This window comes from Lynx canadensis, chromosome D1, assembly GCF_007474595.2.
Source record: "Lynx canadensis isolate LIC74 chromosome D1, mLynCan4.pri.v2, whole genome shotgun sequence".
NCBI classification, from domain to species: Eukaryota; Metazoa; Chordata; class Mammalia; order Carnivora; family Felidae; genus Lynx; species Lynx canadensis.
The window spans coordinates 105,690,667-105,759,799 of record NC_044312.2 but is presented as its reverse complement, the minus strand read 5'-3'; the positions used below and the strand labels follow the sequence as shown (position 1 = coordinate 105,759,799).

Sequence of the window (69,133 nt, the reverse complement as noted above, 5' to 3'; positions counted from 1 at the left end):
GGAGCCCCAGCCAGGCCGAGTGAGGACAGCCCCCCGGGGCCTGCCACTCAAGACTGCTGGTACACCCAGGCCTGGGGGGGCCAGCAGTGAGGCTCCACAGATACCCACTGAGGGGTGGGGGAGGGGGCAGCTGCTAGACCACTGAGTCTGCCCCCCTGCACACAGGCCAGCCTGAAAGGTGCAGGGGACAGCCAAGCCTGGGGCTGCTGCTGCCTCTCTACCCTGGGGACCTCAAGCCACTCGTGCACTCTTTCTGGGGCCAGAGTCCCCTTTGTATAAGGAGGAGATGGCGCTGGCGGGGCCACAGCATACAGTTGTATAGTTGTGCACTGTGCAAATGCACCTGGCGGAGGGGACAGGCACTGAGAGGCAGCCCAGGTTCTGCCTTGCCGGCCCCGGTGTTAGGCTACAGCTTCTGGAGGAAGGAAGGCGTTTACTTCCCAAGAGAAGTTCCCTCTTGAGGAGTGGTGGGCGGAGTGGGGGGGGGGGGGGGCCCTCATTTTAATTCTCACAAAAGGGCTGCCCTGAGGCACCAGGTTTTTCAACCAGCCTCCACTCCTTCCTGTGTCAGTGTCCAGGTGTCCATCCAGTTGCAGACCTCTCTCCATCCGTCTCTGGGGAGAGATCTCTATGACTGCCTTCCCCTCGGTCCTCCCTTCTCTTTTAAACCATCCAGTGTGGGACTCAGAAGGACCCTGGAAGTCCTGCTCAGATTCCCCTGCCCCACTATGGTCCCACTGCCCCATTTTATAAACATATTCTTCCTAGACCCGTCTCTTTCCCCCCTCTGCCTCCCCCTACTCTGTCCCACCTGCTCCCTCCTGGGGCTTCCTCCCCCCCCCCACACACACACACTGACTGAGCCCTCAGCACAGGCTGTAGGAGACCCCTTGACCGAAGAGGAAACTGTGTCCGGGTCCATAGCATCACAGTGAGTCCAACACGACCTCCCTGACTCCAGAGTTGGCCCTGCAACCCGCCCCCCCCCCACCCCGGCCACCCAACTGCAGCACTCTGGCCGCGCCCTCCCCAATCCTTCCCCAGCTCCCCTGGCAGGGACGAGACGTGCTGGCCCGCTTCAAGCCTCTTTATTTCATTAGGAAAGTAGCCAGGGGAGTCCCAGCAGGGGAAGGGATGGGAATCCGCTCCTGTCCAGCTGGGTTGGCAAACCTGTGGGGAGCGGAGATGCCCCCTGAGCGGCTGCAGGGTGGCTCTGGGCACTCCTCCACCCTGAGAGGTCCCCAGTCTCCCACCCCCCCCCCACTCTGGGACAGGGTCTCCATCAGGGCTTGCTTGTCCCAGGGCTGGGGAAGTGGGGCCGGCCCCGCAGGGGAGCCCCTTACCCAGACTCAGGCTCAGCTGGATGTGGCAAAGTGGCCGCTGGGAGGCACAGCTCGGTAGAAGGGGTCCTCCGCGATCAGGGTTCTGCAGGGGAGGGGGGAGCGGTGCCGGGTGGGACCTTCTGCTCTGCCTGCCCCTCCCCTGGGGCAGCCTTCAGCCCGGTTGGCCAAGCCACAAACGCTCTTTGCCCGCCAACTCTGGGCCACTGTCTTACAAATGTAATTTGGGGGAAACTGAACTGAGCCGAAAGGAGTCAGAGTGAGGCTGAACCACAGTCCATTCGGCTTTGTCCCCACCCCCCACGCAGCCAGGCAGGGAGCAGATGCTGGGGATGGGAACAAGGAGGGTGGAGGGCAGCCCCCACAGAGGGAGGGGTCGCTGGGGAGAGGGGGGTAGCAGGAAAAGCAGTGAACAAACCTGAGAGAGGAAAGGGGCCTCTCAGACAGACAGACGGATGGAGGGAGGGCGGGAAGGAGGGCAGAAGCTGGGGAAAGGCCTGGATTCAGCAAAGGGCAAAGCGGGGGGAGAGAGGGCCAGCTACCTTCCCACGTGGGGGTGCAGGCGCCGTAGGTTCTCGGTGGGGGTGGGGGTGGCCTCCATGCGGGTGACCGGCTGGCTGAGGGCGTAGCCTCCAGGCTTCTGGGGCTGGATGCCACCTCGGGTCCAGCCTTCTCGGTCCAGACCCTTAGGGATGTTCTCAAAGTACCTGCAGCACAGGGAGGGGGTTCTTGGCTATAAGTCGGCCTCTGCCCACCTCTGCGGCCTCTCTGCGCTTCCGGGACGGGAATCTTGAATCCAGCAGGGCAGACTGCCTCCGATCCCTCCAGCTTCTTTACCTTTGCCCACGCTGTGCCCTCTGCCGGGCACTCCCTGAGCCCCTGCCCGCATGGGGGACGCTGGCTCTGCCGTGAGCTGGATGGCCCTCCTTTGTGCACAAAGGAGGAGCCCTTCCCAACGGCTCTAGGGCCACTTCCTCCTGGAAGCCCTCCCTGATGCTCGGCACAGAGCTTACTTTCTGGGGAGCACAGAGCCCGCCTGCCACGGACCGGATGTAGGATCTTAGCAGATGGGATATTGTCCCACCCGGGCCCCCTTGAGCCCCCTTGTTCTCCCCCCGCCCACCAGCCTGGGCATCGATGGCCTGCACTGCATCACGGAGAAGTGCAGAGGAAGGCGTCCCAGAGGCTGCTACAGCTCGCTTTGCCTGAGCAAGGAGGTACCGGGGATTCTTAGTATGGTCCCTGGGGACAGCCCTTAACTAACGACCGATGGGTGTGGAGGTATCAGCCCCCTAGCTCTCTCCCCGCTTGGCTGGGATGATCCCGGGTTGTGTGTTTGCACCGTTTTCTGGAGTCTTCCCGCGGGATATCTGGCTGATACCACACTCGCTCGGGGCTGCCTTCCTCTCCCCATACCACTTTCCCACTCCCCCACACTCCCCAGTAAGAGGCTTGCACTCAAATCCTTGGCTCCGGGGCTGCTTCTGGGGGAACCCACATTGATTCAGTGTTGGTCTACCTCACAGACTTGTGAGCTCGTGACTTGTCCCAGTGTCTGTCTACAAACCGCACGTCGGGGTCACGGCCGTCGATTTGCACAGGGAAGGGGGGCTTACCCTTGGTTGTAGGTGGTCAGGTACTGATTATCCATGTCTGGGTCATAGGGGCTCCGGATGTAGCTGGGGTGGTTAAGGCTGAACCCTGTGGGCTCCTGCACAAGAGGTATAGAGGGGACGTGTCAGGCCGGGACGGGGTGGAGATTCGGGAGTGGGGCTGGGCACCCCGGCCTCACCTTGTTTCCCACAGTCTCCCTGCCAAGCAGGGCAACGTTGGTCTGTTGCACCCGCTGGGGGGGCTGGAATTGCCCGTGGCTCACGCTGCTAGGCCGTGGGCTGGGTGGGGGCACCTGCAGAGGACAGAGCCACAAGAAAGGTGGCTGGGTGGCCAGGGCGAGGCAGCAAGGATAGAGGGAGCGTAGGCAGATGTGGCCCTGGGGCCTCGCCCTTCCCCCTCCAGACAAACCAAATTCCTGGTTTGAAAGACACCCCTCGGGATGCCTGGGTGGCTCAGTCGGTTGAACGTCCGACTCTTGGTTTCGGCTCACGAGCCATGAGTTCAAGCCTTGTGTCGGGCTCTGCACTGGTGGTGCAGAGCCTGCTTGGGATTCTCTCTCTCTCTGTCTCTGCTTCTCCCCTGCTCATGCTCTCCCTCTCTCCCCCTCTCTGTTCCTCTCTCTCTCTCTCTTTCAAAATAAGCAAAAACAAAAACAAAGACACGCCTCACTTTCCGGCTTCCTAGGCCTTTACTCCTCCACCAGGACGTCCAAAACATCCCGATTCTTCCCATTCTTTAGTGCCCAAATGCCACTGCGCCCAAGAGGCCTCCCTGTCTCCTCCCGTAGAGTGCTCCTGCTCTGAGGGAGCCCCCCCCCCCCCCCCCCCTGCAGAAGGCCACTCACTCTGGGGTTCAGCAACCTCTCATTCACTCGGCTGTAGCCTGTTTCCCGCTCGGAGCCTCTGGCCAGCACAGGCAGGAACTCATCCCCCTGTGGCAGGAATGCAGCCCTTGGCACCACAGCGTGCCTGCTCCCCCCACACCCTTCCAGGTAGTGTCCTAAGGGCCCCACAGAAGGACCCCAGGCTGTGGGTCAGACAGCCCTCACCCCCACCAGCTCAGCTTACACGAATGTGGGTCATGGGGAGAAAGTCGGACCTGGTGACACTCCGGCCAGGGTGGAGGACCTGGAAAGAGGCCCCCAGAGGAACGTAAGCAGCGACCCCTTGTCCTGCGTGCAGGGGAGGGCTCACAAGTGGGTATCATTGGGGCAACTGAGGAAAGGGAAGAGGTTGGGGAGAACAATGCTGGACGGGAATCAGCAGGCCAGGGCTCTGGTCTGAACTCTTGTCCGAACATTGGCTCTCTGCCCCTTCTCCTCTTTGGACCTCAGTCTCCTCATCCATAACATGGGGCCGTGGGGGGGCTGGACCAAAGCGGTGGTTTTTACCCACACTCGTTCATCTTGTGTTTGAACAAAGGGTTCCGCAGCTCACACTTTTAAAGAAGCTAGAAGTCACCCTGAGGTCCTAGTGGGCACCAGCCTGACTTACCGGGTCCCCAGGGACGGTCTGGGAGGGTGGCTGGAAGCCAATGGGGTTCTTGGTGGACTCTTCGGTGAAGCCAGTCTCCTCCTTGGAGCCAATTGATATCTTCTGCAAGAGATCTGCAAAAGACATCCCCCCTGTGCTGCCCCCAGCCCCACCCCAGCCACCTGGCCCTGCCCACATGGCCTCCAGAGGCTCAGTGTCCCAGCCAGCGGGCACAGAGCTGGCTCCAAGGGTCTGGAGGCCCAAGCTACAGGATCGTGGGCATCTGGAAGACTTCGGAGTCCAAGATAGACAGCGAGAGGGGAGAGGAGAAGAGGAGAAGGAAGGGCAGGGATGATGGGCCAGGAGGCGGCTATGGTCAGGTTCAACAGCCCTCCTAAGCGAGTGAGGTGTCCTTGGGGGATTGGCACTAAGGCACGTCTCCCCCAAGCTGCCTGTGTGTCCTTTTTTCTCCCTCTGGTGCCTTCATTGTCCTGTGCCAGCTCATCCGGGTCCCCTGGCGTCTCCCCTAGGGCTCAGGTGTAGGGTAATATAGTGGGAGAGAGGCGTGAGCTCAGACGTGTGCCTACCTGGCTGGTTTGAAGTCTCCTTGAGATACTTGGAATTGTACTCAGAAGTCAAGAAGCGCGGGCCCTGGAACACAGAAGGTGAGCCGGGGTGGGGGGGGGGACGTAAGAGAGAACAGGGCCCACGAGGCGGCTGGTGGCAGTGGTGGCTCTTCAGTTATCTGTGCTCTGAGTAGACCTGTGTGGCCTGTTCTGAGCGGGGAGGGCCAGCACAGAGCTCCTGACCCAAACCTGTCTCTGACGGGGCATCTGAGCCCCATAAATTCCACCATGAGAACACGGTTCCCCTGTGGCAGCGCCAGCTGTCACATCCCACACCGGACTCCCAGGAATGAACAGGGGGCCCAGAGCCCTGGGACCCAGACTAGGAGGGGGCTCAAAGCAAGGAGAGAGGCTGAGGGAAGAAAACTGGGTGCTTACTTCACAATTCACCGCCCAAGGCTGAACAGGTCTGCATGGGAGAGGGGAGGGAAGGGGCCCCTGGGGTTAAATCCCAAGACACGAGTAAGGAAGCCTGGGAGGACCGCTCTGATGCTGTCTTGGAAATAACAAATGACCTTGGCTCTCCCCACTGTTTCTAGATATGCTTAGTCCACCTTTATTTAGCTGGCTTTCAGGGTGAGTCAGAGCAGGTACATGTCTCCGGGAGGGGAAGGGGGTGGGTCTGGCCCCTCTGCCCAGGGCACAGCCCTTACTGGGGGCTGCCCACTCACATGCCGGGAGTTCTCCCACTCCAGCGAGCCCTTGCCCTGCTGCTGGTGGAGCAGGGGCATGTCCCTGGGTTCCAGCCCTATGGTGGCCTGCGGCCCATAGTCCTGGGTGTCGAAATGGACCTTCCTGACCTGGGAGGGAGAAGCAGCCAGTCACTCTCCAGGTGAGGCGATGGCAGTCACCTCTCGACTCTGATTCTGCCCTTGACCCCTATGGAGTATCTGTAGCCCGAGGGGCCCCTTTATAATGAAGTTGGGTCACGTCCCTCCTTTGCTCAGAGCCCTGCAATCTTCCCACTGCACTGGGAGTAGAATCCCATGGCCTGACAGCCACCCGCGAGGACCTCGGCTCCTCACTTGGCTGCAGCCATCTGCCTCCCTGCTGTTCTTTGTCACATCACACACTCGCACCGCAGGGCCTTTGCACGTGCTGTCTGCGCTGCCTGGAACTCTCTCTCACAGCGCTGCATTTAGAGGCACACTAACCTCCCTCGACTCTTTGACTCACGTCCCCATAGCAAGCTCTTTTCCGACCCTCCTGCTTTGCCATTGCAACCCCTTCACTTCTGCTGCACCCCCTGCCTTTTTTTCCCCCAGCACTTGCGCCTTCATATATAGAAGAGACGTTCAGAACACACTGGTCGAATGAATGAAGGTGGTAAAGGTGATTCGACTCCCAGCCCCCATGTGGCTCCCCTGTGCCCAGTCATCTCAGCCTTGACCAACGCTTGGTGGTGCAGTTCGCCCTGCCGGAGGGATCCTCACCCTTTCTTCCCTTCGGCTCTTCCTCTACCCCAGCCTTGGGCTCCCCCTCTCCCCCCCAGCACTGACCTCTTTAGTGGGGGTCGCCGCGCTGGGCTTCTCCCGAGAATAGCCAGAGCTGGTCTGGTGCATGTTCCAGGGCAGCGGGTATGTGCCATCAGGCACCTCCAGGGGGCGGTAACTCTGACTGGTCACTGACTGGAAATTGGGGCGGACTTGTTCCCTGAGGGTGGGGCAGGAGCGGGAGCGATTACCACCAGGGCCACGTGGAGGCTGCTGTGCTTATCTCTAGAAGCTTCCCACTCCCCTCAAACCTCCCGCAGGAGTCCGCCTGCCTTTGGGCCCCAGGCTGGGCACTGCGCCCCGAGTGCCCCAGGGTCCCAGACCTAGGCCGGGCAAGGGTCAGGGCCTCCGCGCACGGAGCTTACAGTGGGTCTGATGAGCTTCGATGGCCCTGAGAGCTAAGGCTCAGCGGAGCAGGGGGTGAGAAGGGATTGTACGGACCGTGCCCCATGGCCGGGTTGTCCAGGGCATCGAGATTGGCCTGGTATGAGACCACAGGACAGTAATTTGATTTGTAGCCTGTGCCTTCGTGACTGCCCATGCGGGGCCTGAACTCCTCCTGACCTGTCAGAGGGGGAGCGAGAAGACAGGACCAAGGGTCAGCGGAGTGGAAAAGCAGTGAGCAGGGCCTCCCAGCAACCCCCCCCTCCACACACACACACACACACACACACACACACAGGGGCCCAGGCCCCTTGGGATGGAGAAGGCATAGAGCCAGGGGCTGGAACAAGTGTGACAGGAGCCATAAAAGCTTGGCCCTTCGAGACCGTGGCAGCAGGAAATAGAAACGACGAGGTGGGGACAAGGTCAGTGTGGCAGAATCACAGGATGGAATGGGGGGGGGAGAGGGGGACGGGGGCAGCAAGGCAAAGCCAGCCCAACAGGTGTGGACACAGTCCTTGGGAGGCTCACGGTCCTTGGGAAGTTTCCTTGGGGAACCTCAGCGTGCTGGGGTCGCTCCGAGTGGTGACAGGCCGGACAGGCTGCTCCTCTCCCAGTGGGAGGGCCTCCTCCTATCCTGCCTCGGGTCCGGGAAGGGGGGGTGGTGGGGGTCCTGCCCAAAGGGGTCCTCACCATAGGCTGTGCAGTAGGTGGTGGCGTAGAATTTCAGGGGATCCGTGCAGCCTCCTGAACTCATCTTTACGTAAGGGGACACAACCCCCAAGGGGAGTTTCCCCATCATGATGCTGTGGGGCAGGGCCCCGAGGGGGGGGCACCTAGGAAGGACACACAAGGAGCCCCATCAGGTCAGCAGCCCAAAGGCCCCGAGCCTGGCTCAGGCCCCGGGCTGCGGAGACCATGGAGGTGAAGCTCGAACCCCACCCAGCCAGTGCCTTCCCCTTCGGCCTGTCCCTCTCCACCGACACCCTCACCCCAAAGAAAAGAGTCCTCGTTGTCAACCCTTCACTCATATGCACTCGTTTCGCCTTCCCCACACCTTGTTGTCATCTCCCCAGGGTATAGCCGGGAAACCGAGCTTCCAGAAGATGAAGAATTCGCTCATAATAGGTGGCCGACTGCCAGCTCCTGATCTCAATCCCCTCATGGTCTCCTCTGTGGACTGAATGGACAGACACCCTCCCACCTGGGGATTCCTGGCCACCCGGGCTCCAGAGCTCACTCCCAGCCCCGGGCTCCTTGTCTCTCCCCCAGCTCCCGGGCCTTGCTGGAGGAAGTTGGCTCAGCCCTCCTGGGGCCCAACCGCAGCTGGCCCCACCCTCACCTGCCCTCTGCTGTGGCTCTGAGGTCTGGCGAGAGAGGCTTCGGGAGGCAGGAGCTGCTCCAGAGAAGCCCAGGCCCTCTGGGAGGTGGCCAGGCCAGGAGAAACAGTGTGTTGCCTAGCAACCGGTGCCTAGCAACAGCGTCCCCACGCCTCGGAAGCCCTTCTAGGGCCCCGGGCCCACTGAGAGGCTGACCTGGCCAGGATGGGGGGTGGGGGGCGCTGCCCAGGCAAGGTCCTGCCTCCTTTGGTCCCCACCCCCACCACCAGCTTCCCTGGGCAGAGCTGGGCAGAGTTGCTGTCTGAGTGACAAGAAATTAAAGATAATCTCAAACAACCACTCACGCTTATTGGGTATGCACTCCTCGGCAGATGCTTTACATCCTTTATCTCCAGTGCTCTGAGTGGCTCTTCAAGGTAGCTATTATTATCCCTCTTTTCACGTGGGGAATACGAGGCCGAGACAGCAGTCCCTGGACTGGCCAAGAATTGAGACTCGAACGTGGGCGGGTCCAGATCCCACCCGTAAGCCTCTCGGTGAATTACTTGAGCCAGATCGGTGCCAAGCTCTTTTACACACGTCACCTCAGATAATCCCCCCCAAACCACCCTGTGAACTGGGCATCACGATCACAGGGCCAATAGGCCACAGCCCCTGAGAGTGGAGCTCAAACCGGACGTGTCACCTTTAGTGAGATGCCCATCCTCTTAATATATTCAGCTCCCAGAAGACAGTTGATGCTCAATTTTTCAAAGCTGCTATTCTCAGCCTATTTTTAAATGTTTATTTTTTGAGAGACACAGAGAGAGAGAGAGAGAGAGAATGAGCGGAGGAGAGGGAGGGAGACACAGAATCCGAAGCAGGCTCCAGGCTCTGAGCCATCAGCACAGAGCCCAACGCGGGGCTCGAAATCACAAACTGTGAGATCATGACCTGAGCTGAAGTTGGACGCTTAACCGACTGAGCCACCCAGGCGCCCCTCAGCCTGTTTTGCAGATGGGAAAGGTGAGGCCCAGGGACATTGTCCAGGCCTCAGAGTTGGTGAAGGATTAAGACGGGCGTCAGCCAACCCTGCTCCCTCTGGGCCGGCCCATCTGCCCCACAGGTGCTTTCAGGTTTGCAAATGTTTAACAACTTGATTTCTGGGGGTGTGCTGGGGGTGGGGAGCCCTGATGTGTAGCATTTGCCCATTTCTGCTTTCCAACTGCCAGGGCAATGTCACTAAGCAGGGAAATGGGAAGTCATACTCAATCCCCTACACAGCCCCCACTATTCAGGCCTTGCACATCCAGAGCCAGTAGACCGAAGCAGCCTCCAGACCACGAATGGCAGACAAATGTAGGAACGTAATAAGGAGGTGATGACGTCAAATATGTATTGCTTCGTTTTTAATGTAATTGATTCGATTGTAAGTTTCTATCATTGGATTTTTTTTTTTAATTTTTTTTTCAACGTTTTTATTATTTTTTTGGGACAGAGAGAGACAGAGCATGAACGGGGGAGGGGCAGAGAGAGAGGGAGACACAGAATCGAAACAGGCTCCAGGCTCCGAGCCATCCGCCCAGAGCCCGACGCGGGGCTCGAACTCACGGACCGCGAGATCGTGACCTGAGCTGAAGTCGGACGCTTAACCGACTGCGCCACCCAGGCGCCCCTCTATCATTGGATTTTTAACAGTGGCCGAGTTCGGCAATCAGCTCACAAATTTCCTGGAGGTTTTGCCTTCTGCTCTCTCACGAGCTGGGGTGCGTTGGCTCTAGAACACCCCGACAGCTAGGGGAAAGCGAGGCGTGAATGAAGACAATGCCGAGGGAAAGGGGGCCGCCCCACCCGGGAGGTGCCCTGGCTGCCCTCAGCCTCAAGTGACCGGACCTGCCTGCTTGTGACCACACCTGACCCCCACAGAGAGGCCCTGGACCCAGAGGTGCCCCGGGGCCAAGGGGAGACCCACCAGAGGAACAACTCTGTTCAGGGATCAGAAGCTGCGAGGCCAGCACAGCCCTGCTCTCCCAGTCTGATGACGGAGGCTCGGGTGAGCTCCACCCATGAACCACAGAGGAGAGTAAGACCGCCATGCGTCGTCAGGACGGAGGGATGCAGTGGCCCTCCCCAAAGTGTGCATAGAAAAGTGGTTACAAGGAAGAGCTCGGACCCTGAAGCCTGATGGCATAAGCCCTTGGCTCTACCACATAATAACTAAGATTCCGTGCGTGTTACTTGTGCCTCAGTTTCCCCTTCTGGAAAATGGTACCTGCCTATGGGGTTGTGGTACATTGTGAAGCACTTGAGATACTCGAGGCGCAGTGTCTAGCAGGCCGTAGGTGGAGGGGAGGGAGGGCTCGCCACCCGGATGGCCCCGCGAGGGCGAGGGTGGGTAGCACTGGCATGTTCGGAGCCGCGATGGGTCCCTGGTGGCCGGAGCACTGTGTGGGGAGGAAGCGCTCGGCCGGGAGAGGCTGTGCCAGGTTTTCCTTTTAGCAGCTGGCGGGGGCAGAGGAGGTGGCGAGAGGTTTGAAATAGTCGGGAGCGCGCTGCGAGGGAAACTCTAGAGCTGCCGGAGACAGCCCGGGCTGGAGCCCACAGAGGATGCGGAGGAATTCAGGGAGGTGTCTGCTCCCAGACTCAACTCCCCTTAGGTCTGGGCGCCCGCGACCTGTTTTTTTGTTTTTGTTTTTGTTTCTTTGCTGTGTGGCGACACCCAGCGGCCTCCAGAGGGAACTGCAAGATGTGCAGCAGGTGCCGCCCTCATAGGGCTGGGGGGGCTCCTGGAGCGCCCTGAGGAGGGTGCAGGGCCCCCATCGCCCTGGCCACAACACCACCCTGCCTCCCCTGCCCTCCAGAACAGACGGGGCCGACCTGGCAAGGAGCGCTCGGGGAGGGCAAGGGCCGGAGGCTAGAAGGAGCAGGAACCTCCGGGCAGTTTACCAGGTGCTGCTGCCCAGTGGTAACCGAATTGCTGTGCGACTTTCGGACCTCTCAGCGGGCGTCCTCCGTATTTCTTTTCTTTTCTTTTCTTTTTTAAGTTTATTTATTTATTTTGAGAGACAGAGAGAGAGCATGCGCAGGGGAGGGGCAGAGAGAGAAAGAGAGAGAGAGAGCGTCCCAAGGAGGCTCCCCTCTTTCAGCGCAGAGCCCCACGCAGGGCTCGATCCCACCAACCACGAGATCACGACCACAGCCGAAATCGAGTGTTCACCGCTTAAGAAACTGAGGCACTCAGGCACCCCGCGCCTTCATCTTCCTATCTGTAAGAGGAAGCAACGGACTAAAGGATCCTTCCAGATTTAAAGTGGGAAAAATCCAGGGCCCGCCTCAGCCCATCTTCCCAATGCTGTTCCCACTTATCGAGCATTTTCTGTGCAGGTGCAGAGCTGGGTTGTCTCTTCACTCTTCAGTCCGGCCCCAGAAGACAGGAACTGTTATTATTATCCCCACTGTATAGGCAGGAAGGGGTAGAGCCAGCTTTGATCCCAGAATCCGCACCAAGCCGGCTAGAATGTGCTGGAAATTCTCTGTCAGGTGCTGGGACTATAGCAGTGGGCTCTCACACCATTTGGCTGAGCTCTGTGATCTCCCAATGTGCTAGAGGCTGGGGCGGCCCCAAAGGGAATGTTGCCTGGCTTCGGGCTGGCACTAAAACCAGGGGGTGGTGGGGGAGGAGGGATTGGATCAGTGTTGCCCCCGGGGAAGGCCTGGGCTGAGCCCTTCAGGTGGGAGAGGACGGGGCAGGAAGGCTGATGTCTTGGGTGAGACCAGGTCGCATCCCTGCTCCTTTCTGAGCCTCTGCCAGAACTTGGGTTTGATGCCCAGCTGTGGCACAAATAGTGCTGTGTGACTTTCCTTAGTTCATCACCCTCTCTGGTCTTGCCTGTGAATCGAAGGGTGCTGGGCCAGAACAGATTCGCTTAAGTTTGAGATGTGTTGTTTCTTTGGCTTCAGGGCCTCAGAACTCGTTCTTCAAACAGACGTGGAAATGACAGCTACCTCCGCACCTCCTCCTTCAGGTCCTCCCCTGTGTGATAGCAGCACCCCAGCCCATTCTCTTTCAAGGTCCTTCCGCTTGTTCCAGGGGAGGGCGGTGGGGGCTCCGCCTCGGCTCCGCCCACACTCCCGCTTTGGGACCAGCTGGACCCCCTACTGGCCATCTCTCCTGGCCCAGACCCTGAGATGTGGTCACAGAGGCCACGGGCCTTTGGCACCGAGCTCCCCAAAGCCCTCATTCTGCCGACAGGAACACTGCTTCTGAGTCAGGATGCTTCTGAGCCCACCTGACACACCCCACCCAGGCCAGGTGCCCCCCACTGTGGGATCACTGGGATCTCAGTGACCTGGGGTAGAGTAATTTGAAGCTGGAGACACAGCATAAAGAGGATCATGGCAGGAAGGGCTGATGGGGGCAATGGCCAAGCCCACAGGGCCCGCTTGTCCACAGGATGGGGGTAGCAGGGTGGCTGGTGGGGGCCGTCCCGCTCAAGGGCTCCGCAGCCACGAGGATGGCCCAGGCTGGGGGTCAGAGGCTACTAGGTCTGACTTTGGGGCCTCACCCACCTGCACTCAGATCCTAGCTCAGTCAAGGTCAGTGTCCTTGGGCCTCACTTTCCTCTCTGTGACAGCAGGATGCTAGCTGTTCCCTGGGCCATTTTGAGAATGACCCGAGGGCAGTAAGAAGGGGGCACAGCGTGGCACCCACACAGTGGACACAGCGAGAGATGGGGCTGTGATGATTGTGGGTACAAAGCCTGGGTTCAGGCAGAGAGCCAGCGGGCAGGCCAGGGGGCCCCAGTTTCCACTATTTGCCTGTTTCCAGCTTCTCTGAGCTGTGACTGGGGCCTCGAGGAAGGAGAACTGCCCTGGGGACACGGGAGGGCTGCCGGGGACGGGGTCCTGAAACCCTCCCCTTTAAGAAGTGCTCTAGAGTATTCTGCTCACTACGCAGTCACCACCAGGAACTGAAATGGCCTGAGTCTGATGGCCTAAGTCTGCTCTCTCTCTCTCTCTCTGTCTCTGTCTTTCCTAAAAGGCAACAATTCCCTTGGCGACCTGAGCATTCTCTCTCCAGCTCGTGCTCATTTGATGGCTGTTCTGGTTCTGCCTGTTCTGTTCTTTTACTGTCTCCTCTGGGTGCACTGGTTGATCTTGCACAAAATTTAAAAATTCATGACTCCCGGGAAAGATGAAATGAGACGGAGCAGAAAATAAGAACCCGGTCCCAGTCGTCCAATGAGATGAAGATATTCTCGGCAGCGATCAACAAGAGACTCGGGGCAGGGGTCGAGGGCAGGGGGTCTGGATACACGGAGATCCGGCTTCAAATCTGCAGCCCTGTCTTTACGAGGGCTGTGCTGTCAGATGCCCTTAACTTCTCGAAGGGCAGAAGTTTCCTTAGCTGGAGTGATGAGGTCACGGTGGTGAGGTCACACAGCAGAAGTCATACAGCGAGGCTGAGGATTCAGAAGAGACCACAGTTGGGGCGCCTGGGTGGCTCAGTCCATTAAGCGTCTGACTTCGGCTCAGGTCATGATCTCGTGTTCATGAGTTCGAGCCCCACGAGGAGCTCTGTGCCGACAGCTCGGAGCCTGGAGCCTGCTTCGGATTCTGTGTCTCCCTCTCTCTCTCTGCCCCTCCCCCGCTCACGTTCTGTCCCTCTCTGTCTCTCAAAAGTAAATAAATGTTTGAAAAATTAAAACAATAAAAAGGGTCCAATACTTGGTTTTGGCTCAGGTCATGATCTCCTGGTTCGTGAGATAGAGCCCCATGTCCCTGCTTGGGATTCTCTCTCTCTCTGCTCCTCCCCCGCTCTCTCTCTCTCTCATAAATAAATATATATATATATATATATATTTTTTTTTAAAAATCTGCCTTCCTCCTTTCCAGGCCTCATCAGTAACCCCAGCAATGTGTGGAGACCACAGGGCAGGGCCTGGATCACCCAGTCACCCCCTGAAGACACTGCCCCATTCACGCTGGACTTGGCCCAAGTGAGAAATAAACCTCACTTTGTTAAAGCTGCTGCGATTTGGAGGTTTATTTATTATCATACTCTAACCGCCCGGGTGCCCCGTGCTTCCAGCCTCAAACAAGAGCCGTTTCCAGACTCTCCAAACATGCCCCGCCCTCTGCCAGCTCCTTCCTTCGCCCATGCAGTTCCCTCTGCCTGGAATGCTTTTCCCTGCCACAGTGCTCTACCTAAAGCACAGATCTGAACAGGTCCCTTCTCTGTTTATATCTCTCAGATAGCTCTCGGAGACCTTTCAGGGAGGTCATCCTCAAGCTAAACGAGAGGGCTTTGCTGGCAGCGAGGAAGGCCATCTCACTAAGCGGTGTCGGGTGTCACAACTGGAGAGCGAGGCTAGGGTGGTACAGGCGGGGGCTGTCGCCTGGCGGCAGAGACACCGGGGTGCTGTGGCCGCTGCGCCCCCCACAGTGGCTTCCGGGAGGTGCTTAGCAAGATCCAGGCGGCGGGCACCCAAGGGACAGTGCAGAGTTCCCAGAGGGGACACTCCCCGATGGCGCACACAGGTTTTTAACAATTTATAAACCGAAGTGACCGAGGGACAGGAACGGCCAATACAGGCAGCACGCCAAGCCCTGTTCTTACGAGAGGGCAAAACCGCAGAGGGGTGAGGAGGGCCGGCGTGGAACCGGGCTGCCCGGCTTTACGCGCCACATCTCCCGGTCCCCGGCGGAGCCGCCCTGGCCAAGCGGCTCGGCTTTTCTGCACCTCTGATCCCCAGGTAGAGCGGGATGGCCCGAGAGCCTCCACCTCTCTCTAGAAGTGAGCTGCCCCAGAGGCGCGCCTCACACGGTTACATCTCGCTGTCATTAGTCTCAGGAGAAAGCTACAAGACGTGTGGTCTTGGCTGTCCCCGTGACACTGGCCGGGACACCGACCACGCAGCCACGTGCCCCTCCTGCCACATGGTCAACGGGCCTCGTAGGCGATGGCAATCACCGGTGTGGGCTTTCCGGTGCTGGATTTACACTCGTGTCACCACAGCAAACGCTCCTGGACGTGGACAGCCATTTTTTATGCGACAAACCAAGAAACAAGTGTATCACAAAAGACAGTTAAAAGCTTCTGCTCTCTCCACCTACATACATATGGGCTGTTGGCATTCTCGAAGCTGGTTAATATCATGGTTTAAAAGAATTACTGAGGCGCCTGGGTGGCTCGGTCGGTTGAGCGTCCAACTTTGGCTCAGGTCATGATCTCACGGTCCGTGAGTTCGAGCCGTGCATTAGGCTCTGGGCTGACGGTCCGGAGCCTCCTTCAGATTCTGTCTCCCTCTCTCACTCAAAAATAAATAAAAAGATTTGAAAGGAGAATTGCTTTTGATGGAGAACTCTATTTTCATTTTAGATATAAATGATACTACTAAACCAAGCAATCTTTTACGATAGACCAGTCCTCACCAGGTCCCATTTTTCTCAGTGAGGAACTTATTTTCAAATATGAATTTTTGTAACTCAATGAGACTACTTTTAGCTACATTTATTTTTCATGTAAACATTTTATTTGAAAAGTGTGGGGGCGCCTGGGTGGCTCAGTCAGTTGGGCGTCCGACTTCAGCTCAGGTCACGATCTCGCGGTCCGTGAGTTCGAGCCCCGCGTCGGGCTCTGGGCTGATGGCTCGGAGCCTGGAGCCTGTTTCCGATTCTGTGTCTCCCTCTCTCTCTGCCCCTCCCCCGTTCATGCTCTGTCTCTCTGTGTCTCAAAAATAAATAAACGTTAAAAAAAATTTTTTTTTAAAAAGTGTGTATATTCAGGGGCACCTGGGTGGCTCAGCTGGTTAAGTGTCAGACTTCAGCTCAGGGCATGATCTCACGGTCTGTGAGTTTGAGCCCCGCGTCGGGCTCTGTGCTGACAGCTCAGAGCCTGGACCCTGCTTCGAATTCTGTTTCTCTCTCTATCTGCCCCTCCCCCCTTGCGTTCTGTCTCTCTCTCAAAAGTCAATAAACATTTAAAAAAATTTTTTTAAGTGTGTACATTCAATAATGTACAGGGGCACCTGGGTGGCTCAGTCGGTTAAGCGTCCGACTTCAGCTCAGGTCACGATCTCGCGCTCCGTGAGTTCGAGCCCCGCATCGGGCTCTGTGCTAACAGCTCAGATCCTGGAACCTGCTTCGGATTCTGTGTCTCCCTCTCTCTCTGACCCTCCCCTGCTCGTGTTGTGTCTCTTTCTGTCTCAAAAATAAATAAAAACATTAAAAAAAATTTTTTTAAATAATGTACAAATAGTTTTGTTTGTTTTCACAGTTACAGATGTGGTTTTGGACAAAGATACGACAGCAAGCCTTTTTTTTTTTTTTTTTTAATTTTTTTCAACATTTATTTATTTTTGGGACAGAGAGAGACAGAGCATGAACGGGGGAGGGGCAGAGAGAGAGGGAGACACAGAATCGGAAACAGGCTCCAGGCTCTGAGCCATCAGCCCAGAGCCCGACGCGGGGCTCGAACTCACGGACCGCGAGATCGTGACCTGGCTGAAGTCGGACGCTTAACCGACTGCGCCACCCAGGCGCCCCAGCAAGCCTTTTAAAAAAGGCTTTAAAAGGCTGAAAAAAGAAGCCTTTTTAATAAACGATGTTGGAATAACTGGGTATCAATATGTAAAAAAAAAAGGACCTCAAACCTTACCTCACACCACACGTAAAAATTCATTCAAGATACACAGATACACCTTCCTGGCTCGGGGATAAGCAAGCTTCTGAAACAGGTCACAAAAAGCAATAACCATGAAAGGAGAAGCTGACAAATTGGACTCCATCACAATTTAAAACTTTGGTTCTTCAAAAGACACTTAAGGAAATGAACAGGCAACTCACAGACTGGGTAAAAAATATTTGCAAACATATATCGACAAAGGACTGGTGAGCAGGCATCACAAATACCTACAAGTCGATAACAAATTGACAACAGCCAAATTTAAATGTGGGCGAAAGACTTGAACTGGCCCCCCACAAAAGAAGATATATGGAGGGCCAAGGAGCACGTGAAAAAAAAATTCAACACCATTAATCATCAGGGAAATGCAAATTAAAACCCCACAGTTTATAAAACCAAAAAAATGCATCCGGCTCTGTGCTGACAGCTCGGAGCCTGAAGCCGCTTCAGATTCTGTGTCTCCCTCTCTCTCTGCCCCTCCCCTGTTGCATGCTCTCTCTCAAAAACAAATAAACATTAAAAAGAAATTTTAAAAAACCCCACAGTGAGGAGCACCTGGGTAGCTCAGTGGGCTGAGCGTCTGACTTTGGCTCAGGTCAGGATCTCACGGCTCATGGGTTCGAGCCCCACGTCAGGCTTGCTGCTGTCAGCCTGTCAGTGCGGAGCCCGTTTCGGATCCTCTGTCCCCCTCTCTCTCTGCCTTTCCCCAGTTTTTGCCCTCCCAGGAAGAAACAAAAATAAATATTTTTAAAATAACAATAATAATAATAAAACCCCACAGTGAGGCACTAGTACTTAGCCAGAAGAATGGCTAAATCTTGAAGGACTGACACCAAATCCTGGCAAGGTTACACGGGGCAGCTGGATCTCTCGTACGTTGTTCGTGAGAGTGTAGAATGGCACCTCTGCTCTGGAGAACGTTCTGGCACTTGCTTTTCAGCTAGACATTCGCCCACCTCTGGCCCAGCAATTCTACCTCTAGATACTCACCAAGCGAAATAAAAGCATTTGTTGACAAAAGGAATTGTCTGTAGCCCAATCCTGGAAAGAACTCAACGGACAGATCGAGTGCAGTCGAGTTGTCCCATGGGACACATTCGGCTCAACAATAAAAAAAAAAAAAAAAAACAGATATGGTGGCCTGGGGTGTGGGGAGGTGTGTCCTGGGGACTGACCGGGGTAGAGCATGAGGGAACTTTCTAGGGTGATGGTGATTCCTGTCTCTTGGTAGGAGTTTGGCATAAGCACCCGCCAAAATGCAGCGCGTGGACGCCTAAGGGGTGGGCATTCCGTTGGATGCAAATTCTACAACAAAAGGAAACAACTTCAAGTAAATATATGTCTAGTTCATGATGTGCGTCCTGCAGTATTTAGGGGCAGCATTCTGATAGCTGTGACTTTCTTTGAAGTGAATCAGAACGTAGATGGATTAACGGACAGAGAGGGATGGGAAAATGGGCAGATAGGCAATGAACCGAGTACGTAAAAAGTTAATGCTAGAATCTAAGTGGCGGATATACAGGCGTTCGCTGTAAAACTCTCTCGACATCGCGGGGCACCTGGGTGGCTCAGTTGGCTAAGCGTCCGACTTTGGCTCAGGTCATGATCTCACTTTCATGAGTTCGAGCCCCGCATCGGCTGTCGGTGCAGAACCTGCTTGGGATCCTCTGTCTCCCTCTCCCTGTGCCCTTCTCTGTGCCACCCCCCACCCCACTGCCTCAAAAATAAACATTTAAAAAAAAAAGACTTCTTTCAACATTGCTGTGTATATGAAATTTTTTAGAATAAAATGTTAGAAAAAATCCGTAACTTGTATGCATTTTTTATAGGTACCTTGTTCGTTTTGGCCAGTGTCGCCATTGATACGGTTTTTCCCATTCACGGTTATGATGTAAAGTTTCCTTTTAAAAGTTCATTTGTTTTTTTTTAATTTTTTTAACGTTAGTTTTTTTGGGGGGGAGGGGCAGAGAGAGACGGAGACACAGAATCCGAAGCAGGCTCCAGGCTCTGAGCTGTCAGCACAGAGCCTGACGCAGGGTTTGAACCCACGAACCGTGAGATCATGTCCTGAGCCGAAGTCAGACGCTTAACCGACTGAGCCGCCCAGGCACCCCCGAAAATTAATTTGTTTAAATAAAGAAGGTATTTGACTTAAGGAAGACCGTAAGTATTAGTGTAGATGGTGCATGGGTTTGGCAAGGCTCGTGAAGGCAAGGAGTGAACAGGGCAAGTCCGGGACAAGTTCACACCAAGATCTAGGGAAACCTGGCTTTAACTCTTGTCTTGCTGCTTCCCAGCTGAGTGACCTCCCTGCTGCCGAGAAAGGCAAAGAACATCGCCATCTGGCAAAAGTATCGGGAATAACGCCCACACCTCAGCAGGTGGTGGACGGACCCCCTCCCCCCCCCACACACACACACTGCGCCCCAGGTTTCAGCACCCCTCCGTGCAGCATCTACTTCCTGAAGCACGTCTGGGTTTGGGAGTGTGCTTCCTTCCAGAGACCTGGGCAGAGAACCAAGAACTTTCTGCTTTCCACCGGGAGACAGACCCATCTAACTCATGGCAACCCTTCTCCTCAGTCCAAGGGCATCCAGCCACCTAGGAAGCTGGGGACCCATCCTTCAACCACACAAAACCACTGAAACTAGAGAGAGGAAAAAATACGTCATCACTGCAGTGCACCCAAGAGGGCTGCGATCCCTGCGGGACCCCAGCTCTCCCTGCTGGGAAGGTTTGTTTTGAGCTCTGCAATGTGACTGACGCATAAATTTTTTTTTTTTATTTCTTAAATAATTAGAAACATCTTGGGGCACCCGGGTGGCTCAGTTGGTTAAGCATCTAACTTCGGCTCCGGTCATGATCTCATGGTTCAGGAGTTTGAGCCCCGCGTCCGGTTCTGTGCCGACAGCTCAGAGCCTGGAGCCTGCTTCGAATTCTGTTTCCCCCTCTCTCTGCCCCTCCCCTACTCGCAGTCTGTCTCTCTCAAAAATAAATAAACATTTAAAAAAATAATTAGAAACGCCTTGTATGTGCCAAGCGATATGCCAGGCGCTAGGGATAAGAAGATGAGCACAAATGGATCTAATCCTCGTCCTCATGGAACTTACAATCTGGTGAGGAGACAGTCCTTGATCAGAGAAATCACCAGACAGATTTAAAATGGAGAGGCTAGGGAAGCTTCTCTGAGAAAGTGGCACCTGAGCTGAGATCTGAAAGAGGATAGGGGTGAAGAAGGAAACGGAGGCCAGAGCATTCTAGGCAGAAGGAACTACATGTGCAAAGGCCCTGTGGTGGGAGGGGTTGTCATAGAGGACCCTGTTAAGGGTCTCCCTTTTTTTGAAGAGCAGTGGGAAGCCATGGAAGAGTTTTAAGGAGGTGGAAGTCATGATCAGAACAGTGTATCGGAATACAGGGCCGCAGGTGGAGAACAGATTCAAGGGGGTGTCAAGCGGCCATACTAGTCATCCAGCTGCAGGGTGTGAGCAGCTTTGACCCTGGTGATGGCTCTGGAGATGGAAAGAAGTGGATGGATTCAAGAGCTATTTCGGAAGTAAGTCAATAGGCCTTGATGATGTCATGGGGGGTGGGGGGGGCATTGGGACAATTTCTAGCTCGAGCAACTGGACGGATGCTGACTCCATTCACTGAGAGACTACAGAGGAAAGCTAGGGAGGTTGGCAGGGGGGTGGACCAGGGATGGGGAATAGCCTGGTTCCCTTTTGGACGTGCTGCGTTTGAAGGACCTTTGAGACTCACTGGAGGAGTCAAGCTGGCAGTTAGATATTCAGGCTGGAGCTCAAAGGAAAGCACAGGTGTGAGACACAGATTTGCCAACTGCCCGCACGCAGTTGGTACCGGACAGCCCAGCGTGGGTGAGATCACTAGAGGACATATCAAGAGAAAAGAGGAGTGCTCCCAGGACAACACGATGAGGACCTTCCAATCTGATGACCGGAGAGAGGGTAAATGTGCCTCTACAGAGGCAGGGGTGTGGCTAGAGAGGCTCAAGGAAACGTTGGGTCATGAAAACGGGACAAAGAGGTTTCCCTTGTTGGGCACGGGTGCATAATGTCCACTGCAGCATGGAGGTCCTAGGGGACCCCGGTGAGAGACGCTCTCATAGCACAGCAAAGTGGAGAGCTAGTCGGGTGAAGATAAGGAACGGAATGGAGACGAGTGCAGTCAACCCTTCGGGGAAGGTGGGCCGTCAAAGGGAGGAAAGGGAAAGGATCCGGCTTGCGAGCTGGATGCAGCAGAGAGAGATATGTGAGCGTATAAGGGCTGCTGCTGGAAGATATGGAACACGGTTGGGATGGGCTCTGAACCTGCACGTGGGAGGAGGGACAGCTCTTGTGTTATAACAGGAGAACAGCGTGTGCAGCTATGGGAAGGTATGGAGGTACCCGTCTGATGGTTCCAGTTTTCCCTGAAGGAAGTCGGTGAGGTTGTCTCCTGAGAACGGAGGGACGTGAAAGGTCAGAGGTTTGAGGATGGGTAGGTTTGACGCAGTCATTGTGGAGAGTGAGACGGCCGATTGGCCAAACGTACATAGCGTGTGCAAAGGCCCTGTGGTGGGAGGGACTGTGGAGAGCACAGGCTAAAGGAGCATCTTAAAGTCTGGAGCACCAAAACAGAGAGGGCCTGGCCAAGATGAGGTCTGATATACAAGAAATGGCAGTGATATACAGTGGATCCTTGAACAGCACAGGTTTGAACCACGTGGGTCTACTTATACGTGGGTTTTTCCCCCATAAATACACTGCAGTACTGTAAATGTATTCTCTCTTCCTTATGGTATTCTTTTTTAAAAAATAACTTCTACACCCAACGTGGCGCTCCAACTCACGACCCCGAGATTAAGAGTCACATGCTCCTGGGGCACATGGGTGGCTCAGTCAATTAAGCATCCGACTCTTGATTTTGGCTCAGGTCATGGTCTCACAGTTCATGAGTTCAAACCCCAAGTCGGGCCCTGCACTGACAGTGCAGAGCCTGCTTGGGATTCTTTCTCTCCCTCTCTCTCTCTTTCTGTCCCCCTCCCCACTCATGCTCTCTCTCTCAAAATAAATAAACAGTTAAAAAGTCACATGCTGGGGCGCCTGGGTGGCTCAGTCGGTTGGTTAAGCGGGTTAAGCGTCTGACTTCCGGCTCAGGTCACGATCTCGGGGTCTGTCAGTTCGAGCCCCGCGTCAGGCTCTGTGTTGGCAGCTCGGAGCCTGGAGCCTGCTTCGGATTCTTGTCTCCCACTCCCTCTGCCCCTCCCCTGCTCAGGCTCTGTCTCTCTCTCCTTCAAAAATAAACATTTTAAAAAAATAACATATTCTTTCTAGCTTACTTTTGTGTAAGAACATAGTCTATAATACACAACCCAAAAGATGTGTTGATTGACTGTTCATGTTATCGGTAAGGCTTCCAGTCCACAGTAGGCCATTCGTAGCTGAGTTTTCGGGGAGTCAAAGCTGTGCGTGGATCTCCACCCCCGTGTGGTTCAGGGGTCTGCTGTGCTGTGTATCTGATACAACAAGACGTGCTGGTCAGAGTAGAAAAGGCTGCGACAAGGAAATCAATAAAGCACAAAACCGCCCTGACTCGACACCGTAAAGGCTCGTATCTCATCCGTGCAGTATGGGAGCGTTTCGGTGGCCTTCCTCCTTGGCGTGGGCAACCCATCGCGAACGTGCGTCTTGGACGTCTGCAGCCGGGTGGCGGCGGCCTGAGGTCACTCGGGGTGTGTTCGTAAGGGCCCAGGCCTGAAGGTGGCCTTCGTTATGTTTGCCCACGTCCCACCTGCCCGTGCGGATCACCCAGCACCGCCCTTACGTAAGGGAGGCCGGGAGCTGGCGGTCTTCTAGGCGCTCAGGAGGAAGAAACGGGGCGATGGGCAGATCCTGTAGTCCCTGCCCCAGCCGCCCTTCCGTTCGCCAAACCAGCAAGGTGTGTCTGCTCCCACGTGGCCCCCACGCACGCTCTCCTCGAGGGACACCACCCAGAGCCTCGCCCAGTCCCTGCATCTGGCTCGAAGCCCAGCGTCCCTGGTGACGTCAGTGCAGCAACCTCTTCTCTTCCTGGGCCAACGACCCCTGGCACTGAAAAGCCAGGTCCGCTGTCCCCTTGCCCTGCCCTGCACAGCAGTGGGGCAGAGACGGCACTGCAGGGAAACTCCTTCCCGGACTGGCTCTCCACCCACTGCTCACATTGGCCCAGCTCCTTCCACTGGGAACTTCCTCCTTGGCCACCATCCTCCCTGGCCACCTCTGACATAGGCCTGTCCTCCTTGGGGGCTGCACATTCTTCCTCCTGCCCATGGATGGTTGGACGTCCAGCTGAAAACTGTCAAGGACTTTTTTTTAATTATTAAAAAAAAAAATCTGTTTTTAATGTTTATCTATTTTTGAGAGAGAGATAGAGGGCGAGTGGGGGAAGGGCAGAGAGAGGAGACACGGAATCCAAAACGGGCCCCAGGCTCTGAGCTGTTGGCCCAGAGCCCGACTGGGGGGCTCGAACCCACGAACCACGAGATCATGACCTGAGCCGAAGCTGGATGCGTAACCAACTGAGCCACCCAGGCGACCCAAGGACTTTTTTAAAGAACATTTTTTTTTTTAATTTTTTTTTCAACGTTTATTTATTTTTGGGACAGAGAGAGACAGAGCATGAACGGGCGAGGGGCAGAGAGAGAGGGAGACACAGAATCAGAAACAGGCTCCAGGCTCTGAGCCATCAGCCCAGAGCCCGACGCGGGGCTCGAACTCATGGACCGCGAGATCGTGACCTGGCTGAAGTCGGACGCTTAACCGACTGCGCCACCCAGGCGCCCCAAGAACATTTTTTTTAATGTTTATTTATTTTCAAAGAGAGAGAGAGAGAGAGAGAGAGAGAGAGGGAGAGCAGGGGGGAGGGGCGGAGAGAGAGGGAGAGAGAGAGAATCCCAAGCAGGCAGGTCAGCAGGGTAGCGCAGAGCCCGATGCGGGGCTTAAACTCATGAACTGTGAGACCATGACCCGAGCTGAAGTCAGACACTTAACTGACTGAGCCACTGAGGCGTCTCAAGGACTTTTATTTTTTGAGAGGAGGGGAGCCCCGGCTCATGGTTCCAAGGGCAATACAATCCCTCACAGACTTAGCTGGCTTCCACCCCATTTGCTTCTAGTCAGTTCTGTGTGCCAGTAGCCACACTCCCCAAAGTCTTTTCCTAGACAATTCTATTTCACGGACGTGAGACACACAAAATACTTCCATGCTGTTCCGCTATCTTGGCTCCTCCTTTCCTAGACAATTCTAGAACCTAACTTGTTTTGCTGGTTCACTCTCCCTACTATTCCTTCTCCCCTCAATGGCTATCTTGAAGCTCTTCAGAATAATAACAGGAGGCATGGCCTCGTCCGGTCCTGTCCTGAGTCACTTTATCCAAGGGAGAAGTTTTACTGGGCTTTTGTTGCCCCCGATTTTTCTTACATCTCATCTTTTTCTACTTAGGGTATAGAAGATGTATCAGCCCTGGAAGGCCCTGGATCTCCGGATTCCACTTCCGTTCCTTACTTCTTGAACACAAGGTAATTCTTTCCTGAGCTCATCTCTTCCTTGTAAATCCTCACCAAACGCACACAAAAGCGGCCAACAGAGATGACTAGTTTTTGGCTCTGCAACCTCTTTTCCGTGGGTCGTCAGCTTGGAAAGCACGCGGGCTTCCTCTAAAGTTAGAGCAGGCAGTAGCTTTACCGAACGTTTTGCTAATGCACACCGTGCTGAAGACCATTACAGTGTATCTTTCAAATTAATTTCTGGGCATCGCTTCCTTTTTGGACCAAACCAGCTGCTTCTTTCTATTTGAGCCGGAGACACATCATCTAGCTCAGCATCTACAAGAACTTCTCACCTCTGCGGGCCCCTGCTGAGGGGGGTGGGAGGCAAGGGGAACAGGGTGAGGGTCCCGCTCACCAGGGACCTGGCGTCCGAGCCCCTGACTAGGAGCCAGTACTGTCTTCCTAGCAAAAGCCCTGGAGCCAGTGTGGGTGGGCAGCTCGTCTCGGCCCCTAAAACGGGATTCTCGTGGCCTTCCCCACCAGCCACATCCTGCTCTCAGAGCCAGCCTCCAACTTGGAGGAAGAGGACAGACAGTGACAGGAAGCTCCGGAAAGCTTCAGACCTCTTCCCCGCTGCTTGAGGTAAGGGCAAAACCCTCGAAACCAGGGCAGAGTTGGAGCCTCGCTCTCTGGCCGTCCCCAAAGTCCAAAAGAAGGGTCTCTCCAAACCATCCTCTGGAGACTGCGCCTGTCATGCTTGCAAGGCTCGGGTGGTTGAGGCTGGAGCTGCTGAGGCCATGACGTCATTTCTGCAAGAGCCGGGGCCCGGGAACCAAGGGAGGATCTCTGCCAAGTGTGCCCAGCAGTCAGTCCTCCACGGACCAAGACGAGGCCCAGGACGAGAAGTCAGTAGCAGAGGGGTACTGGTGATGGCGTTCCTGTTTCGAGGCACTGGAGCATATGGTGACCAAGGCCGGCCTTCAGATGCTTGTTCCGCCCCTTCCCATCTGTGACCTCCTGCACGTAGCTTCGTCTCAGCACGCCTCACTCTCCTCATCCGTGGAAGGGGAATGCTAACTGTACCCGTCTCACGTTACCATTGGGAGCATCCCGTGATAGAGCCCACGTGGTCCTCTTAGCAGCGCTGGGCCCGCCGTCTGCACACGGCGCTGTTGCCATGACTACTGAGTGCCGCCAACGCGCGGGGTACTGCGCTGAGCGCCTGACGTGCGTGACCCTTTTGGTCCTTCCCCCCACACGTGCGGGGAGGTTCCTTTCCTTTCCGTTTTACACACACACACACACACAGGTTAAATGCTGTGCCCACTTGGCTCGCCAATGGGATCCAGGATGTTTACTTAGGTCTGACTCCCAAACATCTGCCCTGCTCTATTTGCCCTAAACATGCGTTCCAGGGCATCGCCAAATGTGAACATTCCATTCAATACCCACCAACCCGAAAATCCACTGGCAAAAAAAACCCACACACCTTAATGTCACCATGTGCTTTAAAACTACCTGCTGTGATGTGTAGTTACGTAAGATGTGTTCACAGTGCCCTTTTTAGAGAGAACGTTCTCCGCTCTGGCAGGGGTATCTGGATTCAGGCAAGACCTGGGACCCAGCAAAAGACCCGGACGCTTCTGTGGTTACAGGTTACCAGGTGGTACATTTCTTCGCTGCAGCTCTTCCGCTTCGAGCCTGTTATCTCGGAAAGCTTCCACTTTTCTATAAGCCACCTTAAAAAATGTCAGACCGCTCACAGACATGTGGTTCTCGAAGCTGAAAGAGCAGCCCTCGCGTCAGGCCACCTGTCCCACCGGCGCCGTTCTACCCGACCGACTGGGGAAGATTCTGCACGCGACCTCCCTCCCAGAGGGCTCCCCAGCAAACGGAAGTGCCTGCCGACAGGTGGCTTACCTGGAAGCTGTTTGGAAGCTGATAGGCATCACCCCCCGACGGCTGCAGGATGGCGAGCCACCCCGTCAGACACACTAGGCTCTGCCGACGGGGACCTGACAGCTCAGAAGTCTCCCAGACCTGCTCGCCCAGCTTCCATCCCGTGGACCCTTCCTCTCCATCTCGCCATAGCAGTGGCGGCAGATGGGCAGGCGGGACTCTTAATTCTGCCGGTGCAATCTCTTCCCCTGGGGACGTTTCAAAGTATGAAGCAGGTGCCTGTCTGTGCCACCCTGGCTAGAGCTACGAGTCGGACCAGATCATCTACAGATGCAGCTCAAAGCCAGCGAGAGGCACGTCCACAGTGACCCCAACAGATGTACCCCAAGGCAACAGAGCTGGGGCAAAGGTGTTTGGCTTGTGCCTTCTGAAAGCTTAAGATGATGGAGAGAGGAACGAATGGAAGAGAAAAGCCTTTATGACCCAACGTGATGCGTCACCTGGCAGCCTGCAATGGCAGGACTCACGGGCCAGACGCTCATCTGCCCGGCTCTGGCCCACAATGAGGCCACTGAGCACTGAGGGGTCAGACTGAGAGCTATGGGTCAAGCTCCTGTTCACCACAGATCCTTGGGGGGCTGCAGGCCCTTGCTAGACGTTTATTAATTTTTAAAAAGTGCACTGTGCCGGCCTAGTTTCAGTTAATGCCTAATAAAGGGAAAAACTGTTGACATAGCACCCCTGAGTCTGACACTGGGCAGCTGAAGTGAGCAAGATCCTTCGCTCTCAGAGATGACACAAGCCAGCAGCCTGGGAGGAAAACAATCCCTTTTAGAAGCATGCCATTCCCAGGTGGAGGCGGCCTGAGCTTAACATTACATTAAATGAGACACAACCAGGGTGAGGAGAGATCAGATCCCAGGGGAAAAGAGCTCACGCTGCACACTAGGCTGGTGGGGTGGGTTGCACAAGTGCCCAGAACAGACGAGTCAGTCACTGCCCGGTTCGTGTGTGCTTCTTACATCCACTTTGATCTCTATACAAACCCTCCATCTAACGCCCTCCCCACGGTTCACCAGGAGGCCCAAGGATGGCCAGGGGACGCCTTCTCATTGGCCCTGCTGCTGCCTCCCAACGGTCACTCCTACTCCTTGCTTTGGGGAGAGTGCTTCTCACCCCCAGGGGGGTTTCTGTCTTCACTGGCTGGGAAGATAGCGTGCGGGTCTTTAACAGGTTGCGCTTTCCTACCACCTGCACAGGAGACAGCCCTGCACGAGCTCCGGTGACCTCACGGACATGCCAGGCAATCTGTGTTAGGAGACAGCTTGAACTCTCAGGCCTCAGGGGCCCATGACCAAGCACTGACACCTAATATCTACTGAGAACTAGTGTGCTGGGGGGGGGGGGGGGCATATAAGGGCTTTACAAGCTTTTTCTCTTGCTTTTTTATTTTTGAGACAGAAAGTGTGAGTGGGGGAGGGGCAGAGAGAGAGGGAGAGACAGACAGACAGGATCCCAAGCAGGCTCTGCACTGTCAGCAAAGAGCCCGACATGGGGCTTGAACTCATGAACCGTGAGATCATTCCCTGAGCTGAAACTGGATGCTTAACTTTAGGTGCCCCTAAAGGAGACCGTGAATTATGAATGAATAGCTACTTGACCTTGGACAAATGACTCTGAGCCCACTTTCTCATCTACAAAATTAGCATGACACCACTTTTCCATAGGGGCGCTATGAGGCTGTGAGGCTTTCACGAAGTCCTATAAGTAAAGACTGGTTCTCTTCTCTCCTCAGCTGGAGGCACTGAAGGGCAGGAGGGACCATGAGGAGGCTCTATGGGAACCCTACGGCTCCCCAAAACTGGAAGCCCACACTTCCTCTCTGCAGGCATCTCCTGTGATCACCCACCGCGTGCTCGTCAATCCTGGCCTGCCTTCGTGAGGTCCACACCTTCAGAAGGTCCCGGCGCAGTCTGGGTCACTACTGCTCTGACTGGATTACAGTTCTGGGAGCAAAACCCCTCCAGCGACACCACTGCTGGCCACACAGGAGTCTCCCGGGCTCCAGGGCTCAACACTTCCCACTAATTCACTCGAAGATGCTATTTCTCATGTGTTGTTACTTTGTCAACTACAAATTGACAAATTACTTGCCAAAGTAATTGGCAAGACCGTAGAAATGCAGAAAAAGTTTGCCACCGTGCTACATGGAAATAAAACCTGTGGTTGGGACTCTGTAACGCTCTAGAGACAAAGGACTACGGATGATGTGAGAATAGACAACATTAAAACCATGGTGCGAGGGCTGGGGCATTGTGATTTTCCTTTGTGAAATATTCTTTAATATTTAATTACGTTTCGGTTTAATTACCTTTCGGCCCACACATTCCTGCTTGCTGCCCTCATTCTGCCTGCGGTGCCTTTGAACGATTCAGCTCAGGGGGCTTGGATCCACTTCCTTTGGTAGAAAGGACCACACTGGGGGCGGGAAGGGGGAATTTCACTTGAATAAGGCCCTGGGCTGCTCAGGGACTGGCCGCTGGCTGCCTCTTCCCACTGAGCACACACCCCTCGTGGCTGAAGCAGTGAGCCAGGCCCATCGCTAACCTACAGTGCCCTCCTGTGGCAGAGGCCTGCCTCCGGAGACAGCAGCCACAGAAACGGACCTGAGTGCCAGCAACCCTGACAACCACTTCTGAGGCGTAAAAACTGCACAAAATTGCCAGAATGAGTCAAACTGAACATTTACACGGCCTGAGAGATGGGTCCATCATTGGAGGCAAGCCGAATGGTCTGGGTGGGCTGTCTAAGGAGAGGCAGGAAGTCAAGGCCACTGCCTATCATGTTAGGGCCTGTGGACTGAGCCCCCGTGGCAGGCAGCGGTGCACAGCTCAACAAGGCTTTTCAAAGAGGTATTCAAGATCCGGGGCACGCAGTCTCTGCTCTTTGTTTTTGTTTTTAGCGAAGTCTCTGAGCATCGTCATGACTTCGTTTTCAAAGATTTCTGGGGCTGGTTTTGCTTCTGCAAGAGAAGGATAGACAGAAAGAATGTCAGTCAATACTCAGGCACAAGGACCTTGAAACCTGAAACTCTAGCCTTGGCAAAGAACCAGTAGATACATACACTGTCTCCATCCTCCCTCTAAGTATACATGGCAGCCTCCACCGGGAGTCGGCAAACTACGGCAGCCCGTATTTGTAACCAGTCCTATCGGAACAGCCGCTCCCATCTGTTGACACACTGTCCGTGGCTGTTGTGGCACTACCACGGCAGGGTTGAGTAGCCGCAACAGAGACCGTATGGCCACAAGACAAAAAGTATTCACCGTCTGGTCTTTTAGGGACAAGTTTGCCGACCCCTGGACCGTCCCAGCTCAGCTGCACCGTTTTGCTCTGCACTTGGTATTCTCTGGTTTTCTGGGTGTTGTGTTTCCCCTTCCAGCCTATGGACTTCCCGAGGCAAAAATCCTCAGTTGTACATGACAAACTAGTAGCTCTACTGACTTAAGCAAAAAGGAATGCATTGCAAGGCTATGCACGCAAAATGGACATAAACCCGGAGAACCAGACTTGAATGGACAGACAATGGAACAGCATCGAAGGCAGAAACACAAGAGCGTCATCTTGGGAGCACACGAGGGAATCCCAGTAAGCACCTTCACCTCCAACCTCTCTCTCCAACTTGAGACACTCACCTAAGGTTCAACTTACAAGCAAAGCCTCCCGCTGGGAAAGCTTGGGTAATATCGTGCTGGAGAATGACCCTCCTATCAAGACCACAATGCTGGGAGAGGGAATTCCTCAAAACGATGCCCGATTCCCCCTCACTCAGCACAGAGCCCGGCGTCCAATGGACCTGGCATCTGTTTTCTATGGCGATGAAAATAAAGTCCAGGAGATTCAGGCTTCCCCCAAAGACAGTGAAAGTTCAAGAGAACACTGCGCTCATCCTGACAACAAAAGCCAGATAAAATACAAAGAGCACGACTTTCTGTGAAGTCGTCAGAGAACGGAGGTCGCAGGCCAACCAAGTAGAATAAAATGTAAGGGAAGAGAAGCCCCTCAAAGGAGAAACTGCACATGGGCACCTGCTCGCCCGAGACAGGTGTGGGAAGAAGAGACATTGGATACCCCATGAACAGGTAAGAAGAGTTTGGCTACAATTTTGAACAAACTGCTCCGAGCCAAGTGTGGGCCACAGACACCAGGGGAGTTCACACCCTGCAGGCTGTTGTCAACAGACCTCCAGAATGCGCTCCTGACAAAGACTAGGTTCAGAGCAGGAAACTGGAGAATGCCTGCCTCAGTGAGGCAGGCCAGGAGGAGGGGAGCGGCCAACAGTGCAAAAAAAAAAAAAAGCATAAAGCCCAGCCCAACCCTTCTCCTCTCAAGAATAAAAGCCTTAAGAGACTGAGACTAGGTCTCCAAATCCAGTCTCCTACAGGGGTAAAAAGGGAAAAGGAAAAAAATTCTATTCCTGTGGGACAGGCAGAGCCAGAGAAGTCCACCCCTGGGAGCCCAGGGCCACAGGGACTGCATGTGAACCAGGATAACAGAGAATGCCCTCCCAACTTTCCTTGCCCCAAGGGAGGGAAGCACCAAGTGGGCGTGACAGGAATCTACGGCTGGGGAAGGACAGAGCATGAAGAGATCCCTTTTGAGGCACAGAAATACAAGGAAGGCACAATGCTGAGCATAGAAGGGGAACACTGAGATATGCCTCTGGAAACTCAGCCCCTACTCTAAGGACATGGTAGCAACAGAGGCTTGTGGTGCAGTGAAGGGAACCAAAGTAGTAACAGAATTTAGGGGTACCTGCATGGTTCAGTCGGTTAAGTGTCAGACTCTTGATCTCAGCTCAGGTCTTGATCTCAGGGTTGTGAGTTCAAGCCCTGCACTGGGCTCCACGCTTGACATGGAGCCTATTTAAAAAACCAAAACCGGGGCGCCTGGGTGGCGCAGTCGGTTAAGCGTCCGACTTCAGCCAGGTCACGATCTCGCAGTCCGTGAGTTCGAGCCCCGCGTCAGGCTCTGGGCTGATGGCTCGGAGCCTGGAGCCTGTTTCCGATTCTGTGTCTCCCTCTCTCTCTGCCCCTCCCCCGTTCATGCTCTGTCTCTCTCTGTCCCAAAAATAAATAAACGTTGAAAAAAAAAAATTTTAAAAAACCAAAACCAAAACAGAATCTAAGGGAGCTTTACTCCTAACTAGACTAATTTGATCCCCATCTAATAGCCTAGTAGAAGTGTGCCCATTTCTAGGCATATATAAATACTATCTACTTTAGTCTTTAGTGTTTTCCGCATAATGTCCAACATTCTATCGAAAATTATGATACACATGCACACAAAAGAGGAAAAACACAACACACTGTGAAGGGACAAAGCAATCAACAGAAAAACACTCATGGATGACCCAGATTTTAGAACTATTAGGGAATTTCAAGTAACTAATATGTTAAAGGCTCTAGTAGAAAAAGTAGACAAAAATGTAGGAAGAGATAAGCAACTTCAGCAGAGAGTTAGAAACTATAAAAGTTAAACGTTAATGTTAAAAATAAAAATACAGGGGCGCCTGGGTGGCGCAGTCGGTTAAGCGTCCGACTTCAGCCAGGTCACGATCTCGCGGTCTGTGAGTTCAAGCCCCGCGTCAGGCTCTGGGCTGATGGCTCAGAGCCTGGAGCCTGTTTCCGATTCTGTGCCTCTCTCTCTCTCTGCCCCTCCCCTGTTCATGCTCTGTCTCTCTCTGTCCCAAAAGTAAATAAAAAACGTTGAAAAAAAAAAAATTTTTTAAAAAATAAAAAAATAAAAAAAAAAAAATAAAAATAAAAATACAGTAGCAAAAAAGCAGATTGACCTCAACAGGCTCATCAAGAGATTCAACATTTGGGGAACTGGAAGACAGATCAATCAATATTACCCAATAAAAATTCCTCAAACTGATACATAAAAAGGAAAGAGTTGGGGTGCCTGGCTGGCTCAGTGGGAAGAACAAGCGACTCGATCTCTGTGGTGTGAGTTCAAGCCCCATGTCGGTGTAGGGATTACTTAAATAAATATTTTAAAAAGAAAAAAAAAAGAAAACAAAGAAAAAAAGAGTTAAAGACACAAAACAGAATCCAAAAGCTGTGGGGTAATATTAAATGGAGTAATGGGATCCAACATTCTCAGAGAACCCAAGCAGAAAAATCCCAAAAACAGACATCAAGACACATCATGTCCAAGCAGCTAACAACCAAAGATCAAACGCTGAAAACATTCAGAAACAAATGACACACTGCATACAAAGGAATAAAGAAAGACACAGCAGACCTCTTGTCAGAAACCATGCAAACCAGAAAACAGTACCCAGAATTTGAAGTTAATGCTGTGATGAAGGTAATCAAAACAAACCCAAACCCAGCTCAACTCCTGACCAGACCGACTCAACCCTGCACACTAACAGCCTGGCAAATGAAATGTGCCCCTGCAAAGTACTGAAAGAAAATACCGTGAACCTATAATTCTATACCCAGTGAAAGAAAGTATCCCTTAAAAATGACAAAAGCAGAGAAAATTCATAATAGTAGACCTGCACTGCAAGAAATATTAAAGGAAGTTCTTTAGGCAGAAGGAATATGATATCAGATAGAAACATGGATCTATACAAAGAAATGAAGATCTCCAGAGATAACACAAAGGTAAACATAAAATATATGTGACACATTGTGTTACATATTGTTGTCATATACACAACACATATAAGAGTTATAATTATCTATACACAAATGTAAAATATAATGTACTCTTTTCCTTATTTTAAACTGCTCTAAAGATAACTGTCTAAAGTGAAGCAGGAGAAATGTAGTGTAGACTTACAGCGTAAGTAGAGGTAAAAAGTATGTCAAGAGCGTCACAAAAGATGGGAGGGAGGATTTGGGAGTATATTACTGTGAAGTTCTTACATCATACACAATTCAGTATAAGATCACTTGAGGAGACACTGTGATTAAGGATGTAGGTTGTAAACCCTACGGCAATCACTAGAAAAAATATAACGAGAGGTATAAATAATAAACCAACAACAGAGGTCGTATGAAATTTAAAATGCTAAAAACCAAACAAACATGGAAATAGAGGGGGAAAGGAAAAAGAACAGATGGAAAAAACAGGAAACAAAGATGGGAGATTTTAGTTCAACCACATTGCTCCTTAATGATATGTAACACACCAGTGGAAAGAGAGAGACCGTAAGATTGAATGAAAAAGAGACTATGTATGCTATCGATAAGAAGCTCAAACTAAACATAAAGACAAAGATATGGGCCACCCGGCTGACTCGGTTGGCAGAGCATGCGACTCTTGGATCTCAGGTTTGTGAGTCTGAGCCCCACTCTGGGTGTAGAGACTACTTAAATAAATTAATTTAAAAAATACATATAAAGACAAATACAGGTTCAAAGGAAAAGAATGGTGTGGGAGGCAGATTTCTAAGTTGGCCCTCAGTATTTCCCACTCCCCTGGTGTACAGGGCCTGCATGATCTTCAGGATTGTGGGCACAATGGTCTTCACTATCGTGATCAGGCTGTATACACGGCACGGCTAACCTCAGGACAGGAAAATTATCTAGGTGGTTCTAACATAAGCACGTGTGGTTTTTTTCGTGCTCTCTCTTGAAAATGAATAAACTTAAAAAAAAAAAAAAGACAGAAAGAGCCATTATATAATGGTAAAAGAATCAATTCATCAATACAATAATCCTAAATATGTTTTCACACACCACAGAGCTACAAGATACATGAAGGAAAAACTGAGAGAATTGAAAGGAGTAACAGACAAATCCACAATGACAACTGGAGATTCTGACACTCTTCTCTGATTAGCTGACAGGATATGTACAGAGAAAACCAGTCAGAATAGGAGGACATGAAGAATAGTATCAACCAAGCTGACCTAGTTGACATTTACAGCACACTTCACCCGCAGGTGCAAAAGACCTGTTGTGTTCAAATAAGTGCACGTGAAACATTTATCAAGTATCATGACCACAGTTCAGGCCATAAAACAAATTTCAAGAAACTTAACCCAAACTATACAACATACGTTCTGTGGTCACAATGGAATCAATAACAGAGAAATATCTGGAAACTTCTAAATAACTCACAGATCAAAGAGGAAGTCAGAAAGGAAATTAGAAAATAATCTGAACTGAATGCAAATGAAAACATTAACATATCCAAAGTGGCAACATGCAGCTAAAGCAGTGCTTAGAGGGAAATTCACAGCATTAAATGTGTATAGTAGAAAAGGTGGTCTCAAATCATTGAGCTCAACCTCCCCCTTAAAAAACTAAAAAAATAAGAGCAAATTAAGCCAAACACAAGCAGAAAAAAGGAAATAATGAGCAGCAATCAATGGAATTAGAAAAAGAAAAATAGAGAAAAATCAATGAAATCAAACGCTGGTTCTCTGAAAAAATAAATAAAATTGATAAACTTTTAGCCAGACTGATCAAGAAAAAAAGAAAAACCCATAAATCATCAAAAATAAAGGAGGGACCTCACTACGGCTCTTCAGACATTCAAAGAGAAAGGGAATACAACCACAACTTAGATTTAACAGCTTATGATAATGGGCACTTATTAAAGACACACAAACTAACAAATCTTGTCCAAGAAGAAACAGGTAACAGGAATTGTTTCACAGCTAGTAAAAAATAAAACATCAGACTTCACAGTTAAAAACTTCCAACGGGGAAAAGCTCAGATCCAGATGGCTTCCCTAGCACATTCTACCAAACATTTAAGGAAGAAATAATACCAATTCTATATACTTTTCCAGGAAACGACAAAGGAGACCACTTCACAACTCATTTTATGAAGACAGCACGACCCCCATCAAAACCAGATGACGTTACAAGATAACTACCCGCCAAAACCCTCATGAAGACAGATACAAAGATCTTCAAAATATTAGCAAATCAAATACCTATCAAGCCCAGGTGGGGTTTAGCACGGTAATGCAAGGTTGGTTCAATATTTGAAAACCAATCAGTCAAAAATTCATCATATCAATAAACTAAAGGGAAAAAAATCATATGACCAAAAAAGGATCATTTCTACAGAAATGCCTAGAAAGCACCTGACAAAATTCAGTATCTATGGAAAAACACTCAATATACTAGAACCAGAAGGAAATAATCTGATAAAAGGAATTTACAACTAACCTACAGCTAACTTATTTATTTATTTTTTTAAATGTTCATTTTTGAGAGCACGCACACACGCATGCACACACAAGCGGGGGGAGGGCAGAGAAAGAGGAGGACAGAGGATGTGAAGCGGGCTCTGTGCTAACAGCAGAGAGCCTGATGCGGGGCTCAAACTCACGAGCAATGAGATCACGACCTGAGCCGAAGTCGGACACTTCACCGACTGAGCCACCCAGGCGCCCAGCTAACGTTATATTTAACGGTGAAAGACTGAATACTTCCCCCCAACAGTGGGAACAAAGCAAGGATGCCTGCTCTCACTGCTGCTATTCAGCATACGAGACATCCCAGATAGTTCAATAAAGCAAATTAAAGATATAAAGGGGGTACAATACAGACTGGAAAAGAAGAAAAAAAAACATCTCTCTTCACAAATGACACAACTGTCTGCATGGAAAATCCCGAAGAATCTACAAAATAGCTTCTAGAACTGAGTGAGCTTAGCAAGGTCACAGGATACAAAAATCAATTATACTCTGACATTCCACCAACAATGGGAGATTGGAAGCTTTTCTTAAAGTACCATTTATAACAGCGCCAAAATACATGAACTACCTAGGTATAAATCCAGCAAAAGATGTCCAAAATAACGCTGAAAACTCCACCACACGGATTGTAGCCGTCAGACTTCTAGGATGGCCCCCACTGAGGTCCCCCTCTTGGTATCAAGCCCTTGTGTGATCCCCATCCCCACCCTGCGCTGGACCGAACTCTTTAATTCTAACCAACAGAACGTGGTGAGGATAACAGAATGTCATTTCTGGGATTATGTTACAAAACACTGAGACTTCCGTCATACTAGCGGACTCCTCTTGTCGCCTTCTCAGCTGGCAGGCTCCAAAGAAGCAAGCTGCCAAGTGGGAGAGGCGCTGGTGACAACGAACAGAAGGCAGCCTCCAGGCAACAGCCAGCAAGGAACTCAGGCCTGCAGGTGGGGAACCTGTGAGGCACTTCATTCTGCCAACAGCAGAGAGAACTTGAAGCAGCTCCTTCCCTAGCTGAGCCTGCATATGAGACTCCCGAACCCAGGCTGACACCTTGACTGTAACCTCGTGACAGAATAATGCACAGGACCCAGCTAAGCCATGCCTGGATTCCAGACCCACAGCAACGATGAGATAATAAAGGTGGGTTTGTTTTAAGTCAGTAAGTTTTGGGGTACTCTGTTATGCAACGATAGAGAACTTGCTGACTAAAGAAATCAAAGGCCTAAATAAATGGAAATACAGCATGTTCATAGATCAGACAATTCTAAATTGCTAAAAAAAAATTTTCCAAATTGATCTGTTGATTTAACACAACTCCAATCAAAATCCAAGTAGGATTTTTTTGTTTTTTTAGAGAAACTGAACAGGTGATTCTAAACCTATACAATTTCTAGAAGAAAACGGCAAAAATCTTCGTGACTTTTAATCAGGCAGAGTTCTGAGATACAGTATCAAATGCACAATCCACTAAATCACCCAATAAAACATGGTACATCACCAAAATTAAAAACTGCTCTTTGCGGGGCTCCTGGTTGGCTCAGTGGGTTAAGCCTCCAACTTCAGCTTGGGTCGTGATCTCACGGGTCACGAGTTTGAGCCCCAAGTTGGTCTCTGTGCTGACAGCTCAGAGCCTGGAGCCTGCTTCAGATTCTGTGACTCTCTCTCTCTGTCCTTCCCCCACTCACACTGTCTCTCTCTCTCTCTCTTTATCAAACATAAATAAACATTAAAAAAAAAAAAAAACCTGCTCTTTGAAAAATAATGTTAAGAAAATGAAAAAATAAGCCATGGACAAGTAAAAAGAAATCTGTAAGACACATCATCTGATAAAGGACTTGAATCCAACATACAGAACACTCAAAACTCAATTAGAAAACAAACCCAATTAAGAAAAAAAACAAAGGTGGGGTAAGATTTGAAGAGACATATCAGCAAAGATATAGGAATGGCAAATAAACACTGAAAAAAGAGCCTCAATATCCTTAATTATCAGAGCCATGCCAATTCACTACAGTGAAATACTACTGCATACTCCTTACTTAGAGTGGCTAAAAACAAGAACAAAACCCGGATAATAGCAAGTGCTGGTAAGGATGTGGAACTTCACACCCAGTCCCGGGCAATCACTGGTCTGTTTTATGCCCCTACACTTTTGCCTTTCCCAGAATATCATACAAATGGAATCATACAGTTTGTATGGCCAGTCTTTGATCCTGGCCCCTTTCACTTGCACAGGACTCGGCAAACTATGGCCTGTGAGCTAAGGATGACTTTTAAATGGTTGAGGAAAAAAGTTATTTCATGACACGTGAAAATTATATGAAATCCAAGGTTCAGTGCCTGTCAATAATTTTATTATATCACAGTCACACTCAATTGTTTACCTATCGTCCGTGACAGTTTGCATGCTCTAAGGGCAGGAGGTGAATATCACGCCAGGGACTATATGGTCGGCAAAGCCTAAAATACTTACTACCTGTCCCATTATAGAAAAAGTTTGCCATAAACATACACTTACAACAGGACTCATTAACCCTTCTCCTGGGTATCTACCCAAGAAAAACTAAAACCTACTTCCACAAAAAGCTATATGCGTTTATAGTGGCTTTATTCATAATCACCTAAAACTGGAAATACCATGATATCTCTCTACTGGTCAATGGATAGACAAACTGTGGTAGGCCCACACAATACAACTTTACTCAACAATACTAAAAGCCCAGAGCGTAAAGAGTTTACACCTTGTGGGTTTTCTAATGGCTATATAAACCTCTAGACTCTGTACCATCACACCCTACACATGGAACCTACAGAATGGTGTCTATTTTACGACTCAGATATTGAGTGGAAACATAACCGAAGACCCAGAGTGTGACAGAAACGACGCGATGTCCCCTAATACCCGTTCTCTCATTTTTCCTTGATAATAAAGGAACCCCCAAGTTACCTAGACACATAGACTATAGTATTTTCTCATTATGATGAGGTGTAGTCATGTGACTAAACTGTGGCTAATGGAAAGTAAGCAGAAGCGCAGTGCGGAATTTCCCAAGAAGGATCCATAAAGAATCGGGTGTGTGCTTCTATACGTCAACTCCTGGCTGGAACATGGATGGGACAGGCAGAGCCTCAGCGAACTCTAAGTAACAAAACCATTTTGCACTTGTTTTGCAAAACCGTTTCTTCACTCTGAAGAATGTGAAGAGTGTTTGGGTTGAGTGTCCATTACGTGAATGAACGGCAAAAAAATTGCCTAGGCTACAATTCCAGACGCAAATCACCGCAAGCCATCCTATTTCTCATATCATGCTGCTTGTTTATCATGCCCAGTACCTGTGGCCCAGTAGTAAATATCCCAGTCGTTACTGGGCTCATTAATCAGACGATCATACAGGTTCAGCTGTTTCTCTGTCATGTGGTGCAGATATTCTTTAGCAAAGAGGCTAAAAACGAGAAAGAGAGAGAAGGAAGCTGAAAAGGCGGTCTCCAGTACAAGACAAGCGATGCCGAGACTCGTATTTCCCTACCTAAGCAGAATACAGTTTTCCAACATTCCCCTCTTTCTGCTCTCATAGAGCAGCCGGGCTCTTTTGGTTTCTATGGACTCATCAGTTCGCTCCTGCCACGGAGGCAAAGGGATTTCAATCATGTCTTTTTGGGAATCTGTTGGGCTGTCACCTCTGTAGAAACGGCTGAATGATGTCGTGCTGAGCGAGGGTGACACTAGGTGGCGCCTTGGCAGAGCAAGCATCTGAAATAAACAAAGCACAAACATCTTTATAATAACTACCGTCACTGTTATTCCCTCAACACTTCCTAAGTACTAAGCTCATTCAATCTCCTTTAGTCCTTAAGAAGTTATGTTGATACTGTTCCCACTTTATAGCTTAGGAAGCTGAGGCTAGAAGAGGTTAAATAATTACCAAGGTCACCCACATAGTGACTGCAGTTAGGACTAGAACATGGCCCTAACTGCACATGTGTTCTTAACTGCTACCTTTCCAGAAATTCTCCAGCAGAAGTATCTTCTTCCTTTGCATTCCCTTAAAGTTCTTATGGTGTTGTATATATTTTAGTTACTTGCCTGTGTTAGAGTCTGAGTATACAGTGACGGCATGGTTCCTAATCCCCAGAAGACTCCCAATCTAGAGAAGGGTAAAACCTATCAAGATGCAACGAGAAGGCAGTGATGCCAGCAAGATGGTGGAACAGGAAGCCCCCACTCCCCTCCTCCCACAGAGACAGCAACTCTACAACAATACATGGACCGATTCCCTTTATGAGAAATCCAGAAACCAGGTAAGAAGCTCCTGAAATAAGAAGTCAGCAAATCCTTCCAATAGAGAATTTATATGCACCAGCCTAGAGAAGATATATCCACACAAAAATGTTTGAGAGGCTCCCAGAATCTTTAGCCAGGCTGACCGCTGAAGGTCTCTCCTTGCACAAAGCCAATCTAAAAAGACTGGGAGAGGGGCGCCTGGGTGGCGCAGTCGGTTAAGCGTCCGACTTCAGCCAGGTCACGATCTCGCGGTCCGTGAGTTCGAGCCCCGCGTCGGGCTCTGTGCTGACGGCTCAGAGCCTGGAGCCTGTTTCCGATTCTGTGTCTCCCTCTCTCTCTGCCCCTCCCCCGTTCATGCTCTGTCTCTCTCTGTCCCAAAAATAAATAAACGTTGAAAAAAAAAAATTAAAAAAAAAAAAAAGACTGGGAGAGCAGACTGTTTCTTTGAAAGCCTGGATTCAACATAAATTTGCAAGGGACACGAAGAAACAGGAAAAAACATGGCCCAATCAAAGAAACAAAATAAATCTCTAGAAGCCAACCCTTAAGAAACAGAGGCGTATGAATTACCTGACAAAGAATTCAAAACAACTGTCATCAAGATGTTCAGTTTGCTCTGGAAGACAGTGAATGAACGGAATGACAATTTAAACAGAGACAAATATTAAAAAGAACCAAACAGAAATTTTGGAGCTAAAGAATACAATAACCAAATGAAAACAAATTCATTATGGGGGTTAACTAGCAGACTTGATCAAGCAGAAGAAAGAATCAGTAAACTTAAAGGCAGGTGATTTGAAATTTCCCAATCAGAGAAAGAAAAAAAAAAAAAGAATGAAAAAGAGTGAAATATGCCTAAGGGACTTATGGGACATCATCAAGCAAGCCAACACAAATATTATGGGGGTCCCAGAAGGAGAAAAGAGACAGAAAGCTTATTTAAAGAAATGGCCAGGGGTGGCTGGCTGGCTCGGTCGGTGGGAGCAGGTGACTATTGATCTTGGGATTGTGAGTTTGAGCCCCACATCGGGCGTACAGCTTACCAAAAAAAAAAGAAATTAATACAAAGAGATGACCAGAGGGGCGCCTGGGTGGCTCAGTCAGTTGAGCGTCCGACTTCAGTTCAGGTCACGATCTCACGGTTCATGAGTTCGAGCCCCACGTCAGGCTCTGTGCCGACAGCTCAGAGCCTGGAGCCTGCTTCAGATTCTGTGTCTCCCTCTCTCTCTGCCCCATCCCCACTCATGCTCTGTCTCTCTCTGTCTTAAAAATAAATAAAACATTAAAAAGAAAGAAAGAAAGAAAGAAAGAAAGAAAGAAAGAAAGAAAGAAAGAAAGAAAGAGCCAGAAACTTGCCAAATTTGGGGAAGTTTGGACATCCAAATTCAAGAAGCCCAAAGGACCCAAAGGACAATAGAAAACAATACAAAAGCATATGAAAGCATAAAGATCACTGGTAAAGATAAATATATGACAAATACAGAATACTGTAATATTGTAAGTGATAGGTAAATCACTTTTAATGCTAGTAGAGAAGTTAAAAGAGAAAAACATCAAAAAATAACAAAATATACTAATAGGTACGCAATATAAAAATATGCAGTCGCGACATCAAAAACATAAAGCGGGAGGAGTAAAAGAGTAGTTTTTTTGCAATGACAGTAGAGTTAAATTGCTATCATCTTAAAATAGATTATGCTTTATGTAAGCCCAATGGTAACCAAAAAGAAAATACCCATAGAAGATACATACAGAAAATGAGAAAAGGATTAAAGCCGGTCTCTACAAACAAAACAAAACAATGAAACACAAAGGATAATAACAAGAGAGGAAAAAAGGGACACAAAAGCTACAAGATGGATAGAAAACAAAATGGCAATAGTAAGTTCTTCTCGATCAGTAATTACACATAAATGAACTAAACTCTCCAAACAAAACACCAGAGTGGCTAGATGGATTAAAAAACAGGATCCAGGGGCGCCTGGGTGGCTCAGTCGGTCAAGTGTCCGACTTTGGCTCAGGTCACGATCCCATGGTTCTTGAGTTCGAGCCCCACATCAGGCTCTGTGCTGACAGCTCGGGGCCTGGAGCCTGCTTTGGATTCTATGTCTCCCTCGCTCTCTGCCCCTCCCCCACTCATGCTCTGTCTCTGTCAAACATAAATAAACATTAAAAAAAATTAAAAACACAAAACAAAACAGGATCCAACTATAAGCTGTTACAAAAGACTCCTTTTAGATGTAAGACTACACAGGCTGAAAAGCGAAAGGATGAAAAAAAAGATAACCCGTGCAAATGGTATCAAAGAGCAAAGATGGCACTACTTATGTCAGCCAAAATAGGCTTTGGGTCAAAAGCTGTCACAAGAGATAAGGAACATTATTATAGAATGATAAAAGGATCAATGCACCAGGAATACGTAACAATCATAAACATACATGCAGCCAACATCAGAGCACCCAAACACGCGAAGCAAACATTGACAGAACTGAAGAAAGAAAGAAACAGCAAAACAATAAAAGTAGATTTCAGTACTCCACATTCAATGGATATCTATCATTGGATAGATATCAATGGATATCTATCAATGGACAGAACATCTGGACAGAAGATCAATAAGTAAACAGAAGACCTTAACAACACTATAGATCAAGTGGACCAAAACGGACACATCCAGAACATTCCAGCAGAACACATTCTTTGCAAGCACCCTGGGAATATTCTCCAAGACAGATCACCTTAGGTTGCAAAACAAGTCTTACCAAATTAAAAAAGGTTAACATCACACAAAGTATCTTTTCTGACCACAATGAACTAAAACTAGAGATCCACAGCAGAAGGAAAACTGGAAAATTCACAAACATGTGAAAATGAACACACTCTAGGTCATGAATAAACCAATAGTTCTAACGGGTCAAAGAAGGAATCAAAAGGGGAATTCCAAAACATCCTGAGACAAGCGAAAACACAACATACAAAAACTTATGAGGTGCAATAAAAAAGTAGAAGTTTACAGTCTGAAATGCCTGCATTAAAAAAGAAAAAAAAATCTACGATGTGAAATCCTAACATGTATTAGACACATTAAGAACAGACTCAAGGACAGAGAGAAGCGGCGCACAGAGGCGATGCAGCCAGCTCCACCTGGGGAACAGGTGAAATCTGAATTGGATGTCGCACGAGTCAGGCACACAGTGGGCTCAGAAAAGAGTGGATGTGACCTGAATCTCCCATGTTTCAAGACGGATCTCTCCTTGGGTCTGCCCTTGCCCTGGGCTATCAGGCAGCTGGACGCTCCTCGCAGTCTCCATGACTGCGTTGGAAGACGAGACTCAGTCCCCACTACGGCCTGCCCAGGACCCTAAAACCTCCACTCTCCTCACCCGTGCCAGACCCGGGAACATGGTGGCCACCGCCATCCTTCCCGACCCTCACCGGAAGCCTGTGGCCCAGGCACTTCCGGACGCCTGGACTGTGGACTTCTGCTCTGAGGACCTAAGCCGGAAGATGAGTCCCTGCGTATGGCGGAAGTGGCTGTGCGTGTGACGCCAGCGGCGGGGGGGGGCGGGACCTGGGACCGAGAGCGGTTCGCGCGCTTCGGGCCTAGTCCGGACTCGCCGCCGCCGCCGCCATATTCCCGGTAACGGGGGCGCGCGGCCGGGGGCCGGCTGGGCCGGAAGAGGGCTCGGGGCCAGCGCTGAAACTGGGAGGGGGTCGGTTGAGTTTGGGGCAGCCGGAGTCGGCGGGCGGAGGGAGGCGCGGGCCTTTGAGGGAGGAGGCCGAGGGCGCCGGGCCGAGTCTGTGGGGAGGGAGCGGGGCGGGCCTAGCCGGGGGCGAGGACTGGGCCTGGGTGGGGAGCGAAGGCGGCTGGAGCTCCGCGACCCGCAGGGACGCAAGCCGGGGCCGCTCTGGGGCCTAGGCAGGTGCGGCGGGCTGGGGCAGCGGGCTTCGCCGCGGTCGTTCTTCGCAGCGCCGTCCCAGGGCCCCTAGGAGCAGAGGCCTGGACTTTCCCGTCGCGCCGCGGGCAGCTGCGGCGCAACTCGGGTCGGGCCCGAGGGTGATGGGCAGCGAGCCCCGCGAGCCCCGGCGGCCTGGGAGAGCGAGGGGCGGCGCGAGGCCGGGGGCGGGGCGGAGCGGGTGGGACCGAGCTTGGGCTGCCGGGATGCTGCGTCTCTGGAGACGGGAGGTTGGCAACCATTGCTCTCCTCCCAGCCCGGGACCCTCACGCCTTCTAACTCTTGCCTCTTCCAGGATACCGCAGTGGCATCTTTCTTACTTGGTCGGTTCTCCGGGCTCGCGATCTTCCTTCCGGAGCCATGTCAGAAGGAGTGGACTTGATTGATATATATGCTGACGAGGAGTTCAATCAGGTGAGGGGTCATCGGGAGCATTGGATTTTCCTGGATCAGCTGAGGAATCACTTTCCCCAAACTTGCGGTGGTTCCAGGCTATGGCAGTCTTTGCTAGGCCTGAACATCCGTCTGTAGGGTCTAAAATGTTTCCTCTATCAGAGACTTTCGAGACTTCTGACCGTTCCGCTTTATGTTAATTTTAAGCCTCCAGGCTTAATTTTACAAGCTTTGATTTAAGAGCAAATAAAAATCAGGTTTAATAGAATGGGGATCAACCTGTGGAACTTGCTCCCCCAGGAGGCCAGAGTTGGGTGCCAGTCTGCTCAGAGACTGAGCACACTTAAAAACCAGAATTATGTTTGCTGTAGTATTCGTGAAGACAGTGTTCATACCCGTTCCTTTGTGACTCTTTCAAACGGCAGCTGGAGAAACGTAGTCTCCTCCTCCATGAGGCAGTGCAAAAGCACACTATAAAAGATACTTGAACAATTAGTTGAAGCTCCATTCTGACTGTTCTGGGCTTTACTTCTTCCTGTAAGTAGTTTGACTCCAGTCTTCAGCGGTGCGTAGGCATTTTGGTGTAATAAATTTTATTTTATTGATGAATCTCATTGTTTTGAGGGAAAACCAGTTAAAAAGCATGTATAGACCTGTGAATTTGTTGATCTCTTTATGTTACGTCAAGGAACATTACATAGTGATTTCCCTTGAAACAGTAATATATTGAGGTCAAGCTCAAGAACGTTCTGAAGTCTCTTTTTATTCTATTTTTTTGATAAATTCTACCAAACATTCATTCATTTATTTATTTAGAGGGCGTGCTAGTGGGGGAGAGGGGCAGAGGGAGGGAGAGAGTGTGAGAGAGAGAATCTTAAGCAGGCTCCACATTCAACGCAGAGCCTGAAGTGGGGCTTGATCCCATGACCGTGGGATCATGACCTGAGCCAAAATCAGGAGTCAGTCACTCAACCAACTGAGCCACCCAGGCACCTCTCAAAGTCTCTTTTTAAAACTTAGTAGTATCTTGCCTGGATTGTTTTCAGCACCATTTTACTTGAGTAAACTTGTTCTTTCACTGGTGTCTTTCAATGCATACACACAAGAACCTGGAAAGAGGGTAAAAAGAAGAGACTAGGGAAGGAGAGTGCCCTGGTTGGACCCTGGCTTTTATACAAGGCAACAGAAGAGGTTCTGTACACTTGGCAAAAGTTTGCGTTAAAAAAAAAAAAATTAACACGTTATGCCATCTTAACATGGAGACGTTAAAATACAAAAGTAGAGAGAATAGTATAATGATCTTGTACCCATCATACAGCTTCATCAGTTATACTCTTTAATAGTCATTTTCCCACGTCTCCTCAGGTATACTGGAGTCATCTACATGTTGACCTAAATACAATGAAAAAAATTTTTAAGCTCAAACAAGTCAAATAATTATGGATGAATAGAAAGGTTCAGTATATCAGTTTAGTTACAACCATTGTTTTCCTGAGTTTTCCATATTACTCTGAATCAGACCTTTACTATTCTTTACAAGTTATGGGTGGTTTTCATTTTTTTGTTTTGTTTTTTAGTACATGATAGGAAGGATAGTTATTAATGAAAACCCTTTTTCCCCCCTTAATTTTCTTCTCTATAGGTAGATAACCATGCTGCTGAATCAGTTTGAGAAATGAGCAGAACAGGATAGGTCTAGTCACATTTGGTCTTAGAAAATGGAATTTCAGAATTTGTTAAGCAGTATAACTTATAGGGTATAGTCAAGGCACAGACCTTATCCAGTGGTCGCTGCCGTGTCTTTGGCCTCAACAATTTGTTCTCCTGTGTCTTTAGTTAAAAAAGACCTGGGGTGCCTGGGTGGCTCCGTCGGTTGAGCGTCCGACTTCAGATCAGGTCATGATCTCGCGGTTCGTGAGTTCAAGCCCCGCGTCGGGCTCTGTGCTGACAGCTCAGAGCCTGGAGCCTGTTTCCGATTCTGTGTCTCCCTCTCTCTCTCTGACCCTCCCCCGTTCATGCTCTGTCTCTCTCTGTCCCAAAAATAAATAAACGTTTTAAAAAAAAAAAAAAAAGACTTGTTTATGGGTGTAAGGCCAAAGATGGTGTGTGGAATCTAGTAGACGTTTGTATCAAATAGACAATAATTAATGCTTGGCAAGTTGGAAGAAGTACACATTTTGAATATCATGTCCATTTATGGAAGGTCCAGGGAGGAGTGCTCCTCTCATGAGTAAATTTTTGGTAAAGCCGGTTTTAGTGTAATTGGGAGGCTGCTAAAGAAATGATTAAGGTTTTGTTTGGCAAGCATTGTAAAAAGCAAGGTTAGACTGAAGGCAGCCAGTACAGATTGTGTTTTAGAATGTTTTAAGAATATTAAGGATTCATCCCAAGCTCAAGAACCCATGCTCAAGAACCTTGTCACATGGTACTCTGGTCCCCAGGCAAAATGAACAGTTTCTAGATGGAACCCTGTGGTGCTGACTCCCTGATCCCCTGTAACGTGCTATAAAAGCCTCTTTTTGCCGAACTGCTTTATTCCTGTCACATCGGGAGTCTTGAAATTCACAGCTGCTCTCTTGGGCTGGGAGGTACTCTGGAAAAGTGAGTGAGAGCTGCCGCTTTGCTGAGTGTTTCTCTCTGTTCCTTGTGCTAAGCAAGGTGCTTTGCACACTACCCAGTTCTCTTTGCTATTTCCATCAAGTATTTATTGAGCAATTTCTGTTTGCTAGGCACTGTGTCAAGACCAGTGAGGGAATGGGGAACAAATGGATCCCTGTGTTCAACAGACGTTCCATTCCTGGCAGTTGAGGGCAGTGGATAGTGGCAAGGAAGGCAGGCATGAGGTGAGGACTGGAGACAGTCGTCATAAAGCCAAAAACTTTGAGCTTTAGTTACAATTAAAAGGAACATTGAGTAGGTTGCTTTGAGAAAAATAAATGCTAACCTTTCTTCTCTCAGATATCAGGAAAAGGGGGTTGGAGGGTAGAAACATTGAACATATAGGTGGAGAGGTTCTTCCTTAAATTCAGAATCGTGCAAGTTGTTTTTTATCTAAAGAGCTTCTTGAGACCGTCACAGTTCTTCCTATACGATTAAACACAAAATTCTTCCTGATATAATCAGTTTTAAATACGAATACATACTTTTTAATCTCCCTGGAACTAAACCTTTGGCATCAGTGCACATAAAACATTGTATTTTTCCCTTAATTTGTAGAATTAGATTTTGCTTTAACCTAATTCAACACTGAGTAAATCGCCAGCTCATTTCAAGGCCTTATCTGTTTTTCTCTTACCAGCTCAGGAACTTAAAATGAATTGGTGTTGCCGGTAGACTTAAATTCAGACACAACTTGATACGTTGTTTCTTCAACAGACTCCTCCACAGGCCTGCTCTATGCATCAGAACAGTTCCCAGGTTCTATGGCCCAGAGAAACCATTTGAATCTTGTGACAGTTTTGGATTCATTGAATCCTTTTGTGCTTCTTAAAGTGGTAAGGTAATCATGTACAAGGTTTTTCAGGATTTGAGTCTTACGTGTTCTCTAAGGGTCCCTAAAAGAGTAGATTGTTTGCCTAGGCTTGCGGTATGGGAGGTTTCCTGGTCACGTATGTGATCTCTGAGCTGGCCCAAATCTGCACGCTAGTTCACTACCCAAGTATCAGTGGTGATTTTTGTATTACAACTTTTAGATTCGCATCTCTGAATCACAGATAGTGCCGGAAGGAATCCTAATTTGGTTCCACTGAGTATCCAAGATGGTGTGTTTCTTTATTCCCTTTAAGTTCCATTTCAGAATCCTCGATTTAAATTTAAGAAGTGGGGTGCTTGGGTGGCTCAGTCTGTTAAGCTCCCAACTTTGATTCAGGTCATGATCTCACGGTTCGTGAGTTGGGGTCCCACGTCAGGCTGTCTGCTGTGAGAGTAGAGCCCGCTTCGAATCCTCTGCCCCTCCCCTGCACACACTCTCTCTCTCTTTCTCAAAAATAAAGAAACACTCAGTAAATAAAGAAATGAATTTTTTTATTTCTGGTGTGGACTATTGCTCTCTAAGGATTAGAACGTTGAAGAGGCTCAAGCGGTTTCCATCTTCTTCCTTTGAACCGCAAGGGCGTATCACCATACTTAGTACAGGAATAAGGAAATAAATGATTTTGTCTAGAGTTGCAATTCCTGAGACGTAATAGCTGTGAAGTATTTTACGCACATTGTGTTTGTCAAGTTTTTAGCCCTTCACTGTACTCCCCTTATTATCCCCCCCGTGCTCTCCAGTGTTAGCTTCTCTTCCTGTTCTTTACATACTCTTTATGGAAGATCCTTACTTATTTATAAATTGACTATCTAGAACAGTCTTTTTGTGCTTATTTATCTCATTAATTCCTTTTCTTATTTACAAGTCACCTCCAAAAAGGTCTGTCTTGGGGTGCCTCAGTTAAGCATCCAACTCTTGGTTTCAGCTCAGGTCATGATGTCACAGTTCATGAGATCAAGCCCAGAGCCCAGCTCTGTCAGCGCAGAGCCTGCTTAATTCTCTCTCTCTCTCTCTCTCTCTCTCTCTGTCTCTCTCTTTCTCTCTACCCCTCTCCCGCTCGCGTGTGCTCTCTCTCTCTCTCAAAATGAATAAACTTTAATTTTTTTTCAGTATTCTTTATTTTTGAGAGGCAGAGAGAGAGCACATGTGGGGGAGGGGCAGAGAGAGAGGGAGAGACAGAATCGGAAGCAGGCTCCAGGCTCTGAGCTGTCAGCACAGAGCCCGATGCGGGGCCCGAACTCACGAACCGCGAGATCATGACCTGAGCCGAAGTCAGACGCTTAACCGACTGAGCCATCCAGGCGCCCCTGAATAAATTTAAAAAAAAATAAAAAGGTTATTCTCTTTTGCCATCCTATTTCTGATGTTTTAGCAAGTGTATACGCTCCTCTTATAGGGGTTTTTAGGGTATTTGTAATATTTGGAATTATTTACATGCCTCAGGGAGTAGAACCCTTTCCCCCTTCACTACCAGAACAGTCCAGTAATGCTATTTTTGTGTGCACATTCTTCCATTGTTCTTCAGATGAACTGAGGAACTAGAAAATTGTTTCCAGAACTTTGTGATGGTATATAGGTCTAGGAAGGAATCTTGTAGTGAGTCTCCTCTCTAGTCTCATTTTAGAATCTGCAGTTGTTGTGATGGAATTGAACAGAGAAAGTTACTGGAACTTCCTATCCTGAGTTACATCATAGGAAGTGCTCTCCTTCAGAGAAGTAAACAAGTTACCTAACGTAGGTTCTTCTTTGTTTCCTTTTTAAAAACACAGCAATGACATGATGAGCTGTAGTTCCCCTAAAACACGTTGAACTTCTGTCTGTCACGTTGGCAGCAGCATCTTTAGCATGGTCGGGATGTTTTAGAACGTTATCTGAGAAAACACTGATCCTTAAAAAGAGCTCTCTGAGATAACATTGCAAAATCTGAAACGTTGAGGTCACTTGGCAGTAGTTCTTGTGGTTTTAGGATTGGGGGTATATAGTGTTAACTTAGGCTGCTGTAACAAAATACCAAACAGTGCTTAAAAACAACAGAAATGTATCTCCCTGTTCTGGAAACTGGAAGACTAAAATCAGGTTTGGGTTCTGGTGAGGGCCCTCTTCTGGGTGCAGAATGCCAGCAGGCTGAGCAGAGATACAAAGCAGGCATGCTTTTTCTTGGCTTTTATATGGGTACTAATCCTTTTCATGAGGGTTCCCCCTCAAAACCTCATTTAATTTTGGTTATCTCCCAAAGGTCCCTCCTTCTAATACCATCACACCGGGGAAGAGGGTTTCAGCATACGCACTTTGGAGGGGCCACAGGCATTCAGTCCATAACAGCGATATATCACATACACACAAAGTATATTTCACGTGTCTTTCAGAGTACGTGTCCACATTGTAAATGCTAACCGTGACACAGTTTGGGCCATGGGGGCTGGGCCTGTTTTCTGCCCTTCTATTTTATTTTTTAAAAAAAAATTTTTTTTTTTTAACATTTATTTTATTTTTGAGACAGAGAGAGACAGACCATGAACGGGGGAGGGTCAGAGAGAGGGAGACACAGAATCTGAAACAGGCTCCAGGCTCTGAGCTGTCAGCACAGAGCCCGACGTGGGGCTCGAACTCACGGACCGCGAGATCATGACCTGAGCCGAAGTCGGCCGCTTAACCGACTGAGCCACCCAGGCGCCCCCCTGCCCTTCTATTTTAGAGAACTTCACTGTTTTTGTGTATCATTGAATGTCTTTGGTATTCCTCCCAAAAGTCTCTCATATAAGTGTCATAGTAATGTATTGGACCTGCATTGTCACTTGAGAAATAGTAAGGGAAAATCTCCCAGAGTTATTCCTCCCCCCACCCCTTTTTTTTTTAAAGTTTCTTTGGTGGTTAGTAGAAAGACGGGATTATGGACTGACTGAGTTTCAGAGCCTCTCTAAATCATTTGTGTAAATGTAAAAGTTGAAACCAGTAACTCCCAATTCTTTTTTGCATTCTAGTTTCCACTTTCATATGCTTTTTCCTTCTAAATGAATATACTGTCTTTCTGATTAGAGTAGTAAGTTTTGTGTAACTCTTGATTGTGGAAGCAGCATGAGATGGTGAAAGTAAGTTTTCATTGCTGTGTCTTAGATGTGGCCTTTAGAAGCTGACCTCTTTGGTAGCAGTAGCAGGTGCATCTTTATGCATTCTTAGTTTGCTTGTTTAATCACCATGACTTTTTGATTCTCACAGCTGGCTGAAGCTGGAAACGTCGGAGACTACTAACAGGGTCTTAGAAGAAAAACCTACAGAAGCATAATTCAATGAAATGGTTTTAAGTGAAATATTATTCTTAAAAGGAAGTTATTCTTACCTAGTTTCCTGGAGTAGGACAAAGAAGTTTTACACGTTGTTTTATGAAGTATTTGACCATGGATTCTAAGTGAACTAGAATGAAATAGAATGAACCCGGTGGAAGGTCTGCAAACCCACCTTTGTCAACCCCTCATCTCTTAGGACCCGGAGTTCAACAATACAGATCAGATTGACCTGTATGATGACGTGTTGACAGCCACCTCACAGCCCTCAGATGACAGAAGCAGCAGCACTGAGCCACCTCCCCCTGTTCGCCAGGAGCCGTCTCCCAAGCCCAATAACAAGAGCCCTGCAATCCTGTACACGTACAGTGGCCTGCGTAATAGGCGAGCTGCTGTCTATGTGGGCAGCTTCTCCTGGGTGAGCATGGGGAACCAAAAAGGCCCATGGGTAGGCTGGAGGGAGAGCACTGGGAGGTGATGGCATTTTCAAAAACCACTGTCGCACTGTTTTGTGCTCTGATGGGGTTGGATTTCTTTTTCCTGGGATCAGGTTGGATTGATCTCTGAAAGAGAACTATCCTGAGGACGTACTGGTGCCGAAGAAAGCAATGATTAAGTGGGTAGTTGCTTTTTCTGCCATCTTGTTAATGCCCCTGACCCTGGGGCTTTATGTCCAGTAGGGTCATCTGTGGGATGAGATTTCAGAATGAGCACCTTGAACTCTTGGTGGTCATTAGACGGTCCTTTGATAACGATGGGTGACAGGGATCAAAGACCTTGATAGTTCTAGTATACTTGGGGTAGGTGCTGATTGTTGTTCTGCAAAAGTTCTTGTATAACATGTTTTGGGACTGGTAGAGGGAGAGCCCAAATTAGCAAATGAACATACTCCTGACAGTGGTCAAACTGTAGCCTGTCAGCTCTGTAATTAAAGCTGCTAATAATCAGTGTTTGAACCGATGACCAGCCAGCCCAAATGGCAGTCAAAGTTAAAATAGGTTTTAGTCTTCTTAATCTCAAAAGACGGGGATTGGGGAGGGGGTGGGAAGTTTTGGGATTCTGTATGGATGAGGATAATAAGAAAAGCCTGCACTAATTGAAATGCTGATGGACTTTAGGGTTTCTCTGGGAGGTCGTGGTTGTGACTAGAATCCTAGGTTTGGTGAAGGGGTTTGGGGCATTCTAGGTGGGGCGGGGGTGTAGCTGTTGACGTTTCTTCCTTTTCCATCTTGCCGGCCCCAGTGGACTACAGACCAGCAGCTGATCCAGGTTATTCGCTCTATAGGAGTCTATGATGTGGTGGAGTTGAAATTTGCAGAGAATCGAGCAAATGGCCAGTCCAAAGGGTGAGGTCTGGATTTGAGAAGCCCCTTTTAGCTTGTCACCGTTAGGATAACAGATCTACACTGTATTTTGACCCTGGATTTTAATCCCTCCTACCCCTGGCCAGGATCATTTCCTTGGTTTTGGCACACTGCTGTAGAATGGGGACCTAGCTGCAGCGTAACAATGTCCATCCATTGAGGGACGAAGAAAGCTGATTTCTAATTCCAGATAAATAGGAAGATTAAAGGGTGACACCTTTTTATCAAGGGTGGTTTTGTGTATGTTATGTTAGCAAGAAATCTTTCTTTTGCTTTACCAGTTTTCACTAAAAGCGGAAGAGTGTTTCTTTGTCCCTCTCTCGTTCGGCTAGTGGATCTCACTCGTTTTCAATGTTTCTTCCCCAAGGTATGCTGAGGTGGTGGTAGCCTCTGAAAACTCTGTCCACAAATTGTTGGAACTCCTGCCAGGAAAAGTTCTTAATGGAGAAAAAGTGGACGTGAGGCCGGCCACCCGGCAGAACCTGTCACAGTTTGAGGCACAGGCTCGGAAACGTGAGTGCGTCCGAGTCCCAAGAGGGGGTACGTGGAGACCATCTGTCTGAAGGGGGGCAAGTTTGTGGGGTTGTTTGCTGTGTTGTGGGCTCTGCCTACAGTGTGGGGCGCGGGGGTGGGTGGTGGGGGTTGTGGGTGGTGGCACGGTCAGTTAGTAGACCCAAACTTGAGGCTGTGTACAAGAAAGAACACCGTGCTGAGAGGTAGGTTCAAGTTATAGTTTGGTTCTGCCACTAACTCATTGTGTGACCTTGGGCAAGTCACTTTACTGCTTAGGACCTCTTCCCTTCTCTGAAGTAGATACGTGATGTTTAAAGTTCCTGTCAACTCTAAGTTACGTGTTTCTATCTAAAAAATCAGTGTATGCGCTTAATTGTAACCTGTGCCCTCTATTAATTAACAAGCAGCAGCCACCCTAGTGTGTTGGTAAGGTGTAAAAGATGGCTATATCTTGTCATAAACCTATATTGGAAGGGTGCTCTGTAAGGAATCAACCAAAAGGAGGGCTGGGAAATAAGAATTTCACAGTGTTTTTCTAGCATTGTCTGGGGGAGAGGGTGCCCTTTCGGTGACCAGGTATTTTAGTCTGCTTGGCAGATCCTTCCCACTAATAAAGCTGCATCATATTTACTACCTTAGCTTGATGATGGTATCACTTAAGTTCACCTTGCTCCCTTTGTTCTGATTCTGTACTCACCAAGCCATCTTCTGATACTAATTTGGTTTCCCAACTAGGCTCTCCTACTGGGAAGAGAATGCGCTGACCAGCCGACACAAGTATTCCGGTCTGCTTGGCAGTTATATTTCTCATTGTAAATTAATAAATTGGCATTCTGGTTTATGAATCAGTCTCTTGTGAGTTTGGTTAGCGTGAATCAGTTTCCTAGGGTACAATCACCCCTGGATGTACTGTTAAAATCGAGTTTCTGAACCTGCGAAACCTGAGGACCAGACCTTGGATTGTCCTGACCTCACAAGGTGCAGCCACCCTGCAAGGCCCTGCCTGAAGCCGCCAACTGGCTTTACTTTTCTTTTCTGACAGCGGGGGTGGCGGGGGAGGGGGACAGACTCACCGCCTACGTTCTGTCATTTCTTAGGTCCTGCTCTCAAGATAGCGCCTTGTATTGACTGATTGAAGGTGAAAATCTGGCCACTTGTCTCTTGCACAGGAAAATCTGTTCTTTTAACTAGTTTGAGAGCCTAGATGGGTGTAGTGTGAGCTCCCATTGCTCTGGGTTAAAAGGCACACACTTTTCTTCCTTGACAACTTGAATTTTCAAGTTTCTGTTTCAGAGCCTTTATGTAATTCAACCCTCTTCTGACTTTGCTAAGATGCATAAATTGACAGTCGCGTTAGGGATAACATTCCTACCTCCACCTGGCTGCTTACTCAGTGTTCCCGTTCTTTGCTGAAATAATGGTAGTGACTGAGTGGTGGTGGTCTGCTCTGTCATGTTGACAGACTTGGGCTCTGTTAAGTCACTGAGTACAGCTGGTGGACTTCCTCCGCATAAAAATGGTTGCTGCTCTTGGGATTGTAGCCATAGATACAAAACAGAACCCGTGCAGAAGTGGGAACAGTAACCGAGAAGATGGCGAACTTTCAGAGGATCACACGTGCTAATACCTCTTTCTTGGATTTGAGAGAACTCAGGGAAGAGACAAGTTGCCATGTGTTTGAGGCACGAAAAGCACAAGTGTGCCGTGACAGGCACTGGTGATACGCTACAGTGAAGAAAGCTCGGTGGTTGCTGGGTGATGGACCCCCTCCCCCTGTGTTTGAACCTGGAGTTGTGTCTACCAGCAAGTGTTAGTTTACGGAGCGCTCTCCTTTCTGTCCACATTTGACTGCTAATGGCATCTCTGCCTCCCAGCAAGACCTTTAAGGCCGTGTGATCGTGTTCTTGTGTTCAATTCCACACTAACCAGGCTTGGAGTCGACTGTTAAATTGGGAGAGTGAACAAGTTTAACTGGGTGACTTGACAGTTTACAACCCCATTCCCAGCTGCATACAAGCATGTTTGAGTCCCTGTTGTGCACAACACCATACCAAGGTGCTATGGTGATGTTCCCTGGTAGGCTGCCCTGTGGGGTACAGTGTTTGGGCCACTGAAATATAGTGGGCGTTCCCCAGGTGTGAGGCTTGTTTTTCACTAAGCTTTTACTAGGAGTCCCTGCTCTCGGCTGTGTGCCTTCTGCTCGTTCTGTGGGCACATCTTACCTTGGCTTACCTCCCATTTTCTCCCTACCTCTCAACTTGACCTCCAGGGCTTCTGTGGTATATGTCTGTTCCCCGTCCCAGTGACTAGTTTTAGTATATGGTTGGAAGAAATATGTCCCCTGCCCTCCCTTCTCTTTTCCCAAATTCCCTGGCCATAGTGCCAGGGCAAAGAGAATTTCAAGTGTATGTTAGCATATTAGTCTAAGATCAACTAGTACTGGTCGAAGGAGAAGGGCCCTGGGGTTTCACGTCTGCTTGAATCCAGCTGAACAGTAATGAACATACTTGAACAGGTCATTTTCTTGGGGGTTAATTAGGATCCTGCATTTAGAAATTGAAAGCAAATCTGAGGATAAATTAAGTGTAAAGCACTGAGAGTTCTGGATAAAGAGCATTCTCTGACAAACAGAATTAGAGTGATAGTGCTGTCTGGGTTTATGACTTAACTCGCTTGCCTTTTTTTCTGAGGCCAAAGAAAAGGGAGCCGATGATTTCATCTTCTTTCTCAGCTACCTGTCGCCTTCCTCAGTGTGGTGTCAGAGGACTCTTGCTGAAGGATGAGCTGGTCCCGTGGGTACGTGTAAAGCCTGGGCAGTAATGTTAGTTCTGTTTTGCTTCATAGGAATACCTCCACGGGCCCATTCCCGGGATTCTAGTGATTCTGCTGATGGACGGGCCACACCCTCTGAGAACCTTGTACCCTCATCTGCCCGTGTGGATAAGCCCCCCAGTGTGCTGCCCTACTTCAATCGCCCTCCTTCAGCCCTCCCCCTGATGGGTCTGCCCCCACCCCCAATTCCACCCCCACCCCCTCTCTCCTCAAGCTTTGGGGTCCCTCCTCCTCCTCCTGGCATCCACTACCAGCATCTCATGCCCCCTCCTCCTCGATTACCTCCTCATCTGGCTGTACCTCCCCCTGGGGCCATCCCACCTGCCCTTCACCTCAATCCAGCCTTCTTCCCCCCACCAAATGCTACAGTGGGGCCTCCACCAGATACTTACATGAAGGCCTCAGCACCCTATAACCACCATGGCAGGTAAGGACTATCTTGTTCCTTTCTGATCTGAGCCAGGTATAGTAGGGTAGACCATGTGTTAAGCATTTTGTTCTCCCCTGAGGAAGTAAGTGAGCGTGAATTCTTGTGTTTTCCCTTGTGGAAACTCTGTTGCCACAGTGTTGAGTCCTGGGAAGTAGTTAACCGTCTGTTAGGTAACGTTTTTTATTTGGTGTTTTGGTTGCATCTTAGTCTCTTGACCCAAACCATGCCTTTCACATCCCTTTGTAAGGAGCTTGATTAAATTGAGCACCATAAGTGGCTATTAGGGATGCTGGGAATGCCTAGTGCTATTGGGTCATGCCAAAATTACAAAAGAACACGATGTCAGTCCTGTCCTTGAAGAGAATGTGAACACATAAAATATGAACAGGGTGAGAACCACTTAAGACGTTATATAGGAGAGCATGATTAAGTGACATCGTACTGTAGGGTATGGTAAAGATAATAAGGGGTGTGGGCAATCAGAAATGTTCTTTCTGTGCAGCCGAGATTCGGGCCCTCCGCCCTCCACAGTGAGCGAAGCAGAATTTGAAGAGATCATGAAGCGAAATAGAGCGATTTCCAGCAGTGCCATTTCCAAAGCGGTATCTGGAGCCAGTGCAGGTAACTCACCCTTACCTTTGCTGTCTTCTCCTTACCTTTGGTTTTCCCAGGTTTTGTCATTTCCATTGGCAGGAAGTTCCGTAAGATAAAGTTGGAGCACTGTTAGAGTCTCAAGAGTGGCACATTTTGAGAAGCAGTATATATAACCTGATTTTGTGGCTTTGCAGAAGCTCCACTGGTGTTATTTATTGAACCTGTACCTAAACCTGCCCCATGAAAACAAACTTCGTGCCTAGGTCATAAATGACTAATAATACCTCATCATAGTATTTGTTGTAGAATGAAATTGCTGGCCTCGTGGAGATCTCAGCGGTTGATCAGGGGATCTAGTGTCTGCAGTGCCAAGTGTAGACCCTGGGTTTTTAGGACTGATGCCCCAACTAGATGTGGTTTGTTATGGAATCTCATTATATCCAGGGGTGTTGGCAGAACTGGTGGCCTCCACGTAGCCTATCCTAGAAATAAGGAGGTCTGTTGGGTGTCATCGTAAGACATGATATGCCCTAATGGCTGACTTTGGCCCTGCTGTCAGCAATCAGTGGGCAGAACCAGAAGCTGTGAGTCTGAGAGCCCCGGGCATGGAATCTTCGGTTCTTTATAGAGTTCTGGTCTGAGTTTCACGTTATGATATTAGTCATATTCACTTCCTTCTTGTGAGTTTCCCATGTTGACGTAAATGTAGACCGTCAGGTCTCCTAAGAAATAGGTTAACAGTAAATATTGTCTGTTTTCCGTAATTTCTCATCTCTGGCTGCCAAATTTGAATCCACAGAGTAGGTTAAACACAGGAAATATAATATTATATATATATATATATTATATATGTTATATATTGTATACATTATATATATATTATATATATAATCCACAGAGTAGGTTAAAGACAGGAAATATTATATATATATATATATATATGTGTGTGTATATATATATATATATATTATATTTCTTATTTCCCTTTTTTTTTTTTCCTCCCCAAACATTCATTGACATCTGAATGATTTTTAAATTAGAAAGTAATCAGTGCTCATTGTAACTAAAGTCAGATATATACAGAGGAGTATAAGGGAAATAATCATTGTTCTTCCTTACCAACTCCTTCACTTTGAGATGATCAATAACTGAATCTCTATCTCCCTCCCTTTTTGTTGTTCTCATTCCAGTCATTCAAACCACAAATACTTATTGAATGCCTACAAAATAAGCAAAAATTCCCCACCCCGGTAGAGCGGACAGCCTGGTGTGCCTGGACCTCTACAGAATCACAGTTCCTCCTCAGCTTCCGTTCTGTTCTTACTGCCTTGCACAGAGGAAGCTACCAGTCCTCCTCATTGGACCCCTGTCTGGTTTCATGCTTCCCTTGCATTGTCTTCGGTCTGTAATGCACTTGACTTAGCTTGGGAAAGCATCGTGCAAGTACCCAGCCCGTGACCACTATCCCTGTGCCAGGCATTGCTCATATTTGGGGAATGAAGGGGCTGGTTCTTGACGGCAGCGTAACTTAAAAATGTATACGCACACACACTACGTGTAGAAGTGTTAGGTACACGTTACACGCATGTGTACACACATCTGATTATAGATTTAAAATAATTCAGACTTAGAAATGTGCATTGTTAATAAATGAAAGTCCTCTATACAAGGACTACCACCAAGACCATCTACAATTTAGTGTCAGATTTTTTTTCTGTGCGTATAGGACAGCATACATGTAATTTTTATTTTTACAAAAATGGAATACTGTTTTGCAACTTTTTAAAAATTAATACATCCTGGACATCTATCAATATGTACTAATACCTAACATTTATTGAGCCCTTACTGTGTGCCTGGCACTGTGCTAAGCGCTTTATGTGGATTACTCTGTTTACCTACAGATTTATCTTATGCTTTTTAACGGTTATGTAGTGTTCTATAAAACCAATGTCCCATAATTCATATAGCCAGACCCTACTGAAGTCATGTCTAGTTCTTTGACAAAATAATGCCGAAACATACGTTGTTAAGCATACATACTTGTGAAGAGAAGTAGAACATTTTTAGAATTGCTGGGTCGAAAAGTATGCACGTTGTTTATCTTAACGGATATCGTCCAGTCGCCCTCAGACAACCACGCACCAGTTTGTACATCCACTAGCAACATCTGAGAACGTCAGTCTGATTCCAGACCATTGGAATATAGGTGCCATCCAGCTTTATACCTGCCACTTCTGCCTCGTCCATTTTACCATGGTTCTGTGGGACAGCTAGTTACTCTTGATTTGTGTCCTCCTGAGTTCTCCTTTTGGTCCCGATAGTCTACTGCCTCTGCTCATCGTTGGCCTTTCCCATCCATCCCCTGTCAGGGGATTACAGTGACGCGATTGAGACGCTGCTCACAGCCATTGCTGTTATCAAACAGTCCCGGGTCGCCAATGATGAGCGTTGCCGTGTCCTCATCTCCTCTCTTAAGGACTGTCTTCATGGCATTGAAGCCAAGTCCTACAGTGTGGGTGCCAGCGGGAGCTCGTCCAGGTGAGTTGTTGGTTGCTTCCGCGGCCTCCCAGCCCTGAGTAGCACTCTTCCAGGGATTGGCAGGGGGAGGAAAAGAGCCCAGGGGGTCTGGAAAGGCCCTGGCTGAAAGAGCAGATCTAGCCCTGTAACATCTTTAAGGGGAAGGAGTTAGTCAGACACCTGTGTTGACAAATGACGTGATGTCTGGAACCTGTGTTGGGTGAGGCAGTGGGCTATTTAGGAATAAAGATAGACTGGCATAGTTAAGAACATGGGCTTTGAAGCCATACGTGCTTGGATTTGAATCTCAGTTCTGCTTCTAAGTACCTGTGTGACTTTGAGTATGGAAGTCACTCGGCTTTCCAAACCTCATATTTCTCATTTTTAAAAAGGGGACAACAGTAGTACTTATCGTACCGACCTGTCGTAAAGATGAGGTGAGGGAAGCACGTAAAGCTCTTAGCACTGTGCCTGATACATTAGTAAGATCTCAACAAACTTGACTGTTACTGTTTCCCCAAAAAAAGACGAGTCCTCAAAGAGCTAAATCCTCAGACATTGGGCCCAAACTAGAAAAGTGGTTCAGACAAATACCAGAAGACACCGAAACACAACACTCTTGGAAGGCGTGTGGTAGGTCCTCCGAGTGAGGCTGAAGGATCTTTCTAATAGGAAAAGACATCGATCCCGAGAGAGGTCACCTAGCCGGTCCCGGGAGAGCAGCAGGAGGCATCGGGACCTGCTTCATAACGAAGATCGACATGATGATTATTTCCAAGAAAGGAACCGGGAGCATGAGCGGCACCGGGATAGAGAGCGGGACCGGCACCACTGAGAAAGGTGGGACGAGGCCCTGTTCCTGGCTGCGGGACACCTTGTGTGAAAGGAAAAATACTTACGGCAAAGATTTTGCTCTCTCTCTTTAAAGCAAATAAAGGGGAAGGGAGGACTTTTGACTTAGGTAACCGGAAGCTGAGGGCAGATTTGGGGCTCGTTTGGAGAAGACTCACCCTGAAATGGACCTGAGATTGTGCTGGTTTTGTCTGTGTCTTGTCTGCCTTAGGCTCGTACCTGAGAGACAGCATGGCGTCTGGGCTGAGAGCACAGTGTCCGCAGGCCGTATTACTTTGTTGTTGTTGTTTTTAAGTTTATTTATTTATTTTGAGAGAGAGAGGGAGAGAGAGAATCCCAAACAGGCTACACACTTGGTGGAGAGCCACGCATGGGGCTTGAGATCTCCCGAACCGTGAGATCATGACCCGAGCCGAAACCAAGAGTCGGACGTTTTACGGGACGCTTAACCAATTGAGCCACCTAGGCACCCCTGTGGGCCTTATTACTTTGTTCTTCAGTTTCCTCATTTGGGAATGAAGATAATAAAAACAGCTGTCTCCCCGAATTGTTGAATTCAGTGAGACAGTCCATGTAGAGCATTTAGCGCTCATAGGACTTGTCACATACCAAGTTCTCAATAGACGATAGCCACTTCTGTTTTCACCCCACCAAACTTGCAAGTAAGAAATCAGGAGAACTGACCAAGACAAAAAGTAAGACCATTGCCTTCTTGTTAGTTTTCAAAAGGCATAGCATTAATGATTTTAAGAATTAATATCTATTAAAAAGATTTTGAAACTCAGGATACTTTAGTCAGAGGAGAAGGCTGATCTAAAAAAAATCATATTTAATGTAATAGTGTGGAGGATACTTCAATGGAAGGATGCATTTGTTTTTGGGGGAAAAAATCTCATTGACAGTCCTATGTGGGTTTTTTTTGTTTTTTTTTGTTTTTTCCAAAGCAAAAGCAGAAGAGTTGTGGGGGGAACTTTTTAACTCAGGTAATGGAGAAGTTGAGTAAGGACTTAATCCCTCCGCATGTCTCAACCCTGCTTTTTCTCGGTCTTCATTCTCAGACAGACCTTGGGGGATGGGGGCAGGAGCCCCATAGTTCCCAGTTATGTCCTACCAGCTTAGTAATCCCAACTGAAAGAATACTTCCCATGAAGATTGTTTCTAGTCTATAAGCAAGCGGGAGTGATTGTTGATTCTGTTTCCGTGGAGACCTTTAGCGGTAGTCTAGACTCTGGCTGGGATGGTGGTCTGTTCATGGCTCCCGGAGGCTACTGAGTGACCCAGGTGACCGGGCGGGGGGGGGCTCTTTTCAACATTGTGGTTTCACGTCAAGTGTGTTACGAAGGTGTCCTGGGTTTTTTTTGCCAGTTTGGTTGGTCTGAAGTAACAGGGTGAGGAGGGGTGAGGCTTAGGAATGGTTCTGTCGTGTCTGAGGGGTGGCTGGATGGATGACTGGATGAAGAAGGGGAAAGAAAGCCTCCCGCTACCTGAGAGTGCCTGTGCTTCACACGCAATGGTGGGACTGTAGACAGAAACTGTGGTGTTAGGCCTGCTGACAACCTGCTAACAAGAAAGTTCTGTTATGTGGTGCCGCCTTCTACTTTGTTGTTTGGCATTATCTGCCATTAATTTAAGCAGTTAGAGCTGGAAATTCTTTTCTGTCGTCTTTTGTAGGAGGCGAATAAGTGGGAAAATGAAAAGTGAAACTTTTTAACTGCTTCCCTTCTTTTTTAGTTTTATTTTTGAGAGGTGGGAGAGGGGCAGAGAGAGGATCTGAAGCAGGCTCTGCACTGACAGCAGAGAGCCCGATGTGGGGCTTGAACTCATGAACGATGAGATCAGGACCTGAGCCAAAGTCAGGCAGTTAACCTACTGAGCCACCCAGGCGCCCCTCCTTCTCTGTTCTTAAACCACTTATTTATTCCACAAAATTTTAGAGTGCTTGAGATCACTGAAATCTAAGGTAGTCCACATAAAATCAACAGTTAGGCTGTGGGTTCCAGATACTTCTTTCTAGATTTTGCAACAGGTTGAGTTTGAGAAGGTGCCCATATATCTTCCAGAAAAACAGACTTGAGGGAAGGTGGAGCTGCTAATAGCCCTTGGCTAATTTGGCCTCAGAGTGGGCAGGAGAGCTAGGCATTGGGGTAGACCTTTGTCCCTGTCTCACCCTTCGGTGGCAGCGGCAGCATCTCCCTTCTCTTGTTTGAGCTAGCACAGTTGCTAGTGTTGCTGTGGGTCCAGTGTCCCCCCTTCCCCAATCCTGCTGCTCACAGTGTAGGTCCTTCAGAGTGGGGACTAGGAGAACAGTGACCAGGGAGGCACTTGTCAGTGCAGAGCACGGATTGTAGTCTCTGGGGCTACATTCAGTTCAGCAGTTAGAACATGTCCCTGCATGTCACCATTCCTGGTGGCTTTGCTTTTCACAGCCTTTTGATAGAGAACTTGTGAGATCCACTGATAATTAGTACTTTGGGGACTGAACATCTGAACCTGAGACTTTAGCTGTCCTTTTGCTTCATTTCTCCCACCTGTAAAATGGGACTGTTTCTTCCATTAGGAGGGTGATTCCATTCGGATAACTGAAGAATCCCTTAACCCAGTACCCAGAAAAGTCATTTGGCCTGTGCAGGCCTATGACAAGACAAGGAAAAGGAACTCTGCGACGGGTTTTCCAGTTCCCCATTTTTTTACCCCTTAGATAACGTTGGTTATTCCCTCCGAATAACTAGTCCAAAGAACTGATTGAGACACCCCAAAAATGTCAGTTTCTCACATCCTCATCCTAAGGACTCTTCATTCTATCTGCAGTCGCCAAGTTGCGACGTAGGAGATCTCATGCTGGGGAGATGTACATGGGCCCATATATCTGGAGAACCTCGCAGGTTCTATGTACAACACCTTTTAGTTAGAAAAGAATAGTGTTTATATCGTATAGACAGGTGTTTCCTGAGAGCAAAAGGTGTCTTCTGTCTAGAGGCAGCAATTGAACAGCAACCTTTTTTCTCCATCCTTCCTCAGGATGGACACCAGCACTGGGGCACGAAGTCTGATTGGCCCACTTTGGCTTCTGCCTGCATCCAAACATTACCAGCAGATGTAACCGTAACCTCTAAGAATTGGGTGCTACAGTTTATGTCTCCTGATGTACTAGTTATCCTTCATGTTTTGCTTTGTAGGGACAGTTCCCAAATTACATCTCTTTTGGGGTATACAGGTGTATGCTTTGGAATTTGAGGATATTCTTAGGTAATCTGTGGCTTTGGCTTCAACTTCCTGTAGTTCTTGGCTGTTGGCTCATTATTTGGGGATATTATCCTATTTAAGATGGTCATTCTCACCTCGTTCCCATCCTCCTGGTCCAGTGAAAACTAAACATTGTGTTCAGTTTTGGTCCGATGCAGAGATTCAGAAACCCCAATGGTGAGAAATGGAGAAGGCACTGAGGGCTTCAGTTTTCCCATATAGAAAATGAGACAGACATCTGCCAGCACAGGTATTTAGAGAAACCGGAAAACAGGCTTCTGTAACAGATTCTGAAGATCCCAAGCCGAAATAGTGCCATTTCAGAACGTAGAAGGATCAGGTAGCTTGTGGATGTGTTTTTCTCGGATAGCCCCTCTAGGTCACAGAAGTGCATACATAAAGAGTGAGCATTTGTGTGGAGGCTGTGTTGCTGGTTTGGCCATTAGTAGACATCCTAAGCCCAAATTTAATCTCCCTTTTTCCTGTTAGTGATTAATTTTGTCTTATATGGTCAGATTGATCCAGCTACCTCTCACCCCCCCCCACCCCCCGCTTACTGGTACTGCAGCATTGGAACAGAGTTGAACGTACTAGGGACCTTATAAGTTTGGTAGCGATGTAGCAAGTAGCTTAGCAGTACCTTACTGTTGGGCAGAAGTTCTTACTTGTGCTTTTGGGTTTCTTGGATGGTAACTGCCGATTCTTTTACTTCCATTCCTTGCTTTCTGTTGGGGCCTGGCCAGATCACTCTTACTTGGTATTAGGATGCTTCTTGGTCTCGCACTCAGAGTTGTCATCTGGGTAAAGACTTAAAATCCCTTTAGTACAGCTTAGAACATCCCCGGCTCTTTGCACGTGTGCCTCCACAAGTGTTCTCGTAGACACTGGAGTCTGTTTTAAACGGGGCTTCTTTAAAAGAAAAGTATAGGAGTCTCCTGTGTAAGTACAAGCTCCCTGACAGGGCCTCCTGGGTGTTTGGAGTCAGTAGATTTGGTCGTGTACCTGCTTGTTTTCTTAACCCTTGTGCCTCCCGTTTCCAGATGTTTACCCCTCCCCTTAAGGTAAGCTAGGACTTGCTCAAAATAGATTTTCTGAAACAGGCTTTAAACTCCCCGTATTCCCTTAGAGCAGCTTTTCTTGAAATGTTGGAGTTTCCGTACTTTTCCAGCCAAAGCCTACTTTCCAATCAAATTGCTTTGAGAGCTCTTTTCATTGTCTGTTTCCCCCTAACCTCAAAGTGAGATGCCCCTGCTTTCTCTTTCTGCTCACCGTAGCTCCTGCAGCCTCTCCCTCGCTGCTCACAGTGCCGGACGCCCCCGGACAGTCTTGCCTGCTTGCTTTCACCCTCCCAGGCTTGCGGTCCGTGTATATGCGCTACTTCGTATGTGGTAACTTGAGAAAAATGCCAGTGTCATTCACAGAAGCCCATCATTCGGAAAGTAACCTCTAACTTGCGTTTTCTTTCTTTTCTTCTGATGTTCTCATTGCAGGAGTCTGGTTGGAAGCAAATGTTTTTTTAATGGACTTGCATCTCCTCACCTTGATCAGGACTAAAGGACGGAGGCCACTCCACCCCTCCCCCTTCCTCCAAGCCCCTAACCCCCTTCAGACACCCAGGGAATACCCTCTGCCCTACAGGATTGAAGGTTGCCTGGCGGCCCTCCCAATCCCACACCTCCTGTTTGTCAGGGGAACGAACCTAAAGACTTCGTGTGGTTGGGAGGGGTGGCAGACAGGAAGAAAACATGTCCAGGCCCCTGGTCTCCATAGAGAATGGTGCTCTGTCCGAGGAAACGTAGGAGTTTCTGATTCTCCAGGAGTGGTTCAGTGGTGAGGTTGGCGGGAAGGCTCTCTTCCCAAAGAAGATGGATCCTCCCTGCAGGATCTAGGAGAGGGACTGGGTGTGCCAAAATACGCCCGGGGTCCTGCCCTCAGCACTAGGTTTGATGGGGCCAAGAGGGTCCAACCCCTTGCTAACATACCACTTCTTTGTTTAACTCCTTTACCCTCCCAGCCCTTTGAGAGGGACCCTGAGAACAGAAATTCCCTTATGAGAAGCCTCTCCTGTTCTTGCGTTTCCCTCTTACATATTGACGGTTGGTTTCCCTGACCTCCCAGAGGGCCGAACCTTTCCGGCCCCCTGCCGCCCAGCCGCCTCAGTGGACCTGCCCCTCCTGAGCAGAGAAGGCCCCTGAGGTCGCTTTCTGCCGGGGAGCCGGCAGCGCCACTTACCACCCTCTGCTGCTTCGTGCTTGGTCGCCTCTTGCAATAACCAGCTGTACTAGGTGTTCCCTTTCCTGGGGCTTTTCCATTTCACACGTGGAGCCCCTCCCCCAAGAAGGCTGCTTCCTTGTTTTAGAGGAAGATACTGCCACTGGGAGATGGGGACATCGGACCTCAGCAACGAAGAACCCTTGTGAAGTACCAGGAGGAGTGGGAGAGGAGGCAAGCTGGGCAAGAGAGAGCCTACTTCCATAGGCTTTTCTGTTTTCAGGTTCGATGTGAGCAGGGGCTTACATCCTCCAGGTACATACCTTTACTTATCGTGGGATAACCTGGCACTAGTAGGCAGGTAAAGTCACAAATGTGGTGTCTTTCCACCTTTTGACTGTTGACTTAATAGCTCCCCTCGCTCTACATGGAGGCACTTCCTGCCTCTAATGGGGAGCAAGGAAGAAGTGGAGCCTGACTTGAATGAGTTCAGCTCAGAGTTCTAAGGACCACCACTCTGGGGGCCGTTTTCTACACAGGCAAATGGAATTGCTTTTCCCATAACATCTAAGTTGTGATGTGGTTGCTGCTGAAGGAAGAAGCGGCACCGGGGTCCTGCGGTACCCATGGGGCGATGGGTGCTGTTTCTGCCTGCATTTACAGGGCATGTGACATCCGACACGAGAAGAGACGTGGCGTGTGAGATGAGACTTGGCATGTGAGACGTAGGGTCACTGGAGACCCTTCTGGCTCAGAGGCGAGAGACTGAGTGGGACTGAACCCTTCCTCTGTTCCCTGCACGTTTCTGACATAGCCCTCAATCAGTCAGTGAGGGGTCCCCCCAGGGTTGGAGAGGCACATTCCCTTGGGACAGAGGCTACAGGTTTGTAGCTTTTTTCCCCCTGTCCCCCAACCCCATCCCCACCTCCACTTCAGAACACGGCCCCCCGCCCAACTGGCCAAGTGTTAAGTGATGTGCTTATCCTCAAGAGCAGCTCCGGGTGTCTTTTTAAAATGTAGAGAAAACCAAGTAAGGTGACAGTTTAAGGAAGAAAATACATAGAATATCAGAAAAGCCGTTTACCCGGAGAATTTTTTTCTCCCCACTTTTGTTTTGTTTTTACTCAATGACACAAATTTTAGTTTTATTTCCTGATAGCAAAAGGAAAAAAAAAAAAAAAAAAAAACAACCCAGCCCTCAAAAAAGCCAAGGCCCCGTCCCCCTGTTGTCGGTGATTTGTTTGTCTTTCTGATAGGTTGAAAATTGTGTAATAAACTTGATGACGCTGTCAATCTTTTATACTGCATTGTATTTTTTTCCTTTTGTAACAAAATATTTTTAAATAATAAATGGGGTGTGAGCTGTTTTATGGATTCTGCATTGAATAGATTTGTTGAGGTGTCTGGGACGTGGGCATGGGCTGATGGAGAGTCTGTGGGATGGTAGCGGAACCCTGAGCCCTCGGCTGGAATCGCCTGGCGGGCACCCGGGCGCCTGTGGTGCACCGAGGAGGCCTCTAGTGCAAACCTTTGGAAGTGCCCCCCTTGAGGCTTAGCCTTCTTCCTTAGCCATCTAACCTAGGGAAAGAAACATTCCAAGTCCTTTATCCTTTAAGATCCCTAAGATTCATGCTCAGAGTAAGGTGAATGTTCTGATGTTCTCACGCTCAGGAAGGGAAGATTCCTCTGCCCGGACTTAGGAAGTGTGCTCGCAGTGCCTGCTTCCACCGTCTGTTTACCTGGCTGTTGACAGCAGCATAGCCTGTCTCCTCTGATCTGAGAACAGCTATTCTGCCTTCCACACAGGGGTGTCTTAAGAATCAGATAACGTGAACGTGTTTTGGAAACTGGATTGCTGTCTAAACGTCGGGAAGTACACATTTGGAAAGTTCAGCCAAGTGTTGTGAGTCAGTTCCTTGGAATTCCAGAAAGCCAGGTGAGCAAGAGGAGAGTCACATGTATAAAAAGATGAACCAAAGATCAGGTGATAGTGAATGAGTATTGGGACAAGCACAGGCAAGACTGGCATAAAAAAACACTTCCAGGGGGACGGAGAGCCCCAGAAGCTCTATGACCAGAAGCAGCGTGAGGGAAGGAAGTGTGCTTAGTCCAGGCCAGTAACGTGGTCCCCTGCGTCTCAGGTACGTGCTGTGCTTGCTAAAAGTGCCTCTTCTCTGCCTGCATCCACTTCTACGTGAAATCTAGAAACCTGCTTTTTATGCCCCAGATGACTTTTATGTAAAGTAAGGCGTGAGGACTGGTGGCTTAGAGAAGGAAACACATCCTTCATCGGAGAGCTACCATGGTGGTACAGAAAGGGATGACCTTTGGGTTACTCTAGGTTCAAATCCCAACTCTTACTTTTTAAGCTAAATGCGCTCAGACACAAGTTGACTTCACATTCAAGTTGATTTTCTGCCTCAGGATCGCAGCATGGATTAAAATATACTCTGCCAGGCCCTGGATGGGACAGTAGTCTCCTACATATTGCTGTCAGGGTATAGAGCCAGAAACCTGAATCTGTGGGTCCAAAGTGCTTCCTGAACTGGGCCACAACTCAGCCTCTAGAGATGGCCACTGCAGTCACTTGACAAGTTCTAGCCATGAGTGTGAATATCTGAGCAGGTCTCTACCAGCACCTGTGACCACGGCCTGCTCCTTCACTCAGGTCCTCTCCACTGTACCACACTGACCCTGAAAGGCTAGCTGTCCTCATTCCTGTCCTCTGCTGCCTCGGTGTCTGTTGAATGATGTTCTTTCTATTCTGGTGTGACTACCCGCACAGGTGGCTCCAACAAGCACCAGGAAGATTGAACATGGGTGGAGCCATACACAGGAAGCGAGAGGCACGAAGCTCCCAGATAAGCATGAAAAAATGAGGGGACTTCCTGTTGTAGCCTATCCCCATTTTCAACCACTCCTTCTCATCCTCAAGCGGTACCTGTTGAAATAGAGTTCGCTTGATCTAAACAGAGACTCCTCAGACAGGGTTTCTATTTCCAGCTGTTTAACCAGGTGTGTGAGGCTTGGCTGTTCCTCGTCGCTAAGCCTGCAAGGTGGGGGATTAGATTCATTTCTAAGGTCCGTTTTAAATTATAAGCCAACTCTAAACTTCAACAGAGTCTTTCATTCCTTTATCTGTGTTGCCAGGAGAGTGACCTTAACCACTGAACCTCTCGAAGAAACAGGGAGGCCATGGAAAAAGTTCCTGTCCAGTTTGATGCCAGCAACTTCTTCAAAGCACAGATAGAGAAAGCAGTGTGAGCAGCAGAAAAGTCAGGGGATTAGCAGGGTTTGTGACAAATATCAGGGAGGTTCCCACTGGATTTTTTGTTACTGTTTCTCGTGGTTGATTACACCTGTCTACTATAGCTTTTGGATAGACCCCAAAGGCAGCTAGGAGGCAAGGACACAGAAGAGGTAGAAAACAAGAAAAGTCTCAGTGCTTTGGACAGCGGTGACCTTCACAGGATGAAAATGAGCTCAATCCCAGGAAATAAGCAGAATTAAAAACCAGCATGAAAACACTTAAAGAC

At 49.2% G+C, this 69,133-nt stretch overlaps 3 protein-coding genes across 7 annotated transcripts; 1 reads left to right on the top strand and 2 right to left on the bottom strand.

Moving 5' to 3' along the window:
* Window positions 1-1,072: 1,072 nt before the first annotated feature.
* On the bottom strand, window positions 1,073-8,326 carry PPP1R32 (protein phosphatase 1 regulatory subunit 32). Of its 2 annotated transcripts, XM_030332488.1 has the most exons (14): window positions 8,272-8,326; window positions 7,623-7,765; window positions 6,911-7,109; window positions 6,552-6,705; window positions 5,724-5,852; window positions 5,014-5,077; window positions 4,448-4,560; window positions 4,022-4,081; window positions 3,799-3,885; window positions 3,133-3,246; window positions 2,957-3,051; window positions 1,883-2,047; window positions 1,344-1,425; window positions 1,073-1,170 (listed from the first exon to the last, which is right to left on the bottom strand). In XM_030332488.1, the coding sequence occupies exons 2-13, from the start codon at window positions 7,729-7,731 to the stop codon at window positions 1,356-1,358; spliced, it is 1,359 nt and encodes a 452-aa protein (XP_030188348.1). In that variant the 5' UTR covers window positions 7,732-7,765; window positions 8,272-8,326; the 3' UTR covers window positions 1,073-1,170; window positions 1,344-1,355. The 2 variants fall into 2 exon arrangements, with proteins under 2 accessions (XP_030188348.1, XP_032450936.1); XM_032595045.1 differs by lacking the exon at window positions 5,724-5,852.
* A 20,346-nt stretch (window positions 8,327-28,672) lies between these two features.
* Window positions 28,673-43,365, bottom strand: SDHAF2 (succinate dehydrogenase complex assembly factor 2). 2 transcript variants are annotated; one of them, XM_030330732.1, is made up of 4 exons: window positions 43,260-43,365; window positions 39,122-39,345; window positions 38,928-39,037; window positions 28,673-29,381 (listed from the first exon to the last, which is right to left on the bottom strand). In XM_030330732.1, exons 1-4 carry the CDS (start codon window positions 43,293-43,295, stop codon window positions 29,251-29,253), a joined length of 501 nt encoding a protein of 166 aa, XP_030186592.1. In that variant the 5' UTR covers window positions 43,296-43,365; the 3' UTR covers window positions 28,673-29,250. The 2 variants fall into 2 exon arrangements, with proteins under 2 accessions (XP_030186592.1, XP_030186593.1); XM_030330733.1 differs by lacking the exon at window positions 43,260-43,365 and adding an exon at window positions 39,679-39,760.
* A 51-nt stretch (window positions 43,366-43,416) lies between these two features.
* On the top strand, window positions 43,417-66,965 carry CPSF7 (cleavage and polyadenylation specific factor 7). Of its 3 annotated transcripts, none has more exons than XM_030330731.1 (10): window positions 43,417-43,516; window positions 44,128-44,246; window positions 51,238-51,456; window positions 52,281-52,384; window positions 52,770-52,915; window positions 55,760-56,174; window positions 56,680-56,798; window positions 59,144-59,312; window positions 59,964-60,131; window positions 64,877-66,965. In XM_030330731.1, the coding sequence occupies exons 2-9, from the start codon at window positions 44,193-44,195 to the stop codon at window positions 60,124-60,126; spliced, it is 1,389 nt and encodes a 462-aa protein (XP_030186591.1). In that variant the 5' UTR covers window positions 43,417-43,516; window positions 44,128-44,192; the 3' UTR covers window positions 60,127-60,131; window positions 64,877-66,965. The 3 variants fall into 3 exon arrangements, with proteins under 3 accessions (XP_030186591.1, XP_030186589.1, XP_030186590.1); XM_030330729.1 differs by having other exon boundaries at window positions 52,770-52,942; XM_030330730.1 differs by having other exon boundaries at window positions 43,508-43,589; window positions 52,770-52,942.
* The last annotated feature ends 2,168 nt before the right edge of the window (window positions 66,966-69,133 follow it).

What these genes read in the sequence shown, in the direction of transcription:
- PPP1R32 (XM_030332488.1), bottom strand. Translation starts at nt 7,731, where the DNA reads ATGATGGGGAAACTCCCCTTGGGGGTTGTGTCCCCTTACGTAAAGATG. An exon ending in GGAGACTTCAAACCAGCCAG is followed by an intron (nt 4,561 to 5,013) that starts GTAGGCACACGT and finishes TGTCTTTTGCAG; the next exon opens with ATCTCTTGCAGAAGATATCA. An exon ending in GGGAGACTGTGGGAAACAAG is followed by an intron (nt 3,052 to 3,132) that starts GTGAGGCCGGGG and finishes CCTCTTGTGCAG; the next exon opens with GAGCCCACAGGGTTCAGCCT.
- SDHAF2 (XM_030330732.1), bottom strand. Translation starts at nt 43,295, where the DNA reads ATGGCGGTGGCCACCATGTTCCCGGGTCTGGCACGG. An exon ending in GAAAACTGTATTCTGCTTAG is followed by an intron (nt 39,038 to 39,121) that starts GTAGGGAAATAC and finishes TCTCGTTTTTAG; the next exon opens with CCTCTTTGCTAAAGAATATC. An exon ending in TATTTACTACTGGGCCACAG is followed by an intron (nt 29,382 to 38,927) that starts GTACTGGGCATG and finishes CTTCTCTTGCAG; the next exon opens with AAGCAAAACCAGCCCCAGAA.
- CPSF7 (XM_030330729.1), top strand. Translation starts at nt 44,193, where the DNA reads ATGTCAGAAGGAGTGGACTTGATTGATATATATGCTGACGAGGAGTTC. An exon ending in CGTCCGAGTCCCAAGAGGGG is followed by an intron (nt 52,943 to 55,759) that starts GTACGTGGAGAC and finishes TTTGCTTCATAG; the next exon opens with GAATACCTCCACGGGCCCAT. An exon ending in CCCTATAACCACCATGGCAG is followed by an intron (nt 56,175 to 56,679) that starts GTAAGGACTATC and finishes CTTTCTGTGCAG; the next exon opens with CCGAGATTCGGGCCCTCCGC.